Source organism: Chroicocephalus ridibundus, chromosome 8 (genome assembly GCF_963924245.1).
Source record: "Chroicocephalus ridibundus chromosome 8, bChrRid1.1, whole genome shotgun sequence".
Lineage (NCBI taxonomy): Eukaryota > Metazoa > Chordata > Aves > Charadriiformes > Laridae > Chroicocephalus > Chroicocephalus ridibundus.
This window is the reverse complement of record NC_086291.1, coordinates 38,889,253-38,960,002: the sequence shown is the minus strand read 5'-3', so window position 1 is coordinate 38,960,002 and position 70,750 is coordinate 38,889,253. Positions and strand designations below refer to the sequence as shown.

Sequence of the window (70,750 nt, the reverse complement as noted above, 5' to 3'; positions counted from 1 at the left end):
TAATGAGCATTTCCAGCAGCCCCGATTGACGTCAGGAAGCCTTTCTCTAGGATGGGGACAATCCCTGCCCCACGGGTCCGGAGCAATTAGTTGTTGGGTGAATTTCTCATCCCTCCGGCCCTGTCGGAATTGGAAGTTTGTTCACCAACTTTGGGCTGCTGAGGGACCGGAGGAGCAGGGGGGGATTTTAGGTGCCCCCAGAGGATGCTCTTTCCCCTGTGCCTCTGGGCACCTGCTGCCACTGAGGTGTCCCCGTGCTGCCCCCGGATCCCTCTGTGCAGCCCCGGCCGCCCGATGCAGCGGCTCCCGTTACCCCGCGCGCCGTAACGCCGTAACGCTGCCTTCTCCTCCTGGCGCCTGGCACCGTGCCAGCGGCCGCCCTGGCCCCGCTGACCCTTGCCGGCTGGTGCTCCCCACGGATCATCCGGCACCATCTCCGCACTGGTGCTCCCGTCTGCCCGGCGGACGGCCATCATGGATGAACAAAGAGCCTCGTTGTAGCAGTGAGCTCACGAGTTGTGGCGGCGGCGGTGCTTCGGGGACGCCATGTCTCCAGAATGGCTGAGCCCCGGTTCCGCAGGATCCCCAGGGGCCGAGCTTCCCTCCTTCCACCCTTCGGAGCTGCAGGATGCTGGGAACCTCCTTGTCCTCGCGGTCACAGCCAAAATCCCAGGGACACAAGGTCCTTGAGCCAAGCCCTCTTGTTCTTCCCCCTTCCTCCTTCTCCTCCTCCTCCCATGCTCTTCATTTGGGACACACTCGGTATCTCTGGGTCTCAGTTCTCCAGCAAGGTTCCAAAAACTGATTTGGTTTTCACCAGAAATTGCTGATTCATAGAAAGGATTTTTTTTTAAAAATGCCTTTGACAATGCTTTCTTCCAAAATTTTTCATTTTACATTTTCTCCCATATTTATTTAGTCCCCCTATCCCCCGCTTGTCACCCCGCCGCTGGAGCCGGCCAGGCGGAGGCAAGGAGAGGTCGCGGTGGGGCTGGTGTGGATCCTGCCGCACATCCCAGTGCAAACACGCTCCTCCCTTTGGGGTACGTGCGCGGGGAAGGTCTGGGTGCTGGAGATGGGAGCATCCGCCTCCTTCCATCCGCCTGGGACTGCCGTGTCCTCCTCCACTCGCCCCACATGGCCCTGGACTGACCACGGCCAACAGAGGGACTGTGTGCCGAGCATCCTCCTGGGATGCCGGTGGAACCCCGCCGGTTTCCCCAGGTGTGGCTGCGACGGGTGGAGCGGGTGGACACGAGGATGCACGAAGCTCCTGTGGGACAGAGGAGGGGAAGGACCGTTTGGATGCTGGTGACGGCAAGTGTAACTGCAGCTGGCTCCCTGTCGTGCCTGGGCACCAGGCAAGCAGGAGGAGAGTAATTTATTGCTATTAAATCCTTTCTACTCTATTGCTGTTTAAAAACATGGTATTTCCGCCATTACTAATGCTCTGCTGCCTCACCTGGGTCTCCCGGCCATGCAGAGGCTGGAGCAATGGGCACCACTCGGCCGGGGGCTCCTCGGGGCCGGGCTGGCTCTCTCCTCATGGGTGCTGCAGCCCCCCAGTCCGCCCCGAGGCACCGCTGGCCCCACTGCCACCCCTCAGCAGGGCCCCTGAGGCTCTCGTGCCATCCCTGGCTCTGCCTCGTGGAAGGGCAGGGATGCTTTTTTCCTCAGGGAAAAGACAGCGAAAGGAGGGAAAAAAATTCAACGCGTAACCGGGAGGAGAAAACAGTATCGAAGGCAAAGAGCCAGAAACCCAGAGGCAGAACAACCCAAATTACTGTTCCCACAGCAACTTGCGCTCTCCCTCCTCACGGCGCCGGGCAGACGCCCACCGGCTGCCACCGAGTGCGTGCGCGCGTTTGCCGTGGAGGCCGTGAGTTTGTCACCCCCAGTTCTGCCTTTTAATTCTGGGCTGGATTGACCCTGGGCCGGTGGCACTGCATGGCACCGCGCCAAATGCAACCGGAGGGTGGTGTCAGGGTGTCCGTTCCCATCCCCAGGCCGGGAGCAGAGGGCTGAGATGGGCTTTCCAGCGGGTGCAGGCTCTGGGTGCCACCCCCTTCTTGGGGGGCACTTTCTGAGCAGCCTTATGGCAGATGCCTTTCCCACCACCCTGGGGCCGTGCGTCTGTCCGTGCGTGGACAAAAGATGCTGGAGAGCGATTTACCACGGGGCTCCGGCTCCCAGCGGCTGCTTTTAGGGAGCAGGAGGCGGCCCTGGGCTGCTCGGTGCTGCCCGGGGCAGCGGGGCTGCTGCTCTGCCCCCGACCCCGCTGGTTTTGGGCAGAGCCGGATCGGCTGTTGGCCAGGGGATCTCTACCCGCTCCAAGATCCCGCTTCTACACGTCACGGCGATGACGGTGGCTTCACCCGTGTTGCAAAATGGGGCTGGAAAGGGTCTGGGAAGCCATCTGGGAGCAGCCTGGCCTCCGGCGTGGAGGTGGATGTGGAAGTGTGTTGCTCGGGACAGGGGGGCTTTGGCAAGGGATGCTCCGGCCATCCCGTCCTCCCGAGGGGATTTGGTGTTAATGTGTTAAAAATGCTCTGTAGGTCCCAGGACCCCGCAGCTCGGCACACGACGAGTCCGGGTGGGCTCTGGCCAGGGCTGGGGCAGGGGGTCCGGCGGGGTCAGCGGAGCCGAGCTGGTGCCAGGCGTGGGGACAGGAAATGGAGCAGCGGATCCATCGCCCTCAGCCTCGGCAGCGAACACTCGCCGGCAATGGAGCAAACCCAGCTGGAGCATTTCCTCATTCGGTGTCTCCTGTGGTGTCTCGCTGGAATCACACGCTGGAGTCACGGGGCTTGGGGGGGGAACCGTTCCCCGGCTCCTCCCCGCTCCCCCCGTCCCTGGGGTGACACCATCTCCCAGGAGGTCAGGACCTTCGGCGATTTGCAAATGGGGTTTCTCTTGCTCTACTTGGGTCTAAATTAACTGATTTCCACCACGAGCCCTTAACTCCTTCTAATCTGGGACACTGCCCGGTGTTAGACTTCTTGATGAGGCAAATTAGGGGCCTCCTATTCCATTCCATCTATTCTATTCTATTCTATTCTATTCTATTCTATTCTATTCTATTCTATTCTATTCTATTCTATTCCATTCCACTCCATTCCACTCCATTCCACTCCATTCCACTCTACTCTGTTCTCATTTAACCAAATCTTCCCTTCTCATCTCTCTGTCCAGGACTTTCCTGCTGTATATAAAACCTCTGACCTCCCTCTTTTCCATGCCATGCCTGTGGGCGAATGCAGCCGGGAGATCATCCTTGCTTCTACAGTTTCTTTAGCTACTGGGGACGGTGCAGGTAAAAGCTTTTTTTTTTTTTTTCTTTTTCCCCCCACTGTCCTTTTCCTGACATGCCCCATCAGGAGGCAAGCAGGAGGAGCTCCCGGTCCTTTCTGGGACCACACGCTGTGCGTTGGCCGGTCTTCTCCAGCCCTCCCTCCCTCCATGGGGCATCCATGCCTGGACCCCAGTGCTCAGCTGGCAGCCGGGATCAGCCAGGGCTTCCCACGAGGAGGTTCTGCCCGTGGTTTGAAAATAGCATTTATTTGCTCTGGGTTACCATAGTTACTTGTGGAAGTCACACGGCACCGCTTCTGCTGCTTGGTTGGGCGATTCTCTCCGGCGTGGCACGACCAGCTAATTTTACCCTCGAATGGACCCATCAAAACGGCAGGAATTTCCTGGGTGTTGGGTGAGCTCTGTGTGGGATGCCCCAGCTGCCCCTCACACCTTTCAGCAACCCTCTCTTTGAAGTGCTGGATGAACCCGCGGCGCTGAAGCAGATTTTGGGTCCTCGATCACCAGCTTTGCATTCCTAGAAGGAGCCGCCGTGGCTTTCCCAGTGCCTGTACTTGCGCTGGAGCTCTTGAAGACAAATACCGAGAGCCAGCATGGCAAACCTCCCCACCAACAACCCCATGCCTGTTTTTTTGGGAAGGTGGGCTGTAAACAGGGGACTGGGGTGGCTGATGTGTCCTGGAGTGACACTTATGGGGAGATGATGCTTGCTGAGACGCGGATGCAGGCTGGGAGCTAGAGGTGATGGCTCTGAATCAGTGGTGACCAGCAGCTCCGCGTGTAAAGCACTGCACGTGTTCATGGTACTTTGCACAAGCGACGGAGCTTGTCCCCAAAGCTGGAACTGGCAGCAGCGAGCTCCGGCAAAGCCAGAGGGAGGGATGGATGCTCGGTGGCTGGGAGCCACGTGTGGGGCCCTGCTCCCACGTGGAGACACCCGGAGCGCTGTAAACCCAAAACGCAGGTTGGTCCGGCACCGGAGCCTCCAAACCACGGGATTGTCCTGCCAGATGCTGGCGGGAGCAGATCTATTTGTGATCTTCCTCGCAGTGACGGCAGACGCCACCCCAGGCAGGAGAGCCAGGAGCCAGCCCGGGATGCAGCTGGGACTCGCTGGCCCGTGGACATTTCCCTGCTGGCTCTGGGGCAGCCAGGGGACAGCCAGCGCCGGGGTGAGGAGCGCATTGGGGACAGAACTTGGCAGGGCAAGGCAAAGCCCCGAGTGCCGTGCTCTGGCTGCGCAGCCACCTCCTTTCGGGGATGGAGCTGCTGGTGGATGCCGAGAACAAGCAGCCGCAGGGCACTGAGGAAGGGAAGCCTGATTTGGGGTTGTTGCTCGGTGCCATGCTCAGTTCTGGGGAGAAAACACAGGCTGGTTTCTACCAGGAAAGCTGAGGGCAAAGGCTCAGAGCTGCTTCAGAGCCGTGTGCTGGGCTCCCCCAATCCGTCCTTCGTCACTGGACTGGGACAGTGCCACAGCTCTGCCCCCGCTCCACAAACCCACTCCTCCTCCATGCTGCCAGCTCTCCCTTGGCCCGCGGAGCTGGCAGGCGGAGAGAGAAATAAAACTGTGGCCGTCTGGCAGGACACACCGCCTTCCTGCAGAGCTGCTGCTGCCGTGCGGTGAGGCGGCCGAGAAAATCGCTGTCTTTCTACCCGGATCTGTGCCAGGGCAGGAGCCTCCCCTCCTCTGCCTCCCATCCTGGCTCAGCTCGCACCAGAGCATCCCGCTACCCACCAGCAAAAATTAAATCCAATCCCTCTGGCACTTCCCAGGTATTCCCGCATGGCTGCTCTGCTTTGGGCTCCTCCAGCCTCAGGTCCTGCACTCTGATGGAGCATCACCTCCTCTGCACGCTGCCTCCGGCCGGCTGCCATGCCGGGCTGTGCCGGGCTGTGCCGTGCTGGCCTCTCCTCTGGGTTTCTCATGCCTATGGATCCCTCAAGAACGAGAAATGAGATTGCGCTGGTGTCGGTGCCGGGCTTTTGGGAGCCCCCGAAGCTCCTCTCCTCCCAGGCTCATCGGATGAGGTGCATCCCTGCCTCCCACCCTCCTCCCACACACGTCTCTGCCGGGCTTCACTAATACACATAGAAAAGCATATTTTTGACTGGATGAAGAAATTTGCCCAAACAGGGTGAGATTGTCCCCAATACCCGTTCTGTGCGTGATTTGGAGTGAACCAGTTTTCCTGCAGAAGTTGTGTCTGGCTGCGGGTGCTGGCAGTGCCCTGAACTCGCTCTGCCTGGGGGGTTCCGAGGGCTCCGCGGCCCCGGAGGCTTCCATGCCCTCCCCATGGGACACGGCACCCCCGGCGTCCCCGGCGTCTCACCCCCTGCCCAGGTGGGCAAAGGATGCGGCCACCGGCTCCGCTTTCCCAGCCGCGTCCTTGGGAGCACCCACACCAAAATGCTGCAGACGAGCCAAGTTAAACAGCACTCGGTTATCACTTTGTTTTAGCAAAGACAAGCTGAAGGGGAGAAGGAACATGTTTTCCTTTGCTTTTGTTATTTCCCTCTCAGGCCTTTATTTCCTCGCTCAGTTTGCTGGGGAACGGGAGCTGCCTGCAGAGCCGGGATGGCTCCAGAGCTGCTGCCGGGCACGGCACGAAGCCTTTTTATTTTAAGAGTCTTTTTTTCTGTTTCCTGGGTTTCACATCTCTCTTGCAAGCCGTTCCTCCCTTGCAGTGCCCAGTGCGAGCCAGCGCGCCGGTAGCGAGAGGACGGTTGGTAATCGTGGGGACGAAGCGCACGTCTGCTTATCGGAGCTGCCCAGAGCCCCGCGCTGGGGTGGCCGCGCCGAACCTGCTGGGCTGTGCTGAACCCGCTGGGTGCCCAGGTCGGCACCTGCTTTCCAAAAGCATGGGTGTCTCCTGGAGAATGAGCATCCCATCAGGAATGAGAAAGACCGTGACACAGGAAAGGCCCCAGCGGTGGGAGGGAAGAGTTTCTGTTCCTCTTGGGTTGCAGGAAACGATCACAAAACCCCACTGTGCAAAATTCATGCCCCGAGATGGGGTGGGCTGGGCTGAGCTTTCAGGGTCTCCCCTGGCCCTGGCTTCGTGCGTTGCCTTCTCCTCTAAACCTCTGGAGAGAAAGCACTGGTGCTTGTGGCCAGGGTCGCACCCAGCCCCTGAAGACGGTATTTTAGAGCCGCCTTGCAGGAGAGAGAACAAAAAGCCCAAGATTTCCCCATCAGCCGCAGCCCCAAGGCTGGGAGTTGCCGGGCGGGGGCGGCTGGGCCAGCTCTGCCCGCGCCTGCCAGGCGGAAGGAGCACGGACCGTTGCTGGCTGCTGCAGCCGGGGAGTGTGGAGGCAGGTCCGGGTGGGACCATGGTGGCAGGTCCAGGTGGTACCATGGTCTGCGGCACCCTGGGGCTGGGGACGGCACTGGGGTTTCCTCTGCCTATGCCCATCCTTGGCCGCGCTGGGCCCGGCACCCACACCTCCTCTGGAGGCAGCTCTATCAGGTCTAGTCAAAGATGGTCTTAATCAGATCAGTAAAAAGACCACAAAGAAATCCAGAGACCTCCAAAGGGGCCAGTGCAGGGTTCCAGCGGGGCGCGGAGTGGGTCGGTTGCCTGCAGGTTCCTACTGACCTTTTATATTTGTACAGCGGGTGCACCCCAAGCCTCGGCTAAAGGCAGGGTCCAGCCGTGCCCACCGCTGCCGGTGGGAGACGCGCTGCCCTCAAGGGCCAAATACCCAAGAAAGATGATATTTGGTAGGAGAAATTACTGTGTGCCATGGACCTGCAGCATGGACCCGCGCACCTCAATGGCACTGAAGCAGCAGACCTGGGCCATGACCCCAAAGTTTCCGAACCCCAGCCCTCTGCTTTTTAGGGCTTTTTAGGCTGGCCATCCATCACAGGCTCAGCAGGCATCGCTTACCGCAGGGAGACCTTGAATTCGGGCTCTTTGCTGGGGGCAAAGAGGCACGACTATGTTAACCACCCGGTTTTAGAGAAGACACAACCAAGACGGCAAAGTTCAGTGGATGCAGATGAAAAGGGCAAGAGCGTTTGTGGATGACAAAAGATCACACAGGGATATCGGCCCAGAAAAGGGGAAGAGGCAGAGGAGACTCAGTGGAAATATGTGGGGGACACATGAAAAGAACCAGTTCCTCTTTCTACTGTATCCCGTAACTCCAGCGCAGAAGTTAAAGGGCAGCACGTGTGGATTAAAAGATTAAAATAAGCTGATTTTGTGTATTTTATTTACTGTCAGGTTTTGAAATACACTGGGGTGGTTCAGAAAGCCGGAGGTAAGGACAGCTGCAGCACAGATGACAACTCGTGTTTTCCAGCCCTGCTTTGGGGGTTTTATAAAACCACCGAGGGGTTTTGCGGCAGGAATACATCCAGTTTTGTGACTCCTCTGTCTTTTGAGAGGGAAGGAAACACCGTCACCTTTAGACCCCCATGGAAACCAGGGACGGGAATGGGCGTGGGGGGGGAGACTTTTTCCCAGAGGGGGAAAGAGCCTGGATACCCCCTGGTGTGTGCCGGGAAACGGAAGACACCTCCCTGCAACACGGGGGGCTGTGATTGGATTCCAACCCCTTAATTAAGGTCAGGGCAGTAAATCTCCATTGAGCCAAACATCTTGAGCCAAAACTGAGTCTGGTCCCTCCTCCGTCCTCTCTCCAGGAGTGGACGCGGCTCTGTCCTCGCCCCGTCCCTCGGCGCAGCTGGCTCCGGGCTGGTCGAGCACAGAGGTGTGCGGGGACGTGCGTGGCCCTACGCCTCTCCGAGGAACACGTCGTTTCTTCCATAGAAAGACTTTTTTTTTTCCACCAGCTGCCACACTCAGGATCACACGGGGCAGCCTGAGCTCAGGAATAGCTCATTAATTAAGATTGCCTGTACAGCTATGTACGCGTGAGTAATATTTGCTCACTGCGCAGGCACCACGCTGCCCTTGGCTCGCAGGGAAGTTGCTGTCGGCTAGAGCAGCCCCGGCAGAGCCCGCGGCGCTTGGCTCTTCGCCGGGCACCGCGGGCGAGGGGCTACCGTGGGGGCGGCTGGGAGGGGGCAGCAGCCCGGTGCTCCGGACCCGGCCGGGGACCCCCTCGGGAACGGCAGGGTCCGAGCCCAGTTGCACACCCTTTTGCGGGAAAGGCAGCAGGAAACACCAGTGATTGTGGACAGAGAGATTTTTGGCCCCCAGGGGCTTTCAGGACGCATCCCTTCCGTGGCTGTTTCAGCGACTGCGAGTGACCAGCAGCCAGGAAGATCAGCTTGAGATCAGGTCCTTCAGAAAAAACAGCGGGGGTTGTTTGAGGCCAGGGCTGAGCCGTCGCTCAGAGGACACCGGCTGGCTCCGGGTTTCAAGTGGGACCCATTGGACAACCCCCGGTCACGCAGACCTGGGGGAAGGCAGAACCTGAGCCTGGGGACAGGAGGGACAGGGCTGGTCCCATGGCCTTGCTGTGACCCGGGGGCCAAGGCACTGCTGTGGCAGTGCCCATGGCCGTGGAGGGCCTGCAGCCCAACGTGTCTGCTGCTGCGCTGCTGAGAGTGGCGTCTTTCCGCAAAAAAACTGCCCAGAAATTCAAAACGCTCTAACCCTCCCTCTTTCCTGCACTCGCAGCGCAGCTCCTTCGCCCTGGTGGTGGTTGTTCATCACACGCCTTTCCCCAGCCCCAGTCAGCTGCTGGATTTCACATCCCCGCGCTTCTGAAAACCTCCCAGGCTGGTGGCAGACCGGGCCTGGGAAGGGAGAGGACCTTGAGCAGCCATCTCCCGGTCTCCTTTAACCTCCACAAGTTCTTCTCGTTAGTAGGGTGCAGATTAAACATTAAGCCCTTAAAAACACCCTGTGCCTCAAAAAAACAGCGCAAAGGCAGGGCAGGAACTGGCTCGTACGGATGGCCATGAGCCTACCCTTGTCATGTGTACAAGGAAACACAGATCCAGCCCCTGCAAGTAGGTTCTGGCTGCGCAAGAGATGGATCACGGCAGAGGTCATGAAACACAATTCAGGCCAAAGGCTTCTGCTTGGAGCTTGTTTATGCCGGTTTACGGCCCAAGAGCTTGCCCTTCCCTTTTCTTTTGGGCAGCCTTGGACCCTCATCTTTGCAAACAGCTCTTCAGGGCAGCCTGTGATTCGGGGCAGGCTCCAGCTGGAGGTCGCTCTGACCCAGGGAACGGGCTCCAGCCAACATCTGCTCCCACCAGCCAAAGGAGCGGCACATCTCCCCTCCCAAATACAGGCCAGAAATTCCCTCCAAGATGGCAGTCAGAGGCAGCGGCAGCTCCATCACCGTCAGAGGGCTGAGCACAAGGCCGGCAGCCGTCCTGGAAAGAGAGGTGCTTTGACTCTTCCTTGGAAACCTCTCCGCTTGCCCTTACCTCTACTCCCAAGGCTGCGCTGAACATGTTAATCAAATTTCCTCTGCTAGTCAGTTATTCCCCCCGTGGTTTCCACTTCTGCAATTTCAAAAATCTGTACATGATTATGTTATTGCTCATTCGGGAAGGAAGCTGTCCCAAGAAGACCCACACCCTCAGAAACGCTGAGAGTTACGGTTGAGCAGGGCCCTGCAGACCTTGAAGCTGAACGGCTCCCTCCCCAGCCAACAGTTCAGGAGCGGGGCACGAACCCAGGTGTACCACCCCCGACACGGCTGCGAGTGAAGCTGTGACCTTGAGAAATGCTTTGCCTTTATCCTCCCCAGAAGAGCGCAAGCTCACGCTGCTGTGTAGGAGCTGCGGGTGGTGTCCCTGCAGCGTAAGAGAAAGCATAACGAACTCACGCACGCGGGTTATGACCATCAGTAAAAATTAGGCGTCTCCTTAGAGGAAGAGAATATCAGCAAGTACTTCTGCGGAGCTGCTGAAATCAGTTTTCCTCTGACTTTGTCTCCCGGGTGGGTAAGTGGGGGGACTCTCTGCTACCTGACAAGGGTTATGCCACGCTGCAGCCCTTCCCTCGGGGAGGCAGCTTTAGAGGCTCTCCTCCCGCTTCTGTGAAACAGGCAGCCAAACCTGGAGGAACTCAACATCTCTGAGGTTTGCTGCTTCTTCCCCTCCATTACGTGTGCGTGAGTGTGGCCACGAGGAAGGTCCCGCAGCACGTTAGCTGTGGAGGCAGCGAGGAAACCTGGACTCCCCTGTTCCGCCATCCCCAGGGGTTATCTCTACCCATACACTGTCCTCCGAGGGGGGGAGCGGGTGGCTGTGGCATGCTGCATCGCTTGCGGAGACACAGCTGGCACGTTGCAGAGCTGCTGTGGGTGCCCACATGACAGACAGGACTTATTGGATGGGCCTGTCCCGCCAGCTGGCTGCCACCATGCTGGCTGCAGGGCGCCGTGGCTCAGCGAGAACCCCGCAGCCACTGGCCTTGAGCTGCTCGAGCGGGCAGACGTTGCCCTCTTGCTGCTAAGGGCAATCTCCATCGAGAATATACGACTCGGCGTGCAAGAGGTGGAGGGACAGAATACCAGCCTGGACGTACCACCTCCCCCCAGCTCAGCAAACGGTGACAAAGTCTTGAAGTTTTGGTCCTAAACCTCCCTTGAACAAAACCAGACAAGCTGTTGGTCTGCAGGATTTCCAGCGAGCAACCGACCTCATTCTAGTTGTCGTCTTTGGTGGGCTTGAATTCAGAGCCTCAACAAGAGGAGTGTCCCAAAGCACGGCAAACCTGGACCCCTGCGGGAGGTCAGCGATGCAGAAGCCCACGTGCAATGGTTCTTGAGAGGGACGGGCAACCCCTTGCAGTGCAGCAGAGCTTCACAGTGCGAGGGGGCAAAAGCAGGTCTTCACATGGACCCAGAGGGCTTTAAGGAAGCAGGGTTTCACCGCACGAGGAGGAACATTTGAGGAAGAGAAACAGACTGCGCCCCAGGCAGCGGGAGAGTGCTGGCTGCAGCCGTCCGGCCCTGCTGAGCTGCTACTGCCCCGTCCCCAACACGCGCAGGACAGGAACGTGGGCTCCCCATCGTTTGTGGCGCGGGGGATCCAGCGTGGCGCGGGCTGGGAGGACGAGGCACCAGTCGCTGGCTCGCTGGACTTGTGCTCTTCCCCATGGGTTTCCAAAGCTGCCTCCCTCACCTTGTGGCTGTGAGAGATCAGGAGGACACCAAGGCCGGTCAGAAGCCCTGCCAGTCAACAGCAGGTGGAGGGCACAGCCTGTAACTTTGGAGGACAACTTAGCCACAAGAAGGGAGGTGACTCACCAGGGAACTGAAGCTGTATCAGCAACAGGGAGGCATGTATCCAGGTTCAGGGACAGTGTAGACAGTCCCAGCGCCTTATCTACATTTGCACAAGGGAAGCCAGCACCAAGTTAGCAAAACAGGAGTTGAACACTCTTAAATACTGCCCAGCTGAAGTCTGGATCCAGTTCCACGGAGCAGCCTGTTGTGTGATTTCAGAAGAGAGTCAGACGCAGCCTAAGACACCAGAGCACGGCCAAGGAGCAGAGCCACAGCCCTGCCAGGGTCACGCGGAGGCTCCGCGACCCAGAGCCGTGCTTGGGAGAGCAACAGCAAGGCAGGACTGGAAACAGCCAACAGGGTGCTTTAAAAGGCAAATCTTTTAAACCCTAGAAAACCTGTAAGTTTGCTGCTAGAAGCAATCTTGTGCCATCAGCTGGTTACAAAACATCTCCCAAGGAAGAAGAAAGAGAAGGCTGCGCATAGAAAATCCAGAAAAGAAGGCGCTGCTAGCAAGCATCACACTCTCCTCATACCACAGCACCACAGCAAGACAGAAGGGAGCCTTCCTTTTCCAGGAGTTAAGGCTCCCCCAGCCTCATTAGGAACTACCAGCCCCATGAGACATCACAGAATCACAGAATGGTTGGGTTGGAAGGCACCTCTGGAGATCATCTCCTCCAACCCCCTGCCAGAGCAGGGTCACCCAGAGCAGGTGGCACAGGAACGCGTCCAGGCGGGTTTGGAATGTCTCCAGAGACGGAGACTCCACCACCTCTCTGGGCAGCCTGTGCCAGGGCTCTGCCACCCTCACAGCAAAGAAGTTCCTCCTCATGGTTAGGTGGAACTTCCTATGCTCAAGTTTGTGCCCGTTACCTCTTGTCCTGTCCCCGGGCACCACTGAAAAGAGCCTGGCCCCATCCTCCTGACACCCACCCTTTCAGTATTTATAAGTGTTGATAAGGTCCCCCCTCAGCTGTCTTTTTTCCAGACTGAAGAGACCCAAATCCCTCAGCCTTTCTTCATAAGAGAGGTGTTCCAGTCCCCTAATCATCTTGGCAGCCCTTTGCTGTCCCCTCTCCAGCAGTTCCCTGTCCTTCTTGAACCAGGGAGCCCAGAACTGGACACAGTACTCCAGGTGTGGCCTCCCCAGGGCAGAGTAGAGGGGGAGGATGACCTCCCTCCACCTGCTGGCCACACTCTTCTTGATGGACCCCAGGATGCCATTGGCTTTCTTGGCCACCAGGGCCCATTGCTGGCTCATGGGCATCCTGTTGTCCCCCAGGACTCCCAGGTCTCTTTCCACAGAGCTGCTCTCCAGCAGGTCACCCCCAACCTGTCCTGGTACAGGGGGTTATTCCTCCCCAGGTGCAGCACCCTGCACTTGCCCTTATTGAATTTCATAAGGTTCCTCTTTGCCCAACTCTCCAACCTGGCCAGGTCTCTCTGTATGGTGGCACAGCCTTCTGCTGTGTCAGCCACACCCCCCCCAGCTTTGTGTCATCAGCAAACTTGTTGAGGGTGCACTCTATCCCTTCATCCAGGTCATTGATGAATACATTGAAGAGGACTGGACCCAGTACTGACCCCTGGGGAACACCACTCATCAGTGACCTCCAACTAGACTCTGTGCCCCTAATCACTACCCTCTGAGCTCCATCTTTCAACCAGTTTTCAATCCACCCCACTGTCCACATCACCCATAACTTTCCCATCATCAACCCCTCCAGGCGTGATAAAGAGCTCCCACTACTCGATGCAATCAAATGCGCCATTTTCCTTTCAGGTCCTCAGTCACATAGTTTAAAGCAGCTGTAAGGCTGAAAACCAGCGGCCAGCATCACTCAGCTCCTCCAGATCCTTCAGTTACACTTTCCTGCTACTGAGCGCCTTTGTTATGAAGGTCTTTAAGGGAATTGTAAAATTGTGATTTGTGGTGTTTAACCCTAAGCTCACTTTTGGAAATCAAGTGGAGAACGCCTATTCATACTCCCTTTTCCCTACTCCTGTCTCTTTTAAAAAAGAGGTGGCTCAGCCTGATAACGGTTACTGATGTCTGGGACTGTTGGCTTGCCAGCATGGATTTATTTGTCATGGAGACAGAAGCTGGCGACCAGGCGAAGGGGAACCTCTAGTGGCCACAGGCCTCCTTTGCAGCAAACCTTCACTGCAGCGCAGGGAGCTGGCGTGAAAATAACCTGGGAATCGTTTGTGCCAGCTCAGCAGCAATCCCTCTTTTGCACATCGCCGCCCCTCAGCCCACAGCTTTGCTCTCGCAAACACCCGCGTACGGCAGCACAGGAGGCCCCCGTGCCGTGTCTGAGGTGTATAACCTCGGGGTTTGCTTTTTCCCCACTTTCTGCCTGCCAGGACTTTCACTCAAACACCAAGAATTTAGTGGAATTTCACTGGAAACTCAAACAGCTTTTTTTTTTTTTTTTTTTTTTTTTAACTTCATTGGTCATTGCCTGCGGGTATTTTCCAAAGGCATTTTGCACAGAGGATCCTGGTATCCTCCAACTGCACCACTAAGTTCCTGTAATTCTCACAAGTCTCACACTTAAGTTTCAGGCATTGGCAAGGACTAGGAATATTTGTTCAAACCAGCGTTGCTAACTAGAAACACTCCTTTCAACCACGGCAAAAAGTGCCTGTGCTGTCACCAGGGAGGACATCCAGGTTAAAACCAAGCCATCGAGAGGAACAAAAACCCTGGTTTTAAACCAGCAGTTCCCGGCGGGAGCTGCCTGCCTGCTGCCGACCCCTTTGTGCCGGCACAAGGAAGGCTCAGCCTCCAGCGAGAGCAGGACTGCGGCCAAGCCGCCGACGGCGTTTACACGCAGAGGATGCAACGGCACCACTGGTCTGACCTACGAGTGTCGGTGGCCAGAAGACACCTCTAAGCTCCATTTTAAACCCAGGCTGGGCTGGGGCAAAACACACTCTCTGGCCCTGCCAAAGGGAAGACAGCTCATTTCAGAATTTGCCAATCTAAGGTTTTTTACAGTCAGTTTGGCACCTGATCTTGGTGGAAGCCTTGTGAGATCTCCTAATACGGCCAGGGACTGTGTAATCGTTCACTGTAGCAAAGAGTTCATGCAAGAGAAGACTTGCTCCAAGGTTTATTTCTCAGTTTCAGCATGCCATTTGCTGCAACAGCTACACGAAAGAAAATAACCAAACGAAGGACAAAGTCAGTTGCCTCCACAGTCAAATACCTTTTAATACAAACCAAGATTCTGCACAGTGACAAAAATACGATCAATGTAGGGGAGCGATTCCAATGGTAGGGTAGAAAATGAATTCAGCAGCACACCACCAGTCATCTGAAGAAAAACATCACCCCAAATAACATGCGCACTCATCTCAACTACGAATAGTCCAAATCGCATGACAGAGAGCTGGCAGAAGAGCATCTCAACGCTAACAGCTGGGTGCCTATGCCTCCGATACGTCCAACAACCGGCCTCCAGGTGTCAGTGGCAGGAGCTGAGCTCCTCCAGTGCCAGGGCTGCAGGGCAGCTCCCCCCCAGCCATGGCTGGGTGTCTCTGCGGTGACTGCCTGGGCAGAGATCTCTCCCCATCAAAAACGAGGAGGGATATCCAAGGACAAAGCACACAATTTCAATGCACACACACGAATAGCAGTTGATTGATCTGCAGGTGCCACCTCTCCATGGCTCAGCACAGATCTCTATTGGCATGAAGTTTAACTCTGTAAAGAACAGTACGGTCCCCCCTCCAATTTATCTTCAGTTATCTCAACACAGAGGAAAATGAGAGTTTTTCCCTTTCCTTTGTTAATTGGCCTCTATTAATAGGAGGACGATTAACGTGCTTCATGAGAAAAGGGAGCATGTCAAAGTGCATGATCTGTAGGAATGACAGCTTTTGGGTGCAGCGACGAAGTCCGTTCAGCCTGGCTGGCAGCTGGAGACAGCTCCTGTGGCCTGGAAACAGCTTAGATGTCATTTACAATAAATTCAAGTTTCTGATGTTAGGAGTTTCTAGTCTTTTCTGCCTTCAAGAGAGTCTTACAAAGCAAAACCAGCTCCTTTCAAAAAGAGCGAATACGCTCTTGAAGAACTGTGGTAGCTGCCGCCCAGCTTTCAGCTCTCCAGCTCCACGCCGAGCAGCTGATCAAGTGACACTGGCACCCTCGCTGTCACTGCTGCCAGTGGGACAACAAACAAGGACAACAAACTACATCAACAGTTGTTCAGAGTTGCAATGTCACCAAAGGACCTCAACAGCTGGGGTACTTCAGATAATTTTAACTTCCTGATAAGGCGCCCATCGTAGTCATTGTCTTAAAAACCAGGCTGTGGTCTCCATCTCAAGAGTTTTGCATATAACAAACTATTGGCTTAATTATCTGAACTTTGATATACACTTGGTCAGCAACAACCATTAACTACACAGATGAAAAAAATGCCTCTTTGCTACTGGAAAGAAAACCACGTCATGATGGTATTCCGCTAAGGTGTCTCACAACCGTTAACGAGAAATACACACGAGGATTTGCACATGAATAAGAACGTTCATTTTTACTGAACGAAAGGATTGTGTGAAGATGACACAGCACTGTACAATTCCTCTTGCCAGATTATTGCAGCCTCTTTTGCTTACTCAGGCTATTCCGATTTAAAGCACACATCCTAGCCTTGCAGGATGTCTGCAGCGGGGTAGTGCTATAGCAAACTAAACCCATCGCTGCGACGTGTGCCTCAAGAGTGATATGAATACCAACAGTCAGCAGGAGGAGGATCACCTGTAAACCCTTTTACCCTTGCTGTGATTGGTGAACTCATACAGGTCACGGCTCAAATCCCTCAAAAAAGCTAACAAAAAGGGGTCTTTAGTGGATCTTCGCTGCCGGAGGGTCAGAAGTTGTGCTCATCTGACACAAGGGAAGCTGAGCTGTCTTTTGAAAGATGCTCGAGACTCAGATGCCTAAACCTCACTGATGCCGCTCCTCCGAGTCTCGCACTAATATCCTGTGACGAATTTCTGAGCCACTATGAGTTATTTCTGATTTCAAACACCCCCATCCCTGCGCACTAAGAACAGGGCAGGGAAAGGAACAGTGTTTCTCAGATATGGCTTACGACATGGTACAGTACCCAGGTTTCGCTGACGTAGCTGCATCTGGCAAGGATGGGGACTGAGAAAATCACATCACTGCTGCCAGCCGCAGGAAAGATTTTGCAGATAAAACCTATTCATTTTGAGTCTAATGCTCAAGCCCCACAAATCCTGCCAACACACAGCTCGAGGGAATTTCTGACAAGTTAACAAGCTGAAAATTAATGCTATTGTGTTGTGTTTTGCCTTTTTTTTTTCCTTTTTCTCCAAGGGCACCTCAAACAAGCTCAAAAGAGCGGAGACAGGGACAAAACTGAAATGCCACCTAAGAGAACCTACTAAATGGGATACGTTTTTTCAATTATTTGGTTTGTCTTAGGAATACCAGCCAGTGCAAAGTGATACAGCCAGCTTTGAAAAAATAACAGACGGCAGCATTAGCCAGTATTTGTAAAAAGCCAGATACAACTCTTCAAGTTCCTCCCCATCAGAATACACAAGTATAACCGAATTATATCTGCCCTTCCAGTTCAATCAAGCTTACGATAAAGCTACGAAAAAGAGAGCTGGACAGAACTCTAACTAGAGTGGGATGTGGGAAAGAGAGGCCTGGTGCTGACTCTCAAACAGGGTGAAATAACCTAACTGCAAAAAGAAATGGTGCAAAAGACATCTTGAACTGTTGTATATGCAGTCTAATATTTCAAGGAGTTATTCTGACAAAAATAACAAATGGCATCTTAAGAAGAAAATAAAATTTTTGCCAAGTTTTTTCATGTACTTTGCAAGAGGCAGCACTTCACCAAGACACAGGGTATTTTCATCGATCACAAGCTAAACAAGCCAACATCACCAACAAAACCCACCAGTTCATCTTTCTCCTCATTTTACGTGTTGTGGTAAATGTTCTTACTAGCGAATTACCCACTGAAGCTTTGAGAGCAGCCCGTTGTGTGCTCTGGACTACCCATTGATTTCATGTGGGAGAAGTTCTACCACAGGTACCACAAGTTTTAGATAAAGACACTGGGCAATTGCCTCCAGACATCACATGTCACTGGGCGTGCTTGTAGAGAACTGCAGGAATTCTCAGAAACGAGCAAAAGCTTTTTTGCATGATCCAAACCCTACCAGAACACTGCTGGTGAAAAAGCCTTACCTTTTTCAGGACCTCACCACTAGGAAGACTCATGATATGGCAAAACAGTGTCACCTAGAGCTCTCCTGGGAAAGTCATCCACTACCAAGAATTACACGGCAGACCACTCTCCCCGCTCCTTTCATTTTCTTGTGGGGAGAGCTTCTGTATCACAATGTCTAATTCCCCAAACATGTAGGAATATCAGCATAGTTATTCTCAGATTTAAAGCTCCAGCTCAGCTTCCTGGAAAGATGAAGCAAGGGCAGTTTCTGAGCACTGCGTATATGCTCTGCCTTTCAGCTGACTGAAACACAAGTCAGTCTGAAGTTGTTATACTGATATGGAACAGGAATGTAAACAAAATCAAGCCTTTGAGACATCACTGTCCAGTATGGATGCCTTCCTCAGAGGCAGATTCCTCAAACAGGTGCCACTGGAACATGTCAAGCGTTGAGGTACAAGGAGAAGGCTAACTGGCAATCACGGCTCCTGTGTGAATCGAGGGCTTTCATAACTTAAGAAATGGTACTGATCTGTCTGCACAATGTCTGTTTATAGTAGGGCAACGGTTTTATGAACTACTGTTCTATGTCAGATCTGAGGTCACCAATGTTCCCTGTGAGCAGACATTTGATACTTCTGGCTCAAGCCAGATACTGGTGCCAGCGGCACACAGCTCTACAGTACACCCCAGCCAGCTCTGTGCCTCTGAGGAATCGCATCAAACTGCAAACCTGTCCTGTGATATGGACTTGTATCCATTTAGGATGGTCTAAAATCATTATATTTTCATTTTACCTAGTAACAGGACCTGAGTCCAGATCTCTAGAGGTAAAGAGCTGAGTTAATCAGATACATTACTTCACCTTGATTTGTCTTAAATAAAAGTAAACAACTAAGCCCTGCATTCAAGTGCACCACTTAGTAATTACTAAAAAACACTGATCCCAGCAGAAATTATGTTCTAACTTGGCTCCTGCATTAGAATTTGCCTTGGGAATCCTAGGACAACTGAAAAACTTGTTGATTAATGATAGTCGCGTCAACCATTCATGGTGTCCCTGAAGCCCCACACCTCCAAGACAGAGATCTGGAAGCTTTCAGAGCACAACGGCTGATTATTGAAAGTATTGCAGTGGCTGGTTCTTCCGTGGTTCAGATCTGCATCGAGGTAAAGAGCCTGGCCATCACCACCTCCTGGGAAGAGACAAAGACAAGTGTAAGGGCGCCTCTGCATTTCTCAGCGTGGGAAACTGCTGTACAAACAAAACAAACCAAAAAAGGACTTCAGTGCTTTTCTCGTGGGAACAACTGGAGGCCCTAAGTGATGTTTGCTTGCTGTCTTCAGGTGTAACAGTATGATCAAACGAAACAGAATAATTTTTTTTTTTAATTTAAAAAGAAGTAATGCAAGTCAGTAAGAACAAGAAGCCCAACTCAAATGTCTGCATCTAAGATTTGTTTTTCAGTGCTTGGAAACTACCAACTGCGTATTTTCCTTCCAGTAAAGAAAAAACAAAGACATTTGTTATCAAATCTGCTAGCAGTCAAAAATCAAAGCTGGGAGAAGAACAAGTAAGTTCCTCTTCAAGGAGTCCTCAGCATAAGAAGAACATGGACCTGTTGGAATGGGTCCAGTAGACGGCCATGAAGATGGTCAGAGGGCTGGAGCCCCTCTGCTGTGAGGACAGGCTGAGAGAGTTGGGGTTGTTCAGCCTGGAGAAGAGAAGGCTCCGACCTTAGAGCCCCTTCCAGTCCCTAAAGGGGGCCTACAGGAAGGTTGGGGAGGGACTCTGGATCAGGGAGTGTAATGATAGGACGAGGGGTAATGGTTTTCAAGCTGAAAGAGGGGAGATTTAGATCAGACATCAGGAAGAAATTCTTTACTGTTAGGGCGATGAGGCACTGGAACAGGTTGCCAAGGGAGGTTGTGGCTGCCCCATCCCTGGAACTGTGTTCAAGGCCAGGTTGGACGGGGCTTTGAGTGGCCTGGTCTAGTGGGAGGTGCCCCTGCCCCGGGCAGGGGGGTTGGAACTGGATGGTCTTTAAGGTCCCTTCCAACCCAAACCATTCTATGATTCTATTTCTCACCGTGAATTAGGCAGTATGAAGGTATGACTGTGCTTAAAACTTTGAGTTACTATCTTACACTAAAACGCTTGATATGCACGTTTTCCCATAGAAAATTTTTGTGGGGTAACATGATCAGGTTTTGGGCAGATTTATCTCTAACTGTAGCAATACTGAAATACATAAATGGTAAATAGAGATGACTCTCTTAGCTAGGGCAGATAGGAGGAGCTGGTAGCATATACGCTCAAATTCTCACACTGACTTACCTATAATGATGCATTCGCTGCTGCCAGCCATGAACATGGAGGCTGTTTTGGAAGGCAAGTTGAAGTGTCGAGCTGATAAGAAGGGAGAAAGGCGATCCGAGGGGTCTGATGGGATACTGCCAGAGGAGAGGGTGCGGGAAGCTGGTGGGGCGTGATTTTCTGGCTCCGAACCAGTTGTGGCCAGCTCTGGGTGTTTTATGATCACCCACTCATACCGTTCCACTTCTGGCTGCAGCTGCACAGGGGCAGAGAAGAGCAAAGCTTTAGTTAGCGCACATGTACCACACAGAGAGCTCTGCACAGCAAAGGACAGCCAAGCCCCTCAGACTCCACTCGCACAATTAGCAATGAAGAGAGATCAAACTGCCTTTTAAGCCAGACGTTATTACCCTAGCTTTTTAGGCGATTGAAGAAATGATACAGTATTTTCTCAGTTACCTTATTACATCTTTTAAGAAAATATTCTGCGCAAGGGGAGAAAAAGGGATACCACAAAAACGAAAACTAAAATTTTCTCCTCCAGATTAACGTTTCAGTAGACTTTATAAACAAGGAAGGCACATAATCCATCCTTGTCACATGGAAGGGAAGTAAGCGTTACTCGCACCAGGACAGCGGTTCTGCCTCGCTACTGGGTAGCAACAATAAAATTTTACTTACCCTAAATACAAAGCACTCCCCAGTTCCAAAGAAACTCAGCTTGTTCCCTCCTCGCCGGCGCTCGCTCCAGTCAGTTGACAGATAAGCACCACAGACCTAACACAAACAGCACCGTCAGGGGGCTTCCCATTGAAGAAGAAAGTGTGTTAAAGCAGTTGATACCAACATGTCACAGTCCAGAACTGAAGGTTTTATTTCAGTTTGATTTTCAAAATCTCTCTATCAGTGGATTAAGGCAGCACAAGTACTTATATCTAAAGATAGATTTAAACTGCTTTAATCCTTAACCCTTAAATCCTAAGAGTTTCATAAATTATTTCACATCCCTGAGGCCTTAAAGGAGAAATGTTACAACATAACGCCAGGTACCAAAACCACTAATTACTCCAAACTTGTAAAGCCTGACTCCCGCTTCCTCATTTTGGCATCCAAAGCAACAGTACTGTCATAAGTCAGAGTATGACCAGTTCTGCCTGAACATTTTCTGGTCATAAAGAGTAGCCTTAGTGGCTTTCTCCACTTCAAACTGTAGGTTAAAATCAGTTTAGCTAAGCCAGTGCTGAACTGGCTGAGATATTTAAAGCAGCCTATTCAAACAGCACGGGGTTCACTAGTTTCCAATACAGAAAAACACAGCCTTAGAGGACTGAGCTTTTCTGTGGAGTCTTTTGTTTGCGCTAGAAGAATTTCTCCCTACCAGCAATAGGCATCACCACCAAGGGGACACAGACCAAACAATGAAGCTCTAAGAATGGGATGAAAGCAGCTCTCCCTTTTTTTTTTCCTCCTCTTTTCTTCCCCAGAAACTACGGTTAAACGGAATTGTTTTAAGGTACATTTGCTGTTTAGCCTCCACCAGCATTACAAGCGGAGCTCCTAGGACAAAATTCCTAAGAGCAGGCTTTTTATATATATAACTGTGAGATATATATATATAGATATATATAGATAAACAAAAAGATAGCCAGAACTCCTTTTGATGTGATATGCTTGAAGTACATGAAAACCAGAAAAATCAGAAAGCAAATTTTCTTCTTTCTAAAATGTAACAATAGGCACATGAATAAAGAGTGAATATAATTCTTTGGAAAAAACCCCCAAAACACAAAACCCACCCCCCAAAACCACCAAACAAAAAAGCCCCCCATGCTTTTCTCCTACTTTTTTGTTTGGACTTTTTTTTTTTTTTTAGGGGTAGGCAATGAACCATACCATAAAAATCAACATTACTTCCAAAGCTAGACTTTTGACATGCTCCAGAACAAGCAGCAAAATAATAAATATTTTCCCCCTTCCCTTTAGATACCGCAGGCATTCTATAAGCCAATGGCACGTCAATGCAGGCCTGGGATGGCCAGAAACCACACACAGAACTACCAAACAGCCTGGAGCGTTAGCACGGCAAATAAGAGTAAAAATGGGCTTGTTTCCTGGGCAGTCATCCTGCAGGAACATAAGCAGAAATAGAAGGCCACAGGCTGCAATAATAGCTTAACGCTATAAATGGAATATTTTAGGAGTTGTTCACAGTGGCGCAGACAACCAACGCTCATTACAAGAAGCACCTGTGTGCCCTCCTACGGAGGTTCTGGAAAGCTTTCTTGTTTTATGCATTATTTTTTTCAAACAAGCATGAAATGAAGCTAATGTTTCTGCGTTCACATTATGTTGTCCAATATTATCATACAGAGTAGAGCACAGAACGAACGCTCATTAGATAAGGCACCTGCGTGCACTCCTCAGGTTCTCAGCACTTTATTTTTATTTTTTTTTAAACAAGAATGAGATGAAGCTAAAGCTTTTATTTCCACATTATGTAGCCCAATATTATTCATACCATTTAAATTCTGCTACTTTCCCCTCCTCATATCCTGGAGAAAATGAAAATATCTTTTATGAATCATAAGTTTCTTAACACAATTCCCCAGCTTCTCCCTCTGATTCTGCAATTAAGAGGGTCTGTCCAAGAGCTCAATGACTTACTCTAGTCCGTCATCCCACATTACTTACAAGAGAAAGAATGGCTGACCAAGACCTAGTTTAGAAGATTTACTCAAGAACACATAGTCCCATAATCAACAAATGGAACCATTTAAAGCATGCATTGTTAAAAAAACAAAAGCCCAAGCAATGTCAGGTCCCTTGCTTCTTCATTTTATTATAAACAGTTGTGTGGTGCAATACAGCATTGCATAACTGCCCAAAACCTAATTTCATCAGTTACTTTTCACCTCACTCACCTCTTTTGCTGTGGTCTTGATGAGGAGAAGAGTTGGTTCATGTCCCTCACTGTGAGAATAGAACCTGAAGTGCAGAGCACACAAAAATGAGGACTCAACTACCACCAACTGCAGTTCTTTTCCTCCTTAATGTCAGGCACCATCTCCTCCTTCAGCTGATGGCATGGCAAAAAAGACATCCGAAGACTAAGCATACTCCTGCAAATGCTTTCTAGTCCATTGTAAACAACAGAGTTGAGTGCAAACAAATATTATCTAGCAGTCCTTCTCTACTCAGTTCTGTGTACAGCTGTTCAGGCCTCTGCAGAATAACTAGAAGATTACCTAGCACAACAGTGGAATTTTACAGCATTTTGAATTAAGGCAACCTCAAGGAAGTTGCGTCCTGAGGCCTGATGGCTGCGTCTGAAGAGCTTTCCGTTTTCATAGAAAATAATTACGATACATTCTCGTTTCTTGCTTTTTCTTTTCCTCATAGGCACATGGGGCTGGGACAGCAGACCACTCCCCACCTCAGGACCTCAACTCCAGGTGTCAAAGTCATTATTAGGAGCTATAGGATTATAGTTTTCTGTGTCAAGTCCAAGGAGAACTCATACGTAGTTTATCCCACATGTTGTTATTTAATAACAAGAACAATCAGATTCATAGGTAGAGGACTCCAGTTTCTGGTTCTCTTATTCTTTGGATCGGTTTGAATGTGATTATCTATCAAAGAGGCGCAAGAGTTAAACCATTCATACCCAGCAGGGAACGAACCAGTCTCAGACCAGCATACTGTGTGAACCAACGCAAGTTTGACTTTTCCAGTTGGTCTTGGACAGTTTCAAATGGCTTGCCATGTTCTGGCATATGAAGTATCCTGGTCAAATGCTGCAGCCAATAGGAATTTGTCACATTTACATCCCATTGCTAATAATAATCTTCAGACCAATTTCTGACTAGGCACGGCCTTTTTTGTCTATCCAGCCAACAGTTCACCAGTTGCTCTTTTTTGCCCCACAGTAGAGAAGAGCGGGGAAGGTTCTCCTTACCTGCTCAGACTACAGCCATGTTCCAAGGTGGTGAAAAGCAAGAGGGGCTGGCAAAGTGCAAATCTTTCCGGGATCCACGACCAGATATCTCGCATCTCTTTCACGCTGACAATTTCAGACTTGAAGTTCTCAGCATGAACTGCCAAGTGCACATTCTGCCTGAGAAATACAATACAAAACATTGAGAAACAATAATTTAGCAACAAGTTTCGTATTACTGGACAGAAACACAAAAAGACAGCTGAACACTAAAGGACCCTGGTAGATGTACTATTGTTCAAAGCTCCAGCCCATGGGATTAGAAGGCCATGACTTAGTGAAGATAATAAACTACTGCAGTTTAATGTAATCCTTGAGAGGCAGTATCTGGCCTTACTGAAATACCTGGAGCAATTCCTCCGTATGGCAGCTGTGGCCTGCACCTTTATAGAGGACATAATGGTGAGCCACCTAGGATGACCATGACCTTAACAGCTCAAATTATATTTCTGTTTGAGACAGTCTCACTGGCGCTAGTATTGAAGCCTAGAGAACCGCATACCTAAAGAAACAGCCAGGACTTGAAATACACGGGTAGTACATTTTACCCCTCTGAGGTCCTGCCTATCATGGAATTAGAGAATTCCTAAAACCCTCAGAAATCTTAGAGGAATCAGTACGACCAGGCTAAGCAGTTTTAATCCAAGGCAAGTATTTGAAGCTTTTGGAAAGTTCCACCTCCTGGAAACATGTCATTACTAATGGCTTCCACTTCATTAAGAACCAAAGAAGTTCTTCGGTTCATGGTTACAGATGGAGCCTGAAAACATGAAGGAACGCTAGACACACCGGAACGCAAACCCCCATGCCCCCCAGAGGGGTCTGATACAATTATAAGATCTGATTTATGGCTTTTAAACACTTGAAGGTAATAATAATAATAACCATCATCATCATCTTAACCATCCTTCATTTCTCAGATGAAGTAAGCACAAAAACTCAGAGGCTGGGGACTAAAGAAGTGTTATTGCATCTGTGGACGATGTTATTTTTAAAATGCAAGGGTGACAGCCAAGTACATGGCGGAAGTGACATACAAACTTACACAAGATAGTAGCCATTAGTTAAATGAAGCTTCAGGAGGTTTGCTCTGCATGCAGGGGTTCAGTTGCAAGTATTTGCCAATTTCTGTGTTGGTTTTTTTTTTTTTTTTTTTACAATTACATATTTCTTTCCTCTCAGTTTCATGGAACATAAAGAGGACCTCAACACTGCATATCCGCATGTATCTGAATAGCTTAGCTCGCTCCCTAAAACACACAAACTATGAATTTTTTATTATTTTTCTTGCTTGTAGTACCAAGAAGTCAGCAGCGTTTGCACCGTACTCTAGAGCTGCACTTGCTTGGGGACATTGGGAAATGCTTTCTGAAATTTAGTGTAGCTGCCTTAGTGTCAGCATTTCTAATGAAATGACACCGTAGGTCACTTAAAAAAAAAAAATAAATAAAAAAAAAATTACTGCTTCCTCTAGCAAAATGAACCAAATCACTAATTGTGTTGCTCCCCTGCATTATTTAATTAGCCAGGAACTCATATGGACACCTCTTTAAGCAAGCTGCAACTACTAATGGGTTTTAAAACTTACGGTATCACTGACTAGGGCATTATTTGTGCTTTTAAACACAGCAAGCTGACACACAGGAGAGATCAACCGAAGCAAAGGATGAGCCAAGATGTGAACCCACATCTTTGGAATCTTACTTTAGGTCTCAGCCCTCCCAGCCCTGCCTGGGCTGCAGCTAAAGAGGGCTGAGAAAAAAAAGCCTTGGTTGCAGTTCATCAGAAATTATATTTTTCTCACATTCCAGGAATTAAAAACACTCGGGGCAGTCAACTAGTTTATTACAGTGAATTTCTGGAGGAAAAGGAATGATGATAAATAAGCTAAGAGTTAGTAGCAAACATTGAAACAGTTTTAAACTTACCAAACCTCAAACAAGCGAGCCTCGTAATTATTGGTATGCTTGATTTGCACATTTTTCACACTTCTGTGATCTGTTTGGGCAACTAAACTTAAGTACTTGTTCCTAAAAGGCACCCAACCTCTGGCTACCTTTTCTTTTGCCTCTGTTCCTTCGCCTGGCTACTACGAACTGCTGATTTAAGGACTTTCCTACTCAGACCCCACTCAAGCCTGCCTTCAGAATTCACAGTAACACAGCCCTTTCAGCACCCTGTGTCTTCCTACGACTTGTCCATGCAGGTAGAACATCACCTTTACAAACAGATCTTTCTGCTTTCCTAGAAAGCATTTACCATCACATTGGCCATTTAAAACTATTCCAGGCATGCCGCTCCTTGAACATCACGGTGAATCATGTTATGTTTAATGTCACCACTCAGTTAGTGAAACCTAGCCTGTAGCCTGACCAAAGGATTTGAAATAAAATGACCTGCTATTTCCCAGCTTTCAATCACAGCTGCAGGTGCTTCAGACTGAAACCTGATCCTGTGTTGAGACCAGTGTCGATAGGACACACAGCCTGCACCTACCCCAAGGCAAACGCCGTGCTGCTTAACAAAAGCATGAGTGTTTTGGAGGGGTTTCAGAAAATTGCAACTGGAGTCACAAGTTACTAAACTGTATTTGTCCTCTCATTTTTGACAGTATTTCCCTAATGACACTGAAAAATCACCTACTTCAGTTGGGTAGTTGCTTTTCATAGTCGTACAAGAGTGAAAGAGAACAGCACACAAGTTGGCTAAGAAAAAAAATAAAATGTTTTGGTCTATGCTGGTTGATGAAAATTAAATTTAGGCTCCACCATACCAGAGGTCTTTCAGGGTTATCTGGTAAAAAAACAGCAGTTTGAGAGAACAATAAATTCGGACCGGCACTGCATTAAAGTGCCACTAGAACTGAACAAATTCATTAAGATTTTACCCTCTATTATCATTTTCCTCAGTTCTTCATGTTGGCTTATTGGGATCAGCATGAAAACTTTCTATTGATTGCTGATGTTGGAAAGACGTGTTCAATTTTTATTACGCCAAAGGAAATTAGATTTAGGAAAGCAGCACAATTGAAATGCATAAAGGAGCTTATCTGCTGTCTCTGTAGGAATGTTGTTTTTACAGCTATATCATACAACGTGCTTCAGGGCCCTCAAAGTCCCTGAAGATAAAGCCAACATCGACGACCTGCAGCAGCAGCTGTCACAGTGGATATGCTCGGTATGTGTTCCAAGATAACAAATACCACACGTTCACTGAATTACATCTTCCTGCTCTATTCTGTTTTGGGTCAAGTCTTACAGGGTCTGCATCACCTTTAAATTCCATTATAATTTCAGTTATGGCATAAATGCGTGGTAGAAGTGATATGCTGTTTCTCAGTCATAAACGGCAACGTAAGCCATACAGGGTGTACAAAGCCTGAAACCTACTCCTGTGTTGAGATCAGTGTCAACAGACACCCTGCATCTACCCAAGTCCCCTCAAACCCAAACCCTGTGCTTCCTAGAAGAAATAAAGTCTTTCTGCTCCTTTCAGAACATTGCAACTATAGTAAAATAAAAATATATGGACACTGAAGATTTGCTTGGCTGGAATGAACAGCCTGCTGATCTATCAGAGGTAAAATCCTCAAGACACAGTATATTGATATGAAACATGCTTTGATAAGTCTCTTGAGGTGTTCTTTTAGACATGAAAACGTAAGGAAATGGATTCCAATTTTGATTTTATAAATTAGTACAAATGTTAGTGCACAGCACTCACTAAAGTTAACTCAGGGCACCTGCAACAAGGCCAGAAGATTCTCAAAGGCATTAATTTAAACCCACACATCTGTGGTACTTAACACTCCCAGGCAATGTTTCTCCTTTCCAAGTTCTCTGCTTATTGGGTATCACAATCCACTGCATTTTGTTCTTTAAGATTTGCTTTTCAGGCCAAGACTTGATGAATGACTTCATGAACCATTAATGCTATATGGCTGAGTAACTCTGACCTCCTTGACACAGGAAAATCGTCTGTCTTCTTGCCTCTAAAAAAAAAACAAAAACAAAAAACCACCAACCCTATCTGCTTAGAAATAAATATAATCTAGTATGAACAGAGACAAACCACTTTTAAGAGTGTGCCAAGTTGGGTTCAGTCCAACATTTTTCCAATTAACTGCAGAAAGGTTGCAAAGAAGAAAAAAAAAAAGCAGAGTATGTCTCACACCTATTGCAACAGCATCCACCAGGTTGGGATGTGGGACAATACCTCACAGTGCTGAAGACATGTTCCTTGAGATGTTTTAAAAAAAAAAAAACAAAAAACACCCACACTTTTTCTTCGAACGAAGAAAGAACTTCTATCCCACCATTAACACTATGCTTTTCCATTCTGGAAAACATGGGTTTGTATCCCTGTGTGGAAGCGCTATGTGGACAAGGTGGGCTCATGATCCTATGAGTTTGCAGGTGCTTTGAACTAACTTTGCAAGAGCATATTCAGGAGATGTTGCACAGCAAGGGGATGCTATAGTTGCTGCCCTGCTTCTCCTGCCCCAGCGTTAGCAACAATGACAGCCTCGGAAAAAAATCATCAGCCAAAGACAGAAGAAATGAGCAAAATGCAAAGATTTGAGTGTTTTAACCTACCTTTTGGGAGACGCAACACTGCAAACAGGAGGGGTGCAGTGGGGATGGAATTGACAGAAGGAGAACGTATGAGGAGAAAGACAAAAAAGATAGAAAAGATCAGTGATTTCCTACATCCGTGACAAAGTGAATGAAAGGAGCCTGGAGAGAAACAAAGCAAGGTTTGATTCAAATCATCAAGCACAAGAAAAACAAACAAACAGACAGGTTAAAATATTTCCTATTTCTATTTTTTCTTTTCCTTTTTTTTTTTGCTACCTGCTTGGAGCTATCTGATTGGAAAATCTGGACAAATTGGAAAAATATCTGGACAAGAGCCCTCACTCACATCCTATCGAGAACTGGAGAAAAGCTCATTTCTCCAGCCCCCACATCTGCCCACACCGGGATCCAAACTGAGCCAAGTGCCAGGGGACACAGAGAAGTTTCAGTGTGTTTACAAAAGTAGCCGAGAGAGGATAAAAGTTTTTCACTAGCAACTGTGCCTGGTAAGTACTGGCATTATTTCGGTACAAATTTACTGTATTTTGCTTTGAAGGCACCACTGTTGTTCTGAGCAAGAACACCTCTACAGCGTTTAACACAGCAGGAGCTTCTGGGGTTTTTGTGGTTGGTTGGTTTTTGGTTATTCCCTCCCCCCCAGTTATTTTTTTATTTAAAGCTCTCATGCCATTGCTGAAGAATATATTCCGAAAGGGTATTACAACTCTTCTAAACTCCAGTAGAAGAAGAAAAGCTATATGCCGGAAGAGTTAATACTTCTGGTTGTGAGTCCCAAACACAATGGTCTGAAGTCTGCCTGATGCAACATTCCAGCGGCTAAAGGCCTTGAAATATTTGAGACTGACAAAGCGGTCTCTTCCAAAATATGAGGAAGATAAAGCACAGGCTCATTGTAAACCAAACTATAAGTCTAAAAATAAACTGCTGGAAAAGACTGGAGGGAACTTTATGCGTATTTGGGCAGATGAAAGAGGTTCAACTAACATTTACGTCATTTTATGGGCTGAAATCCCATAAGCGTATTTTTCAATACTGTGGAATGATGTGTGTTTGCAACTACTGTGACTAACTTAGCAACACAATCGGCTGTAGGATCCTAATGCATCAGTGGCTGGTACCTTTTGATTTTTAAAGATTTAGAGAAAATGAAAGACTGTCCCTCTAGAATACCAAGTTCTAGATACCACACTTTCTGACCACTTCAAGAGGTCACAACAGCTGACAAAACCGTTCAATACTTAAACTTAGATTTCAAAACCAGTTGGGAGAAGTTTTCTGCAGCCACAGGGGGCCTTAGGAGAAACAGAATGTGTGCACAACACCAGTATTTACCTGCCCATACATTTACACACAGCAGGATACTAATTTTGTTCAGATATATTGCTGTCTTTTCTATATACACGGAGAAGTTTTTCAGTTTTTTTATTATTGTGGCTTTTGCTACCACATTGGGGCAAGATTTCACTTACTAGTTTCACAGCTGGCTTTCCCCCCCCTCCTTTCTGAAAAGAAATTGTGATTATGCAATCATCTTTTGGAGCAGCACTCTCGCTGTTCTCTTCCACAGTTCTTTCAGAATCATTATTTCTAACAGTGCATGGATCTGTCACTTAATAGGTCAACTCCTACCTATGATTACTATACTCTTGACTTTCAGGAGGCTTGCAGTCACACTAATTTTAAAAGTAATCTGTAGATAAGACTTACTTCTTCCTTGTTCTATTAAAATAACTCCCCAGTTAAGCAAAACGTTCCCAGCTGGGACAGTGTTTGCCTACTTACACTACAGAAAGTTTGAATTCACAGTACATGAAATTGGCATTATATACAAATAATCTCACATTCAAGAATTAATTTTCACATTTGTTTGGGTACTTTTCCTTCCACATACATAATTTATCAGTGTTTATTCCAGCTTTGCTAGAACAGCTTTTAATTTAAAGGCAACTTGTGAAAGACACTTTGAGATACAGTACTTGCAATGAGTATGTACCTGTAAAAAGTAATTGTAAATTTGTCACCGAGTAAACTATGAGAAACTGCTTTGTTTCTCTTGTATCATTAACACTTCAGTTACACTTCTCATTACAGTCCCAACAATGCTTAATTCTGGGGCTGTTGACTTTTTCTACAGAGGAAAAAAAAATAAAAAAAAATCAGCAGAGATACCACCATGTACCAGTAGAGCTCTTCTTCCCCAGCGGTCACCCCGCAGTGACTGACTGCTCATCACACTGGGGAAACTCAGATCACTCAGGCTACCTGGAGCGAGACCCCTACCTTTTCTGTTTGACCGTGATGCCCTTCTGCTGCAAAGCCTTCTCGTTGGCCATCTGCAGAAGCTGGATCTCCTTCCGTGAGAAGAGGCGGATCGCAAAAGCTTTTTCCAAAAGCCTCTCTGGAGACACTGACTTGGCAATGTCTCTCACAAAAGCCCGAATGTCCTGCTGTATGCTGTCAGACTCCATGGGCTGCCCAGCTCTGACTTTGTGAAAAAATTTCAGAAGAGCCAACGCAACACGATAGAGAACTTTGTAGCCCTCCACCAGAAACACATCAAAGACCCGAGCAATGTACACCATTGGCAGTTCTCCAAAGAGCCACCGCTGCCAGTCGGAATATACCTCCAACACATCCTCGGACACCGCCACCATCAGCTTATGTGCTGCCTGGCAGTACTTGTTAACCAGGTCACCAAAGGTCATGCAGGAGGACTCAAAAGCTAAGAACGTCTGGTCAATGAGCCGCTTAGATGGGTCATTGCAAGCAAGGATGCGACAAACCTGTTCAAAGCACTCTGCCTCATCTTTGCTGTAGTGGAGGAGCAAAGCTATCACAGAAGGCAGTGCTGGGCAAAATGATATGTCCGGGAACTGATTTGCAATGCACAGTATAATCTTCCTGACTGCCCCGATGCCTTCTGCATTCAAGCAGTACGTGGGGACCAGGCTGTTATCCACAAACTCTGGCAGTGGAAGGGAGCTACTGTTACGTTTTCCAACAATCTTCACAACAATGTCCCGGTACACGTTTGCATCTGGGGTCACTGTGCGGCATGGGATATTGCTAATTAGTTTGTGGTACACTTTGGCTCTCAGAGAGTGGTTCTTGGCCCAGTAGCCCTGCCGAGCCAGCTGCTTGAGCTCCTGGAACTCTGTGCAGGTTAGCTCCTTTGCATCCTGGCTCTGGACAGTAACATCCATTTTGTCCCAATCCACAAAGCGGTTGTATTCATCCATGGCTCCAGAAGAAGCATATCAGAGAAATCATGGGAATGGAGACCTTATTTGGTCATTAAATGACTCACAGCTTTTTCTGCAAAAGGAAAAGTAAAATAAGAGAGGTTTGAGTAACAGGTAATCTCCCATTTTCTTTAGGAACACATACATACATTCAACTTGTTCCTGCAATGCCAAAACTGTTTTCTAAGGTAAAGAGAGTTAAAGATACATGCCTTTTTATTTTTAAGCCAAACTTTACTTCCATTCTGTCAATAATTCACACTAAAGTAGTTTATCAATGGCCAGCCAAGAGGTGGACTCTGAGGACACCTCCACAGGCAATTAATTTCCCTAACTGAAGCTCCAAGCTGAGGCATGGACCTTCATGTTAACTTCTCACTTTGAGAACAGAAGCCTCCCACTTCAAAAATATCCACTGCAAAGTTTATTCAGTTTCCACCTCTCTTCCTAATTCTCTGGGGAACTACCTGCTATTTATACTACAAGGATGCTGTCTCATGAGCAGCTGATACTGTTCTGAGACTGCACAGCCAGTGGCAAGAGATGCTGACCTCTGCTAGCCACAGCCATATGTTCTTAGTCATTTCTTCGTCCTGGTAGTGGCACTTGTGTGGCCACACAGTCACTGAGGTTTGTTTGTTAATCTGGTACTTTTTTTCTTTTCCATTGGATAAGCGAGATGCGCAACTGTGTGGACAGCCAGATTAGCGCCAGAACAAAGATGAGTGCAGGACAGAACCATCCTTTCTGATTGCGCTACAGGCTCATGTCAGCTTAAGACAGCTTCATGGAACTGCTTCTTAGTTCTGTGGAGCACTGCCCTGGACTTCTGGTCCTGACCTCGCACACATTTCTATGATCAAATCACCCTCTAGAGGGCCTGCTATCACCAACTTTAGAAGATTTTAAAAATTCACACCACTGCAACAGTACCAGGAGCTGAAAGGCCAGGTTCTGGCCTCTAGTTCATCAAACTACATGTTTACGTGATCCACCAGTTGACTCCAGCTTTAAAATACACCTGTGTCCCAGCTAATGCCCACGCCTGAATGGGTAGATACAATAAAATGCATTAATAACAGCAGGCAACAAGTTTGCCCAGTGCTGGAACATCTCTGCTAACACATCTTCAGTGCCAGATTAAAGTTAGGAAGCACATGGCCATTGATGCTACACGCTCCACAAAGGCAGATAATCCTTATAAAATGCAACAGGCCTATAAAACTGTTTTGTACAATTAAGACATTATGTAGCAAGGTTAAATCAACAAAAACAGTTACTGAAATGCTTCCAAAGAGCCTTCTGTCATTCCTATGTCAACAGACTAAAGAACACACGGAACTTGACATTTATCAGCATGGTCTTTTGCACAACAGGTGCATTAAAATGATTTGAAACTTGTTAGGTAGACACACCATCAAGGCAGACAACTCTTCCTCCCTACTTCACTACAGGAAAGTAAACCTGACATTTTACCTCAAGTAGAGAGAAGTTTGTAAACATAAAATTAGCATTAGCTTGGACAGCCACACATTGAATTCAGAGAATTTTAGATTCTGACTAAATATTAATCTGGATATTTTGGAATAGCATGCTGAAACTCCAAAATCTAACTCCTCTTTTAAGAGGTTGGCAGCAACACACAGGAGCCTTTCAGAAAAGGCGTTTGGATGGTGCTTCTCTACCAAATCTTTACTTCAAGTTTTTTTTTTTTTAATAAAAAGAAGATTCTTTTTGAGTCATCTTTGTACAATGTAAGAGCAATAGAGAAACGCTCACCATTTCTTTTTGTTGTCTTCTTCCACATCTGAAATTCTTAGACCGTAATTAAAGGAGGCAACACATTGTCCCAACTTCATTTCTGAAAGGACGATACCTTACAATGTTCAGAAATGATGCCTTTCAGTGTGAGCCGAGAGTGTGTCTTCAGAATATGCAAAACCAGTAATGATAGGATACCAGTTCATCGCAGAATCAATGTCAGCTCTGTGGAAGTCAGCATTTTTCTGTCATTCTTCACCTGGGAATCATAGGGAAACTCGTTATCTTTAAGTCAAATCCTAGAATAAGATCCTTGTGGAGAAGAGAAATTTAATCCTATTTAGCAATGACCAAAGCACAGAGAAATGAACCATTCTGTTCGTGATCACTTCGGTATAGAAACTATTACTATCCTGCACTTGCTGGAGTCTCCACTATGCAACAGCTTCCCCCTTCTGCCATCATCCCTTGGGAGCCACTTATAGTCATATTAGGGAGGTTTAAGTAAAATCTCCATCATACACACAACTTCTAAGATACTCAGAGTTAAATCTCAGCTGTCCTTTTTCCTGTAAACTGTCTTCTCCCTCCTCCTTACTCTTCCCTGTCTTATTTTTTATCATTCAGAGACACAGAGGTTGCATCAAAAAGTCACTTTTCCCTCCTGAAGTTACTGCTCATTCCAGAAACTAATGAATTCAACGAGTGTGTGCTCCTCAGCAAGCTCACTGAAATGCATGCCTACAGGATGGAAGTCAGACTGCCAGAACTTTTGATTTGAGCTTACAGTCTTATACATACTTTGGCTGGGATAAATCTGCCGGGTCTGCTAGTAGGTCTGGCTGCTTACCCTTTTCAAAGCCCTAGATGCTGTGAGAAAAAAGTGACAGCAAAGCCAATAGGCATTGTCAAAGTTGCCAAGCATGACCAGCTCTTAACCGTGCTTGCAAAACGAGCAGAATTAGTGTGCTTCGGTGTAATGGTGCATATCTCCTGATGCTGTGCCAACAGCTACTGTAAGTCAGCAAGGCTTGAATGGGGAATATTTACTTGCCAAAGGAGAAGAGCCCAAAAAATCTCAGAAAATTCCAGCCAGCCTTCATCTCCTCCTCCCAGTCCTTCCGAAACTTCCTCCATCCCTCTGGGCGAGTTCTCTCCTTCCTGGCAACCATGTAAAGAGCAATGTTTAACTTGAGATGGTGGGAAGAGGAGCCAAAAGCTGTCAGCTGTCCAGTGGCAAAGGGCTAGCTAGTTGGGGCTGTCTCCTACCCATCTCTCCTACTGCAGGGGAGCAAACAGGCAGTACAGACTCTTCTATTCGGAGGGACTGAAGGCTGGACTGACAGTTAAGGAGTAGTGCACGTCTGTGTCAAAGCCCCATCTTCACCTAAACTACCTAGCTTTCATGTATAAAGAAGGGGTAAGATACAGGCAGAAGAGAAAAAAACCACATTTCAGAATGTAATGTTTGTATAAAAATATGGTTAAAGGCAGGTAGAGAGACCCACTTATATCTCCTTATGACAACAAACCTGTTTCCCTCTTGCTAAAATAACTTTAGAGAAGTTAGCATCATGTTGTGGTAAGTATTCCCTGACTGGACATGGGGACAACAGGATGGATCAGCACCTGCACTGCACAGAACTGAAATGCTTTCAAGCACCTGTTAGAACAAAACTACGAAGGGATTGTAAAAATTATCAAAAAAGTTACATTACAACGACACAGCTTGGAAGTTATGTATACCTTACTTAAGGGGAAGCAGCCATTTCCTTTCTAATCAGCCTGACTTTTACAAAACAGTAGGAATTAACACAGAAGAAAAGACCCAGGAGAAAGAGCTTTTTTCTCAGTAACTGCCACACAATTTTGAGATTGTTAGATCTATTAGTCTACAACAGAGATCTTCACTTAAGTGCAATATAAAAAAACCCAACAAACCCACACAAGTGAGAACTAGAAAAATACATATTGAAGATATGCCAAAAATGGCTGCAGAACAGGCAAAAGATTTTCCAAGGTTAAGTTTAAACTATGAAGCGAGCATGTAATCATTTACCATTCAAAACCGAGCGATGGCCATGGTAACTGGAACTGGCATGATTTCAAGTCAGTGACTAAAATTTAGGAAATATGTAGCTTGCTAGTCTAGCCACATTTTCCATTCCAGTCCCTGAGTTCTTCCCATTGTTATTTGGGTTACTTTCAGAAGAGAGCTGAAAACTGTACTGAATTTGTATAAACTATACAGCAGGGAAGCCAAGTGTGACAGTCAGAAGCCCGTCACTGTCTGTGAAGAAAAATTCTGTGAAAGTGTCTAAAAAAATACATCAGCAGGAAAAGATAAGACTTGAACGATGACTTACCTTCATTAAGGGTAATATAGGCTACAATTTTACTAAAGATAACATGTCTAGGGCCAACTTTTTTTTTTTCTTTCCAAAATGCAGGAATTAGCAAACTGAAATAGCTGAAGTACAACTAACCTAGAGGACAATTATCGCTTTCGAATCCAGAGTACACACCGTACTCCACAGCAGTGAATTATTTACATTCTAAACTTTTTAAAAATAAATTCCAACTTTGGTTAAAACCAATTACATGATTTGATATTGCTTTTAATAAACACAGGAAAGTTTCCTAAAAAACCTAAATTATAATTAGTCAGGAAAACCTTCTCCCCTATTCCATTTAGGTATTCTTGCAACTTTGTTCTGAAAGTTTAATAGCTTACTAAAACACTTCACTCAAATCTAGTGTAGCTGCTCTATAACAAGAAACCCAAACTTTGAAAACAGCATTTTTCAGCTTAACCATGGACAGTTATGACACCTTTGATTCTGCTATTTGCTATGTACTGTACCGATACAGCTAGATACTGACAACCAAAATTTCAGCATGCATTTTTATAATGTGCTAACAAGAAAGCAAATATTTTCTTTTGCTGCTCTACAAATCCAGACTGATGCTAGACTCCCAGACCTGCAGCATACCTTTTGCTGGTTATACTGTTGAGTAGTGATGTAGCCAGGGAAAAGACTCAAGTCTTCTCTCTTTCATAACCTCGTTAAACTAATCTGTGCAGACGGCACATGAACAGATAATGAGAACTCCGTCCTCAAGACTGCTAGCTATTAGTCCTCATCCCAGTAAGAGAAAATTAAACCCCGAACTCTGAGTAGATGATTTCCCATCCTTGAGGAATACTCAATCACATCTGAGATGTTTGCTACATACACCAAGGGATCTGATAGACCAAAACAACACAGCAAGACATTAATAACTGCAGAATAGAAGACAGTTACTCTCTCCTCCCCAAATAATTCAGTGCATCCTGCAGTTTTCCCCAAGCCCAGACTTCCAGCAGCATACCTTGACATCTCTGCTCCACGGATCTGGAAACAAGACTGGACACCACACTGCCGTCCCCCCTTGCCCCAAACACCTCCTGATCAGAAGTATGTTTTGTCACGTTTACAGCTTCTGTTACTCCCTATGCCACACATCAGCGAGAAGGATGTACACATCAGAGCCAGAATTAAGCACTCTGTTTAGCAGTAGAACAAGCCGAACACAACCAGTTCATCTTGTGTAGAAGAGCAATTTGGACCATGCTGATGCATTCTGGAGTGATGATCCTTTTCAGTAGAGTACAGAGTTCAATGGATTGCTTTAACGAGGTTAAATGCAGTTCGATCTCTTTATGATTTGCCTTGGGCAGTGTGTACAGCACAAGCTGGGCTCCAGGAATACAAGTGTGGATAATGTTCTAATACTTGTTTACCAATAACAATAGGGGATTAGTTAGCTGCTCCCCAGTGTTTTTTTTGATATTCTTTTGGGACAAAGTCTAGAAACCTCTCGCTTTCTTGAGTAACTGATAAAGACCTGATATAAGAGTACACTACAGGGCAAATCATTTTAGGCATCTAGATGATTTCTCTTGGGATGTCATCATTGCATATGAAGCAATCACAGAACGTTTGTCCCAGAATCACATGCTTTCATTCTTAGGAAAGTACTATTGCCTTCTTAAACAGGGTCTTCAAATTATCTGTGATAAATCTATCATGTATTTTATTACAGTCAGAAATTCTGAGCTTTTCACTGCTGGACAGATAAATGACAGTAGCTTATATTTAGGAGAATGCGTATGCCTTAGATCTTCAAGCACTTCAACAGAAACAGCACCTCTTCCTTCCCATCCCCTGCCCTGGATGACACAAGCACTTCTAATGCTCAACCACTGTTGATACTATGAACTGTGCTGATCATTAAGATACCATAAAGGTACAAAATAAACACACAAAACCCAAACCAGATAAAAGTCTGGAAAAAAACCCCAAAACACTCTTGTTGAAAAAAACAAAAGAGAAACGGAATGGTTAATGGTTCAACAAAGGGTGAAAAAGGCTAAAGAACTGAGCATTGTAAGAGGATACTGGATGGTAAATGTTATCAAAGACGTAAATCAGGAGCTTTCTGTCCTGCCTACTCATAAAAAAAAAAGGAACAACTAGCAAAATTAAAGATAGGAGAATTCCTATCCTTTTTTCCCCCTAAACTAAAAGAAAAATGCATTTAAGCAGCAAAACTATTTTACATGATGTATTACAGAATCACATAATTGTAGGAGTTGGAAGGGACCTTCGGAGATCATTTAAAATAATCCATTAAAAAAACAACTGTCAAAGTAGTGCAGAAAAATCAATACAATTTTCCTACTATATTGACTGTGTTTTCTTGTTTCTTCCACATTGTAAGAATGAAAAAATCCCTCACATTGCGCTAATTATTCCCCCTCCCTTTGTTTCAAGAACTGAAATAACTCAAAATAGGTCTCCCTTCAACAGCAAACTGTCTCTGATAAAACTTTTACACTGAACATGCAATCTTCAGTTGTCTTTTTTTTTTTTTCTTTCCCTAAACTCCTCAAGTGCCAGTGAAAAGCTCCGACACAGTAGCAAATCCATACGCAATAAACCAATCCTTTTTCCTGCTCTCTTCCCTTGAATGCTCTCTGCCAGTTTGACATCTATCACGTCTAGATCTCTTTCCACTACAAACATTTACTGGCAGAAAAATATCTTTAAACTTCTATGCTTTGAAATGTTCTCCTTTTAGACACAATGTCTGCATTTGTTTATGTTGAACACAGATTTATTTCTTTTCCTCCTATCTAAATCTTCTCTACAGGAGTGAATGTAACCATGTTTTATTTCTTATGTGTTTAGAGTTTCTTTAGGTCCAGAACAGCAGCTGCCAGCATGAATGGAAACACACGTAGATTTTTACAAGTAGAAGACACAATCTTAATGTGTGACCTTTTCTGGTATCTAAGAGAGATGTTTGCCAGGAATCATTTCACAGACAATGGCAACGTTTATGGGTTTATTATTATGAGAAAAACATTCAGAGGTTAAAGAGCACATACCTCCTAGATTTATTCCTCCCACTGTCTGACTATGTTCAACAGTACGTGATTTTACCTTTTCAACATCTTTTGTGACCAAGTATCACAACAGCAGGTCCCAGAGTTTTCTCTATGAAGCATTTGGTTTCTACTCTGGGCCAGTCTTTATGTGACAGTGCACCGGTGTAACCGCTAAGCTGCTTGAACACTTCGCATCCCAAACTGCAGTGGGTGCAGGTCCCAAAACTAACACAGCCAGACTACAACACAGCAAGCTTCCCAGCTACGAGGAATGCCCAGCCCTCAGACTGCCGCAGTTAGTATCGCACTGAGAAAGAGAATGCAAGCTGCTTTACGGAGCTGAACACACCTTTTTAAAAGTCCCATACACTACCCTAGAGACAACCTCAGCACTCTCCAAGTCATGATCTATACCATGCTGTAGCTGTTTTTTTTTCTTTTTATCCTTTTGTTGCATAAAACAGCGGCCTTTTTTTTCTGTAGGATTTAACAATACCTCTGCTAGGCTGGGCCAGGTAGAATCAAGAGCCTTGTCTGCAGGCCACTTTGTTGTTCAAGTGATGTACAAGGAGAACTAGCTCACCACGGTCTCAGCCTGTATCTTGTCAATACAAATATACTTTCCATTTATATATATATATGCACACACAAAACATCCATTGCACATATACTTGCACATACATACACATGCTGTATATATAGACAAATATACATCTCATTTTTAAAACTAGCGATCAAGTTCAGATTCTTCACAATATTCACATTTATCAAAAACATGTCCACATGGATGAACACTGTACATCCTCTCTTGCAAAAGGTCCGAAATACGAACCGTGCCATTTAAAGTCTGTTAAGGAAACAGGCCAATGCCCCCGGTTCCCCCCATTACCTTTAAAACCAAATAAAAAGACAATTTAATCAAAGCAGTACAAGCATCAGTATGGATACTTACGCCAATTTAATTCTTCTGTTAAATTAACTGATAAGACCTGTTTATATTGATTTAAGACCTCCCAGTGCAATTTATGAACATACAAAGCCTTAATCTGGCAGCACTGGAGAGTTTAAGGGATACCTAAATTAGACAATGGGCGGATGAACCAGTAACCCTGGGCTAATCAGGCACACCAGTCCTTACTCCCTCAGAGAGCCTATGGAAATTGCCGGCACTCCTTGCCTGGGTAGTGAGCAAATGGGGAGGGACACTCTATTCACACCAGCAGCGTGTGATCACTAGATCTTGCTTATTCCAGGGTAAATTTTGTGCTCCCATAACTTAATCCAGCAGCTAAAAACGGGGTAGGAAAATCTTATAATCTCAGACTATTTAATTATTCTCAGCACTAAGTGCTAAGGTTGTAGAAGTTTTCTCTAAGCTGATTTACAGTAAAATAAGCATATAAAAGCTACAAAGTTAAAGCTGTCGTTTTATACAGAATTTATTTTCTTCCAGCTCTGTAAAACCATACAGATTTTCTCCCTTTCCCCCAAGACTGCTCAGAAGAAAAGCTTCAGTAATCTGGTATCCCTGATAACGGATCACCCCTTTCCCAAAACAAAGGGTAGATTATCCTACACACCAGAGAGCGCTCAAACACCAACATCAAGCCAGTTCCAAATACACTGTACAATTAAAGGAGGACCTAATCTCAGGCAGAATGCCAACTATTGCATTTCAGGGAACTTGAACAATATATTGCTTCATTTTGATATTTATTTCTGTAGTCTTTCCAAAGTTACACTCTATTAAAAGTCAGAGTAGCAACAACACCTCCTCTGGAGAAGCAAAGGTACAGAAATAGCATTTCATAATTAAAAACTAATCAATGAAGAATCCCAAAGTAGTCCTGCATTATTTTTGTTATGATTTTAAAATCAAAGGGCATTTATAACAACAGATTGGCTGCCAAATTTATAATCTTACTTTTAGTGTATATTGCTAATCTCTATTCTTACTAGTGGGGAAAAACGTTGGGAAGACTTGCCCTGTTAGAAGGCCATTAAGATAGTTAAGGGGCAAGAGCACCGGATATATAAGAAGAGGCCTTGCTGGTTTTGGTATTCTTTAGCCACACGTTTGTTCTGAGGAAACCTAAAAGGACTTAACATACCCGACATGCCTACTCCTCTGTCAGTTGTCACTGGGCGATGGATTCAAAGTCTCTGAACTGGAGGAGACGGCTTACAGGCATACTGAAAGGTAAAGCAGGAGCAGGAATCTTGTCTCCACATGGAACCAGATTATAGGGCAAACATTTTCTGTGTACAATGAAGATATTAACAAAAAAACCACCCAAACAAAACAAAGAATTTCAACAATCCTCCACCCCCCAGACTGAAGTGCTTTCATTAATCCTTACCTTAGAACTTGCCCTTTTATAGATCTTCTTATGAATTACTCCCTTCTGCTGGGCCTGCTGGGGAAGGGGTGAGGAAATAAAAAAATTAGATTTTTTTTAAACAATGCATTGGGCAACATCCACGTGTGTCAGGTGCGCCATTGACCTCCATACCTTAAAATAAAAAAAAAATTAAAAAAAGGTATCTGCCTGCACTTCTGCATGACTTCCAACCTTCATACTTTCAATTGTGGTGTAGCTAACACGGAGACAAATATTCTCACAATAGAGAAGAGCAGCTTATTAACCCCATTATTCAAGTGCTTACAGCATAAACAACTCGTTTCAGTCACTAAAACCACAAGCAGGATTACTACTTCTAGCACCTTTGTCATAAACACTTTTAGCTAGTATTCCTATTGTAGGCAACAGCTGTGTTTCCCCCCCTTCCATAAAGGAAGTACAAAATTCTGCATTAAACAGGCAATATCTGAAAAGCATCTCCCTTCCTAGGACTAGTAGAGGTATTTGCTGCACAGGTAGGGGATTTTAGAATACCAGCTCTGCAGCTCACAGTATTTAGATACCCAGTTCTGAAATAAAAATAATTGTATTCTGAAGATATGCAATGGAGTACAGGTTTAGATCAGCTGACCTGCTGAGGATTGATATACCAGGCCCCTGTCCTATTAGAAAAGTTTGAACTCATCTAATGAGCGTTATTTTTCTTTTCAAATGGATGAAATTCAGGCTAGCAGATTTTGAAACAAACCAGTTCTAGTTTCCTGCAAAACAGTCATTACAACAACTTTGTGTAAGAGTTATTTTGGTCTGAAGTTGTTTACCCCTGAAAGACATAACAAAATAATCCATTGTTGGTGTAGCTACATCAAAGTTACACATATTTGCTAAAATAACGTAGCTGCATAAATTCCAAGCAAAATTAAGCATGCTCATTAATAGAGACATAGGTATCAATGCAGACACGAGTCTCTTTCCTGAGACAGTGGGAATCAACAAGACATGGTCTTTTGCAACATGTCTGAAAGCTCAGGTAATTGTCCTCTAACTTCAGAAGCTTAAGCAAGAAGAGAACAGGTGAGATATGGTAAAGCCTAAGAATGTGACCACCACAGATACAAGCACTTTCATATATTAATCTTAGAGAATTTAAACAGTTGATTCCACAGCTGGACATCTCCAGCATATCCTCCCACCAATACACTGGACTCCAAGCAAGTCAATCATTAATATAGTGCAATTAGCCCTGTCTATTTTTATATCAGAAAGGTCGCGTGACTGCCTGGTCAAGTACAAAAGGAGTAAATGGCTAAAGACTAGCATTACTTCGACAAACTCCATTGCATCACTCCACCCCCAAACACACCCCATGCAAACGTGTCAGAATATTGCAACTAAATCCCCCAATAAAGGCATCCCTCAATGAGCAGACATTTAAAAGAAATTTTGTTTCTCCAGTTCTCAGTCACAATTCAAGGCTATGTAGAGATGGAATATAAATAGCTATTTTTCTTTCAAGCCATTAACACAGTTTATCTATTTTGAGTGCTAACATACATCTCTCTGCTTCTCAGCATGCATCCATACAGCCTGACACAAGCAGGTTTAGTGGCCTCTCCAAGCTAACAGGCAGGGCAGGGAGTATTTTGAAGACTTGAAAGAATAGCAAGGACTAAATTCATGGTCTGTTGCCAATAATTTGCTTGTCACTAACTCTATCCAGCTTCGGCACTGAAGCAAAGGTACTTACAATTTAAACAAATGCCAGGGTAGTATTATCAGATGGCAATAACCTTGGTGTTGGAGACGGTGAGAGATATGTGCAGTGCGGACTGGTTTGCTTTGCTTGCCTGCCTTAAATTTACGGACAGGCTAATTTTAGTGCAGGAATAGCTTTTTTTTTTTCCTTCAGTTTTCTTTACAGTCAAAATGACAAGGCTCATTCAAGACTTCAAATTAACAGAATGAAGAAGGAAAGACAATCAAGGTGAGAAAACAAAGGTTTCAACAAAAGGAGAGAGCCGGGAAGAGCAGAGGTGCTTAAGTATGTGACAGGTCCATAGATAGCCTCTTAGAAACATTTACTTGGCAGCATTTAATTATTAACAGAAAAAAAAAAAAAAAGAGAAGCAGAAAGTTGCTTTCCCTTGTGTTCAAATTCTATCTGCAGGAACACCTGCAAACTTTCAAATATTAATGACAGAAAAGACATTCAGTACAAAGATCCCCAATAGGTAATGATTGTGCAATACTATCCATTGCCATTTTGCAAATTACAAAGGACATAAGTATCATGTGTTGCTTGGAGGCAACAAAGAGCTAATATAAAATGTTGCTGGAGTCCTTGGATTCGAGTTATCATCACTGTTACTGCAAAGTAACTATCTTAGAGAGCAGCCTTTTGCAACACGGACTAGCTGCTAGCGATTGCACAAAGGAAATTCTAAAAACAAGGAATTCCCTTTTCTGGTAACAGAGAGCCCTAAATGTGAGCCATATAATTTCTGTGTTCTGGGTATTCCTGGATGCTTTGACAATCCTATTGGGGATTTCCTGCAAGCCAGAAAAGCTTCCAGCTGCTCCAGCTTCCTGTAGGAACTGGACATAAGATGCAAGGTTTTAAGATAATAACAGTCTGATACAGAACCACCCACTTCCCTCTCATCACAGCTACACAGCACCTGCAAGGTGTCATCCCTCCTGCTGCCCTCGCACACCACCTGGGGCTAGAGGCAACCAACTGCAGCCACTGGGTTATTTGCTCTCCTTGTCCATCGGCCCAGAAAGGCCCAGGAAGATTTTGGCAACTTCTAGCGGACACCCTAAATACAGTGTTCAGCTGGGTAACGTTCTGGCAGCCCCAATATCCCAACAGCAATCATCCGTTCAAGGAAGTGCTGTATAAACACATGCGTTTCAGAGAGCAGTTCCTAGATAAAGACCAAAATTTTAAAATTTACTTTTGTCATAGAAATTTTAAAATATTCAAGGAAGAAGCTGCAGAACACCAGCTCTGGGTTTAGAGAGCTCTTCACGTGAATATAAACTGCCCCTTTAACTGGGACCAGCCGGCAGAATAAGTGTAAACGGGGAGCACTGGGGTGACCAGCAGTCAGAGGGGCTGTCCTTGCCTCATCCCCAGGTCTCGACACACTTTGCAGACAAAGCAAGGGTAACGGCAGAGAGCACACGCTTTGCAGACAAGGCAAGGGTAACGGCAGAGAGCACCGACCCGCGCCTTCACGCCCAGAGGCACCAACAGGCCATTCCACTGCCCTCCAGAGTCCCCAGGCGCTGGCACAAGCCAAAAGGCTAAACCCAAGCCCTGCTGGGCCGGCTCACCGCAGAGAGGGGAGGGCTCGGCTCCTTCGGGCGCCCCACAGCTCCCGCCGGGGCCACCGGGGGCTCCGGAGCCCACAGAAACCGCTGCTCAGGGCCGCGTGAGCATCCTCCCCCCCAGCTCCTCCCGCCACGGACGGCGACCCGTGGCTGGTGCACCGGGGGCGAGTCCCAGCGCAGTGCCCGCGGAGGGGGCGCGGAGGGGGCCCGGCAAAGGCCGGGTTCGGGGCAGGCCCCCTCCCGGTCCCGCCCGGCCGCTCGCCGGGAAGGCGCCGCCGAGGTCCCGCCGCCCGGCACCGAGTCCCACACCCCCCTTCCTCCCCGGCCGGCTCCCGATGCCGGCGGAGGCGCGCCCGCCGCATCCTGGCCGCGCCAGGGCCGCCCTTACCGCCGCCGCGCCCGTCGGGCCGCCTCAGCGGGACCGGGCAGACAGCGCCCGCCGCGCGCATGTGCAGAGGGCGCGGCGGTGGCGGCGGGACGGGCGCGCGCATGCGCCGGGCCGGGCGGCGCGGGCACGTGCGCGGCGGCGCCGGTGTTGAGGGCGATCGTCGAGCGGGGACGGTTGAGGGGCGATGACGGGGCGGTGTGGGGTGGTGAGGGGTTGTGAGGGCTGACGGGGGGCGGTGAGGGGCGATGAGGGGGCGGTGAGGGTGACGGGGTGTGGTGAGGGATCAGGGGAGCGGTGAGGGGCTGTGAGGGTCGGCAGGGGGCTGTGAGGGGTGATGGGGGGCTGTGAAGGGTGGGGGGCGGTGAGGGGTTTTGAGGGGTGACAGGGGGCTTTGGAGGGTCGGGTGGTGGTGAGGGATTGAGGGACCAGGGGCAACGATGAGGGCCTGTGAGGGGTGATGGGGGGTTGTGAGGGGTTATGGGGGGCTGTGAGGGCTGATGGGGGGCTGTGAGGGATCAGGGGGATGAGGGACAACAATGAAGGGTTCTGAGGGGTGATGGGGGCTGCAAGGGGTGATTGAGCACAGTGAGGGGCTGTGAGGGGTGACAGAGGGTGGTGAGGGGTGACAGGGGTGGCTGTGAGGGGTGATGGGGCAGTAAGGGGTGATGGGGGGCTGTGAGGGGTGACAGGGGTGGCTGTGAGGGGTGACAGGGCAGTAAGGGGTGACGGGGGGCTGTGAGGCATGACAGGGGTGGCTGTGAGGGGTGGCGCTGGCGCTGCAGGCAGGCAGGGCTGTTGGGCCCAGCAGTGCAGTGTAAGGAGGTCTCGGGGTTGTGGTTTCTGCTGCACTGTTTCCCAGCCCTGCAGAGGCTTCAGGTGAAAAGCTCAGTGCAAGTATTAGATACAATTGTTGCTTTAAGAACACTTTGAGATCTGACTAGTTTTGTGCTCAGTAACAATGTGACTGTTTTTTTGCAAAGCCTGAAATGGCCCGGACAGAAATGGTTTCATGCTAAACATGAAGGACTTCCATAGTGTTTATTTGACTTGACTTGGCAGCAGTGTTCTGTTTACGACTGGATAAATAACTGCCACATTAAAGATTATTAACTAGGAATGCTTAAGTGACCAATAAAGTACTAATCTTTTATATGGCATTGTAAAAGTACACAGCTTGGTAATGCAGGCTCTTGCCAAACAGATAACAAATCCCTTACCCGGAAGGTTTACAATCTAAAAGAAACCACAAAGGACCACAAGGAAAGTATAAGACATGATAATGAAACATAAAACACAAAGAGGAGTTGTAGCCATTGCAGCTGGATTTTAAATGTGGTCTTAAGAGGGTTTTTCATATTTATTTTAAAGCTACTGGGCAGTGATCAGAAGCAAGAGACACAGCATCCGTTGTCCCAGGGACGAATGGTTAGTAGGGTCAGGGTCCTGGGCACTACAGTGACCAGCAGTGCTGGCTACCCTGCCTCTGATGGTGGCTAGTGCTTCAGAAGGCAGGGCAGTCCCACTGTTTCAAAGAATGGCTAAGCTCATAACTGGTTGAAAGCACTAAGAAGACCTGTTCATATGTGCTTCCTTCAGGGCTTCCTTGTGACAGGCTGATACTGCTGCGGAGAGCAATGAACTCATGTTGTGGAAGCACATGGCAGAGCCATTTCAGGAAGCTGTACTGAGAAATCATTTGTTTATCCAAATATAAGTTAGAAGTATAATGCATTATTTGACATTCACTTGCATTTGGTTCTGTAGGGTCCTAGAGGGCACTTACACACATGGAAGGGATTATGTTCCCTTTGCTAAATGAAGTTAAGCTAGCAAGGAAAGCAGGTTTAGAAGAGGATGAAAGTAGATGTAGAGGTGTGGGAAAAAGGATAAGAGTGGACAGTATTTGATAAGCTTTTGTAGGAGGATGAAAAGCTTCCATCTGTCTTCAGTACTTATAGCACCCTTTCACTGGAGTACGTGGGTCCTATGTAGTCTGTATATTGGGGCTCATGGTGTCCCTCTGAGGTAAAGCACTGCTAGTATTCCTGTGTTTCTCCAGGGAAACTGCGGCAGAGAGAAGGTGTTCACGTGGTGCGAACAAAGCTGGGGATTGACAGGCTTTAGAAAAGCAAGACCAGACACAGGGAGATGGATTTGACTTCAGGAATTTCTCTGCTGAAATGCCAACCATGATTTGAACTGAACATACCCTTTAGCCAAAGAGCTATTCTCAGTGTTCAGAAAGTAGGAGTAATGGAACTCTCTCTCCAAACTTCTGTACTGATGCTCAGCAGTACACTATCAAGAGATATTTTAGGAGTATAACGGTGAAACTTTTATCACCAAAGTCTCTGCATTATGATGGTTTTACCTTTCCGGTAACCCAGGTGCCATAGAGGATAGTGTTCAAGGAGGCAGAACCCTGCACAGGGATAAGATCAATGCAGGGAGATCTTTCAGAAGGGAGGCCTGTGTGATGGCAGCATAAAAGGAGACAGCAGCCTGTGGGCTAGTAGAGGTTGAGAAAATGTCGGATGATGTGGACAGAGTGGATGCTGTGTGCTGTCTTATAACCTTGGAAACTGCGTGGCCATATGAATAATCCTAATTAGCCTGTACCCAGGCTGTTGGACTGCGACTATGTGAAAGTGAAAACCATACTTGACTTCTTGATGGAAAACACGTTTGAATGCATCTGCTTTTCTTGACAGAGAAAGGTGTTCATTGCTGGCAGCATTACAGAAGCCAAGGAATGCTAAGCGTCTAAGTACTAAACCCTGCAGCGGCTCAAATAAATAGCAAGACCTGGTGACCCCCTGAGCACCGAGGGCAATAAGCCTGCAAGGGCTTTCTAGGGATAAATGAAGGATATTAGTTTATAGCGCTGGCAATCAACAACTTCCCCGAGTTTTGGAGAACTTTCACGTGTCATGAAATAAATATTCCACAAGTGCGGTGTTCAGTGAAGCCTGTTTTCCTATGGGTTTGTTTCTTGAGGTCGCTTCTCTCTATATTCTCTGAAGACTAACAACAGGTGAGCTCATACTGAACCATTTCTTTGTGTGGGGATGCTATTCCACCTGAGCATTCATTTTCTTAAAGAGTTTTGGAACAGAAATTTCTCCAGTGCATGCAGTTGTGTATCTCTCATTTTCTTATGAAATCAGGCTAGAGTTACAGCCTAGGCAGTGGATGTAATGGAGTTTTTTTGGCAGGGGCAGTGAAGGGACTGGAAGGCTGGACTGGGAAAGGACATGACAGCAAGAAAAGAATGGAAGTGAGGAATGGCTGAGTGGGTAGAATGGTCCATCACACAGGAAGACTGTCCGTATAGGTGTCCAACAGCCTCGGAGAGGAGGCTGGCACTTGTAGGGCAGACAGGAGAGCAGCTGGAGGATCGGCAGAGAATGCAAGGATGCACAGAAGGGGGACTTAGGCAAAAATCTGATCTGGGCTAGTAAAACTGTGCTTTGCTGGTCCCACAGCAATACTATTTGCACAGGGCTGCTTGCATGGAAAGCTGATAAGCCTGGCAAAGTGTGACCTCCTGTGGGTAAAACTGGGAATTACCATGGGATAATTAAGCAAATCCTTTTCATATCATGTGCCAACATCTTAATGGGAGGTTTGCCCAGTGGTGTGCATCACCTTCTTTTCCACCTGCAGCAGCCAGACCTGGTTCCACCCCTCTGGATGAGCTGCTGATGTTTCTCCTGGAATGAGGGTAAGGCTAAAGCCAAAGGTGTCAAAACTGGAAGAGTGCTGGTGGATGTTTTAATAACGCTAAAAGGGACACTGTCATGAAAGCAGCCACACGTTTCTCTGTGACTCCAAGAAGTGCTCTGCAGATGCTATGTTTTTGATTTGGGATGGGTTGCAGACAGCTTTTTCTGTTTCTTTGTCCCTTTCCTCCCCCCAGCTATGGTACCTCCTTCTAGGGGTGGGCAGTCATCTTGTTGTACCATGAATGCCAAGGGAAGGGTTAGCTTTTGGTATTGTGTGATCCTCTTGGCATGGACAGGGCATTTGTCAGGAGGGAATTAGCAGCCTCCCTTCTGGATTACTTTAATCGCCCTCCTCCATGAGGGGACCAGGTCATAGCTGTGTGGTGACGTGTAGTATGCTCTCAGCATATTGCATCAGGTATTCCAATGTGTGATGATTGCCGGTTAGCATCTGGCTTTGGCTGCAAGTACTGCTGTTGCATTAGATACCAAGTCGGGTCAGGTCCACAGAGGTCCCCTTGGCTATTGGGCACCTTTGGGACACTCTTGCCTGCTCCTGACTATCTGGAGAAAGAGAGTTCATAGCAGAGGGATCTTGCATGTGGCAGTTTACCTCCACCCATGGAGTGCCTGCCTGAGGACCTGTGGGGTTAGGGAATGCCTTATTTCCCAGGGCTTTTTCTGAGAGGGTGATTTTGAGAGAGTTTGGTTTATTCTCAAGTGCGGGTGTATTCTTTAAGCTCCAGGGACTTGGTGAGTCATGTGCTACAGACATGGATGGATAACTAAGTGTTGCTTGATTTATGCTTTGCACTGTCTTTGATGTTGTTGTGGTCCCTTTTTTCCCCCTCTGCACTCCTCTGCACCAGCCGAGACACGGCACTACCTCTTCTCAGGGGACTTACTGGCTTTCACCAGGCAAAGCAGCATCTGGTTTTTCAAGCAATGATGTCCCTCATAGCATTGTGCCTCTGCCTGGGCAGCTGGCTCTGGGTCTTGGGTGCGTTTACCATGTAGAGTGATGGAGTGGGAGCAGCAAGGGGCCTGCAGAGTTCACAGCAGAGGTGGCTGGACAAGCAAGTGCAAAATCAGGCTGCGATCCCATGGCTTTGCTTTCTGGAGACCTGACAATAGGCTGAACCCTCCTGGGTGAAGGATGAGAAGAGAGCCTGGTGCCCAGAGGGCCTCTTGGTGGAGTTGGTTCCTCGCTGTCCCAGCCAAACTGCCAGGGCAGGTCCCTAGCTCAGCCTGTCAAGTGGGCTTTGCACCAAAATCCATGGCACTGGGTGCTCTCAGACCTGTCTGTGTTCTCCCCTAGGGCAAAGCAGAACCTGCAATTAGTGTTTCCAAAAGGTGTGAAATGGAGCCAGAGCAAAAGCAGGCTCGGTGGGTGCTCTGACCCAGGCCTGGTCCTCGCACCTGCGCTGGAGCGTGAATTGCTACTCTGTGCCGGTGCCCCTCACCCCCTCTGCACACTCTGTTTTCATTAGTGCGTGCTCTTGGGTTAAGGACCGTTCTCACTTCCAGCTGAACAAACACTTTCCATCGCATGTAAAATCCAGCCTGGTGCTAATAGGCGTCTCCCCCCGCCTTCCTCCCTCCCCTCTGCCACCTTTTGTGCAGTTGGCAGGACAAAAAAGTGGCGCTATTGCCTGACTTATTATCGGCACGGGACTGTAATTTGTGGCATATGCTTGGTAAAGTGCCATGCTGAAAACATTTATGGCCCACTTAGAGTCCTGTGGGGTGGTGGGGAGGGCGATGGCCGCAGAGGGGAAGCCAGTTGTTCCACCCTTGTAAAATACTGCACAGACCGAAAGCTTCCTTTGCCTTCTGACAGCAACACTGTGGGCGGGCAGGGTCAGCACCCCATGGATGTCAGAGCTGGTTGAGACACCAGTGCCCAGGGCCTTGTTGCCCTTAGGAAGCACACAGTTTGTCTCTCTCTGGGCATTTATTGAATTCCCCATCTTTACTGCTTCTGGTCCTGTACGGTCTCACCCCTCAGGCCAGGATCTCAAACCCTGCCCTCATGTTCTTCACACATGTGGCACCTCTTCCTTCCTCCCCAGGCTCCAATGCACTGTTCTTTTGTGGAAGAACAAATGGCAGCCTGCTCTAGCTGTCCCGTGTGCAGCAGATCAAGCACAGGAGCCATGAATAACTCCTCCTAAAGGAAGGCATTACAGCAGGTCAGCTGCTCTCTAGCAACTAGATTCATGCTCTGCCTGAAGCAAACAACCCGACCATTTAGTTCTTCACATCTGTAATTGACCTGGAAATGTGCTGTGGAGAGAAGGGGACAAATGAATTGTCATTGCTGTAGGTGGGCTGGGTTTGAATAGCAATCTAGGGGTCAAGGGAAAGTCATTCCTGGCAGCAGTGAATTTTTCAGTGATTGAAGAGAGACTTGTGAGAGATGGGACTTTATACCCAAGTCTTGTGGTGTGCGGTTTGGAGATTCAGCTTGGAAAAGTGTTTTAGACACTGGGCTATTTGCTGATTACTGTGAAGTTAATTTTGGCTGTTGAGCTTCTCTCAAAGAAGAAAACATCATCATCATTCGTCTTTTAAAGGTATTTGGAGTTTGGCTGTCTGCCCTGTCCAGTTGTCCTGATTCAAAGGATGGGGAAGCAGACTGTTGTCCAAACCATTTTGCCAGCTTCAGGAGCACACTTTCTGTGAAGTTGCTTAGTTAGAACATTTACTTGGCCTGCAGTGAGCCAGGATCTCTGTACACCACAGGGAAGGATCACATGGCAGTTTGTCCTCTTTCTTTGGGTTCAGTCTTTGCCAGCTGCTGGGTGAAAAGCAGGTCTTGTGAGCCTTCTGCTTCATTGTGCCATATGTGCATCCCTGTGCTGGTGCTAAAGGAGATGTTCTGGCTGTGGTTGTGATGGTGCGTAAGTCCCAGGTGCTCTCTGCTAGTTACCATCTAAAGGTTTGCAAGATAAAACCCTGGGAGCTGGTTGACACAAGGAGTCGTGTGATGCCCACAACACCAAGCTAATGCCACTTCCAAACAGAGTCATCACCCCTAGCTGCTGTTATTTCTGGACATCCTGTCCGAAGGGTCCCAAGGCTGAGGTTTTGATCTGGGAGAATGCCTTGAGCTGGAGTTGCTTCACTCATGCTGTGGTTGGGCAGAGCACATGTTTTGGATGGCATTCATTTCCCCAAACAGTAGCTGTCTAGAAGTTTGCCATCTGGTGTAATTTTGTCCTTTAAGCTCCATCTGTGCTGTACAGTAGGGAGAGACTGAAGCCTCCTGTGAGTGAATCAGCTCATTTGTCTTAAGCACTATCGGATGGAGCAGGTTGCTCTGGAGCTGCTTCTCTTTCTTCTCACTGGAGCTTAGATACTCAGGTGCTGAACTGGGTGCTAAAATCAGAGGAGGTGAAAGCCACCCCTCGCACTTTTTGTGTGAGTGAGGAATGGTGGGATGCTCATGTTATCTGTGGAGTCTGAGCCACCTTTTGGCCTTGTTTTGTTGACCCAGTTCCAGACACCCCATGCTCAGGTCAAATCTCCACCTGGATCCTAGAAAGAGCCCCCCTTTCTCAGATGATGTGAAGTGGAGGGGTGGCAAAGCTATGGCTGGATGTCACTGATAACACAGGTGAATCACGGTCTTGAAATGCTTCAGTGCGTCCTGCAGGGTGAAAGCAGTTTGGCTGATAATAAAACCTCTGCTGAGTGTGTGAGTATTCAATGGGAAAAGGGGGGGGAAATGGCAAAAAATACCTGTCTTAAGAGGGTTCACTGTATGTGCACCTGATAAAAATCGTAACATGGGATCAGCTTTCTTCTCTGCTTGCTCGGCTTTTGGCATGTGTAACCAAGCTCTGGCAGGCAGGGCGAATTTCCTTCTCCCTGGGGTCGTTAAAAAAAGACCATTTCCCCATTTAAAGAGTGGGAGGGAGGTGGGGATAGAAAGGGGAGCTGAGCCAGGCAGCAGGCTAGCTCTGCCCATGTTGCTGCGCAAGCTAGCAGAGCCTTGGCTCTCCCACCCCCACCGCTCTCCGCGGCGTTAGGCACGTGGGATTGAGGGGGGCTGGATGGGTATGAAAGCAAACACACATCTGGAAGTTCCTCCAGTTAATTGGGCAATTATTCATACCACTCTTGCTGGAAGCAGCCTGCTACTGCTGAGCCAAAACCAACAACAACAGACCGTGGGTGTACTCCATCCGCGCTCGGAGCGGGGAGGCACGTATGGTGAGGTGGGGCTGCGGAGGGCAGGTTAAGCGGTGAGGGCATGGACCCGCTCTTGGGCTGCTCCACTTGGCTGTGGAGGTGGGTGGGGAAGCCCCGGAGGCCCTGGATGTGGTAAGATGCTGGGGAAGCGCTTGCTTCACAGCCCATGTGGGCCCCAGGTGGGGAGGGGGAAGCTGCTGCTCTGGAGCACCATGAGAACCCAAGTCAACCTGTATTGGGTTTTATTAGGAGCTTGGCAGGCCGTGGTGTCAGTGAAGGTAGTCCAGGCCCAGCTGTGCTCTGTAACACTTTACTCCTCGTAAATAGTGGATTCGCTGCCATTTCTGCCCAGCTCCCACCTGAGCAAATCTCTGGCAGCCCATGTTCACCTTTTCCATCCCTCCTCCTTCCACTTCCTCACATGCCTGGTTCTTCCTTAGTCTCCTTCCACTTCCTCGCATGCCTGATTCTTCCTTAGTCTGACAGTAGTGTCACTGCATGTCCCACCCCCTGCCCGTCTCTGGTACCAGTGCTGTGCAGATGAAGCGCTGAGGGAGTGCCATGTGGCTGGCCTTGGCTTTGGCAGTTCATTCCCTGTGATTTGCGTGCGAGATGGGAGCTGGGTGTGAGTGCTTTAGTCAGAGCAGCTTCCCCTGCGGCACAGTTAGTGGGCCTCAGCAGATCCTCAGGGGTACCCTGGACACCATCAGCTTTGAAGCATTGTCTCTCCTCCTTCTCATCTCTAAATCTGTTGGGATATAGGGTTGATCCTGAGGCTGAATTCTCTGTGATTGCCTATCAGTGGGACAGACCACATCTTGAAAACGTTCCCCTGGAACCATGGCTGACTGCTGTTTGAGTGCTTAGCCATTCTATCCTCACTGCTGAAGCTCACAGGAAGCCTACCCGCTTCGAGCAGAATATGTTATTGATAAAAACGGTCCCCTTCTTTCAAATTGTGCCTGCCGCAAGGAGGTGGGGGTGCCGCGTTTAGCCCATCTGCTTCCTGCTTTGCCTGAGAGCGCATCTCTGGCACTGGGAGATATTGTGGCAGCCTCAGAAGTGCACGCAGCACTGGGCTCCACCAGCATAATTGGAGCCAGGTCCAGCCAAGCCCAGCTGGGATGTGGAAGGAGAAGAGTTCCCATTGGTTCCTCTTTCCCTGTCTTTTTCCCTCTTCCATGAGATGGGTCTTCTCTGAAGAACTTCAGTGCCATTAACTCAAGATCTTCCTTAGGATAACATAAATCAGACAGACAGTTTGGCTCCAGGATGAATGTGCAAGGCTGTACTGGGTCACACCATGGAGCTGTCTAGTGCAGGATCCTCTCCCCAGCATCGCTGGAGCGAGTGCTCTAGGAAAGGGCTTAAAACAATGCATGCATGGCGTGTGTTGTCCTGCCTCTTCTCTGGCAGTCTATGGATGTGATGAAAGCTTTATCTAGTGGGTGATCAGCTAATATTTTGCATCTTTGTTTGTCCATTTTTGAAGTGTTTTAGAAGTAGCGATGGTGTTAACTCAGAAAGGCTCGGGGATGTAAAGTTCTCTGCATGAGATTTAGTAGTGGTCTCAGAAGTACTGTGAGGACATCTCACCATCAAAAAACACTGGAGAGAGAGGAGCACAATTCCCGGTTTTACGGGAGGGAGCAAAGAATTTAAATGGCTTATCCAAAATCTCAGTGGGAATCTTTAACAGTGTGTGGTGTTGAAACCAGATTCTCGGACTCCTGTGACTGTCCTCTTTGATAATTACCCATGCAGAGATCTAAGTTAGGATGGGAACTGATCATTGAGGAGCTAATGCAGAAATAAAACTAACCGAAGTGAAAGCCTTCCTTGACAGTTCAAGGTGGATGACTGTGCTGTAGAAGGAGGATATCACCCAGGTGGAGAGGCCAACCAACAGAACTTGCTTTGTCTATGTTTAGGAAATGAAACTGTTGCTGAGGGTCCAGCTGAGGAAATATGATGCTCAGAAAATCAAGATATGTGGAGAACGACAAAGGAGAGCGGTACAGTCAGAGGGAACAATAAGCGAGTTTGGGACATGATCAGATCTGGCTGATCTGATCTGATCTGTCAGCCAGAAGGGACAGGCTCAAGCCGCCAGCCATGTTGAAGGGATGGGAAAGGTAGGAGGGTGTACGGAGCTGGGCATTGAAATGAAACAGCCGAGATACAAGCACCAAGGGACAGCTCTCGCACTCACTGAAGGGAATGGACTGACTCCCATTGACGTCAATGAGGGCTGAACTGGGACCCTTGCGAGAAATATATTGAACACAGACAAATCCAGCAAAGTCAAAACAGATGATGCAGGCTGCTTAATACAGTCACAGGGAGCTTGTTGCGAAACCTCCTAACGAGGCAGTTCTGTCAAGCAGCCATCTCCAAGCCCAGTAGGCTCCAGCCTAGGAGAGGAACATGGGAGGCTGTTGTCCTGGAGAAGGCACACCCAAGATGGAAGGCGGGAATGGCATGGGGTGGGTCCTCATTGTGCTTGAACATAACCCTGCTGGCAACCTGGTTTGTGTGACATCCTTAGCTACCTCATCATACCCTAGGTGCTTTTTGTTGAGGTTTCCCTGTCCCACTGATGAAGCTTTTATGAAGTTGGAGGCGCGGACAGACTGGACAAGTTATCACAGAGGAATAAGTTGCTGTACATCAGCTGACGGTGGGGGGCATCTGTGTGCACACCCTTAATCCATGGCACATGCAAGTCAATTCGAGTTAGCCAACGTGACAGAACCGCACTAAGCTGGCTGAAATGACCTTATTTGCAGGGACTAAGCGAATGCACATGGACTGTAATGCTGACACGCAGTAACTGGTTACCGCGTGATAGCCTGTTCCTGTGTTTGCGTTCCGTCTGTGACTCATCGCCCCAAACTCTTCCCTTGCTGTGCTTCTCAGTCCCTTGTTCCAGGTTCCCAGTACCCGGTTTCCTCTGCGTCAGGGACGTCTGTGATCTTACCTCAGCCCCTCGTCTCTCCAGAGAGTAGTTTTGGCAGCTCTTCTGCCCTGCTCTGTGGAGTCGCAACGATCTCCTCCGGGGACAGGCTCTCCTACCCCTCACAGCCAAGTGTACTCAGGCAACCAGCTCCCTGTGGGGACCCAGGTCACGGCTCATAGCACATCACCTCACTCCACAAACGCCTGTCCCTTTCCGGCCCAGCAGGCCTACTTTGGCACCATGACCTGCCCCTTACTTGTTCTCTCCACTTGGAGAAAGCAGTGAGTCAAGACAAGGTGCTACCCTTAGAGAGCAAGAAGATGCAGAGCAACCTAGTGAGGTCAGTGGGAAGATCTGCGCAATATCCTCTCTTGGCACAGTGGGAGTTTGGAAAAGGTGAAGGAGTTGAAAAGAGAGGCAAGATGAAGTTACTAGTACAGATTATGAAACTGAAAAGAGAAGGAGCTGAATTTCTGGATGCTCCTGAGGATGTGGGCCTCTGAAAGTGACCTGACTTGTCCATGACCAAGCCCTGGTTCAGGCTGAACAACAGAGACTTCAGTGAAGTTGTCCTTACTCTACACCATGTTGAAGCAAATTCCAGCCCTGAAAGTCCCATCTCCCCTAAACCTGGAGTTGCATGCCCTAGCTGTGGTATGAGAGAGGGGACAGATCTAAATCAACTGATTTGCAGCCAGAAAATTCAAAGGAATGGGAAGAAAGAGCCGGGATGGAGACAGGCAGGGGGCATTGTTGCTCTTAAAATGGTTCTGTACTGTATGTACAGCTTAGATGTTTTGGGAAGGGTGGAATTTCCCCCTTGATTCCCCCTGGATAGACTGGGCTGCAACTTTACCTTCCTTTTCATCCTGGATCCACTGAACTCGCAGCGTCTTGGACAGGGCCCACCTTCCTTGATGCAAGAGCGATGCTTCAGGGAGGACCCCAAGAGGGGACTCCTGAACAGGCTGTGGAAGCAGGGACAGGCTACCTGTAGTGGACATCAAGGCATTGCCTGAGCTTTCAGGAATGGAGTGAGGGAAGCCAAAGCTCAGCAGTGCTGGAGCCAGATGTGAAGGACACAAAGAGGGCCTCTTTTAAGTATGCCAGCAGCAAAATGAAGGCTAAGGAGAGTGTGGGCTCACTACTTACTGGGGCAGAGGACCTAGAAACAAAGGACATGGAAAAGGCAGAGTTAGTCCAGGCTTTTTTGACACTGGGACCAATAATGTTTACTGTCTCTATTAACGGCTTAGAGTGCACTCTCCGTGAGCTTGTGGACCATACCAGACTGGGGGCAAACAGTTGATACACTGGAGGGCACAGCTGCTATTCCAAGGGACCTTCACAAGCTGTTGTCTGTTTTATGCTGTGATGTGCATTTCAGGGCCGATGTCCTGGCTTTTCTCTGCTGCCTGGGCTGCTTGTTTTCTCCTTGGTTCCATTTCAGGCAGCCCTCTCTCTCTGAAGATGTTGGAAACAAGCTTCCCTTCTCAAAGTAAGCATCTGAAGGGATTGTGTTAGACTAGTCACATTTCAGTGCATGAAATTTGCACTGTGAGACACAGTTCCGTGCTTGTGGATTTCCCACAGTAACAGCATTGCCAGGAGCCACGTGTAAGCTACTGTTGCCTACAAGCTGTGAGGTAGGAAAGGGGCTGGATCTGAGAGAAGGTGTGGGCTCGGAGGAACCCTTCCCCAGGTAAGGTCTCCAGCCACAGCGTGGCACAGACCTGTGTCCTTCTCCATGCAAACGGGCACATTGGGACAATGTTCTAGGAGAGGGGTAGCCAGAGAGGTCCACACTGTGTGGTGAGGTGAAAGTGTTTCTGGAAGCATGCAGGAAAGCAGCAGCAAGGGTGGTGGGAGCACATCATCAGCACCACCGCCTCCTTAGCTGTGCACAGCTGCACAGCAGTATAAGCAATACTGTGTCATCCAGGCAGTATCTGCGACAGCCTTCCCCCATCAGCGCTCCTACTTTTCCTTATTTACAGGCATATCATAGAGTGAAGTGGTATTATTTATAAGATTGATTTTTCTCTCATCTCTTTATAGCAAACACTGTTCCTCTGCATGTCCCACGGCCATTCACCTCCTTCAGATATCTGTATGGGGATGTTTATTGACATGACAGCATGCAGCAGTCAGCGCTGCCAAAGTCAATGCATCCCGTGTCTGTTTAGGGCAGGCTGTGGCTGTCAGCCTTGTGTCTCCAGAGAGATCCCAGGGCTGTTTGTTGACTTTGCCCTTGGCCAGTGTTAGATAAACAGTGAACTTGTATTATTTTTGTGCTTCTTCCTATGAACAGCTCAAGTGCTGTAGTGGCCACGTCAGTCACTGACATCAATTGTTTCCCCTGGATTTTGTTCTGAGTGTTTGGTGAAGCCTGGAGAAAAGACACCATTATCTTTAAAACCTGCCTGGAAGGGTAAGAAAATCATGGCCCTTCCTGCTGTTCTGGGGCCTGGGCATGGTTGATGCTACCTGGCACTTTTGGGTGCTGGTCTCCCAAGGCTGCTTTTTTCCCTCAGGTACTGGTGTTCTTGGACATTCTGTTTCTCAGCGTTAACATCTCTGTTTTACAGTGGTGGCAGCCTCAGTGAAAAACCAGAGACAGCAAGTTTGAGCAGCCAGCTCGAGGAAACCTACTCTCCCAGGGTTCTGTCTTCTCTGGTAGATCTCTGGTGGCCTGGAAAGTGTGAGTCCCGCCTAAAGCTTCTGCATGAGGAGGTCATTTGGGGAAGCATTGTATGCTGTTTTCTGGTGTCTGATAGAAGTTGAACTCTCACAGCAGCTTTCTGTGTGGGTTCCTGCCATGCAATTGGTAGGAGAGAGGGACCTCGCATCACAAATCGAGTCAGACCATTAGCTTTTTGACCCCTCTTTCAGATTTGGGTGAAACTTGCCGATGGGTCCCCGAGCTGTTGGGGATGGATGAACAAACACAAATGGCGTGATTGCTTAAGTTTTGTTTCTATTGGAAACCAGGCTGAAACAGCCAGCTCCACCATTCCCTATGGGATAGCTTGCGACCAAAAGCATTGCAGAGGTAATGAGAACAATGCTTCCCCATTCCTGGATGGGATCTTTTGTTGGTGTAAACTAGTTCTGTGCCATTGGAACCAGCTGTCAGATGCTGATCTGCAGCAGCTGGCCTGAAACTGCAGATCCTGCTGCTCTGGGGTTTCAGGGAGCTTTGCTAAGGCATGCACAGGTAGCCAGGGGAGAAAACTGGGTTAAGAAACTCTTGATTTTGGTCTCTGCCAAGAGACCAAGCCCCGCTGAACACAAGGGGGACACAGAAGTGAGACCTGTCATTTTCCCGGGTGCTTGAGTCTTTCAAAGCAAGTCACAGTAGAACCTAGCAGCCTGAGGTATGCTGGCCTTGGTGGGGTAGGCTTGCTCGAGACAGGTCCTTCCCACTGGACTTCAACCAGCAGGAGGATGAAGATGCTGGGAGAAGTGGCCCAGACAGTTTTTGGTCTGCTTGACTTTCCCGGTTACCTGGGATTTTTGTTTGTGGCAGTAAAGTAGAAGTTGGAGGCCAGCCTAGCCCTGCAGCAGAGTACTATGCTTTGGTTCTTCACCCTACATGAATACATTATGCCTAATCTGCAGGATTAGAGCGTGTCACAGTTCCCTTCCAGGCTGTGTGTCCAGCTTTCCTTCCCACAAAACTCAGCAAGGCAGAGGGCAGGTCAAACAGTCTGTAGCTGGTGTGAGTGATGGTTAGCACAAGCAATATATTATGAACCACAAAAACGGTGAGCAGAGTAGCTGCTCTGGTGTGATTGAAGGCTCCTTAAGAAGGACAGAGGAGATAAGGAAAACCAGGCAAAGTGTACTTGGAAAGATAAACAGAACAAAACAAAACAAGTTACAGTTGAGTTAGGAAGAACACCGATTACTGAGAGCAGCAAAGGTGTTTCTAGACAAAGGACAGCAAAAATTTTAAAAGGGAGACAGAATAAAGAAACCATGGACAGGCTGTGACCTCCACTGAGTCTGAAGGAGGTGAGATGGCACAGCTCCCCAGCACATCATCTCCACGTTCCTGGTGCTCTGCAAATGTCTGCCCAGCACCTTGAGGTCTTGCTACAGGCAGCGTGTATCACTGTTTAGGGCCGTATGCAAGTCCAGGACAGCGTGCTGACTGCTCAGCTCCTGCTGCCTTGACTTACTTACTTTGGCATCAAGAGTGGGAAGGATAACTGTGTTATCCTTCTGCTGTGGAGCTGTGATGTGACTTATTCCCACCAAATACTGGTGCTGAAAGTTGTTCCTGGGTCCTGCAGTGTAGGCACAGTCACTGTCTCTCTGGACTATCTCATACTTCTCAGTCCCCAGCACTGAAACCCTCAGAGGTGGCAAAGATGAAGAAGTAAAGGACCTTATTTTTAGATTACCAAGAATACTCTTTCTGGCTCCTTGTTTTCTCTTGTGGCTGGTCACACTGCCTGTCTCCCTTTCCCAGTTTCTCTCCCGCCCTCTGTACCCATCCATTGCCCTTCTGCCCCATCCTTCACATCCCTCCTGTAGCCTCCCTGGTGCTGTGATGCCAAGAGAGCAGATATCCAGAGCACCCCTATCTCTGGGACGGAGGTGGTTCCTGCTACGCTGATGCTGTCTGTGAGCTGTCTCGCTCCTTGTGCAGTTCCTGGTACAAGTCCCTGCACAGCAGCTCCGTGCAGCTGTTTCTGGAGTCAACTCACGGCCACAGCTCTCCATGCATCTGCCACTGCTTGCAGCACCTACACAGTCATGGATGGCAACTGGCAGTAATGTGCTAAGCAGCAGTAATGCGGTCGCTTGTGAGCATGTCAGCATAGTCTTGTAGTGGTTGCCTCTGGACATGTAAGAATAGCCTTGCCCTAGAGCCATGTGCTTTTCCATGAGGATGTCGCTCCTCCCAAGTGTCCACCCCCAGGGGGCTGGACCAGGTGACCTCCAGAGGTCCCTTCCAGCCTCAACCGTTCCGTGATTCTGTGAAGTAAGAATTGCCCCTCTGCAGGGGAGGACGTGCCTCTACAGGGATGGGATGGCACCTGGGATCTATGTCTGTGAGGTGATGCTCCCCTGCTGTGGCTGGCAGTCTTGAGAGTCAAAGAGAAGTGAAGTGAGTCTTTTACCAGGAAATGAGCTCAGGGAACCCGGTACTCAAGGGATAAATAGTTCGAGTGTGTAGTGGTGTGTCTCGTGGCCCTGCACAGGAGCTGGCTCGCAGATGAGGAGCGCTTCAGAAACAAACAAGACAGCAAAGATGTGCCTAGGGGCCGTGGAGCACAGTCTCGAGCATCCAAATGTTTGCCCTCGTAATGCTGCTCCTGGGAGCCTTGGCCTGCTTGAGATGATAGTATGTGCCTGTTATCTCAGCTGGGCAGGCTGAAACACCCAGACACTATAAGATTTTTCTGCAGTACCAACCTGAAAATCTTTCTTGGAGGCCATTTGTACACCAGCCTCCCATGGCCGAGAACCATCCATTTATAAAACCATTTTGCAGGGCAGTGGGATACAGAGATGCTGAGATAACTCCCAGGTATTGCTGGAGGAAATACCTTCTCCCTCTGAAAGCACTGCCCTGGCTGTGGGCTGCAGGTGGTCCTGGACCACAAAGGTTCATGGTACTCAATCAGGCTCCTTGCTCTTCAGTGGCTCCACCCAAGGCCATCATCTTGACTTGTTCTCAGCTTCAGCATGCCTTTTGCACGTTCCCATCTGAGGACGTTCCCTGCTCGTTGCAGGGGGGTTGGACTAGATGACCTTTAAAGATCTTTTCCAACCCAAACTATTCTATGATTCTATGACATGCACTAGCTGACTTCCTACATGACCTGCAGTTCCTCCGTAAGAGGCAGAGGAAGGAGACTAACTAATGGGACGGAGGTTTACTGAGATGCTCCAGATAAAGCTACTGAGGCTGACTGGGATGTTTTGGTGTCTGGACAAACTTCTGCAGTGAGTGGCAAGGCGAGGTGAGTGATCCTTGAGTCCTCCCTTGCGATTTCAGGGCAGAGCACAGTGAGCTGTGTGCAAGTCCAACCCTTGGAGCTGACCCTGCTGCAGACCAGCTCTCTGCGTACGCACACCTGCAGGTGCATCCTACCGAAAGGAAGGGTGTGATCCTGGTGTCCTGCAAACCCTTTCTGCTTGGTGCTGAGGACAACTAGGCCTGAAACAGAAGGGCAGCACAGCTGTGCCATGTGGCACCCAGAGTTCATGCTGCGTCAAGACCTGACCCTGCCTTCCTGGCTGAGGTCTCTGCCTGCATGTGGCCGCTTCCCTGCTCGCAACAACCCTGCTCTGTCTCAGACACAACCCGCTGTAAGCAGACCCCCACGCAGGCCTGCAGCTCCATCAACACCTCCTGCATGGGGAGTGCATCTGCCTGGGGCCAGGCTTGCCTGGGGGAGCTGGCGTGGGACAAGCACACACAGCCACTGGTTGTCTGCAGCCCCTGTTCACCGCTGTCCCTGACATGATGCCCTCGCTCTGCTACCGGCAGCGCTGGCCTCCGCCCCCACGTCTCCGTGTCCTGAAACATTAACTGACTTACACCGATGAGACCAGCTCAGCAGCAAGAGTCAGCAAAGGATTTTTGTCTGTTCACGCAGGGCTCGGGTTCCTACCATGCTCACACATGGCATTATGAGCAGGGCAAGGGTACAGTGTCAAGAAGACAAGGATCACTGGTGATGGGGCAAATGCTGGAAAGAAATGGGAGAGGCCCAGAGCAGTGAGAAGCGAATAAAAGTTGCAGAGCCGACAGTGAGGAGCTGCTTCAGAGCAGCCTCCTGCTGAGCAGCGAAGGCCTGTCTGGTGCTTTATAGGCCAAGTTCTCAGGCAGTGCACAGATGCGGGCACTGAACTGCTTGGGGGCAGCGGTGAGGGAGGCTGTCCCAGACCTGCACTCACAGCTGGGGACCCGCAAGCTCTGAAGAATGCTTCTGCCAAAATGTGTGCGACCCTCACGGCACACCTGACTGAGGATGGTCAGAGCAACCACAGAGATCCACTCTGGTGTAGGAGCGGGGCCCCAGGAGGGAGCAGTATCCCAGCTACAGTGCTGCTGGCAGTGCAGCCTGCCAGGGAATTACGGATTAATGTGGAACTGATCTGAGATGAAACACTTTGGATCAGGACCACAACCAAAAATATTTCCAGTCGGATCAAACTGAACCAAACAAATCTGTTTGTTTCCTGCTTTCCCAGCAGACAGTCAGTCTTAAAGGTCACTAAGCTGAGAAGTGTGGCTGGGCATAAGTGGATTTTCCTTTAGGAAAATGGCAATGACAGAAAATTCCTGACCAGCTTTGCCCGAGGGGCGAGGAAGGGGGTGATTCACCTCTCCTAATTTTAGGCCATTTCGTGAGGAGCTGAGACGGGGAGCCCTAGGATGGAGACAGTTGGGCATCTCCAGAGGGGAGCCAGCACAGAGGTCCTGTCTCCCCAGGGGACACGGCCAGCTGGAGTGACGGCTGGTCCCCCTGCGTCCTCCTGCATGCTGAGTGGAGGCTGGGACTCCTCAAAGCAGCTCTCCGAACTGCTGACTTTTGGGAAGTGGGAGCCTTTCCAAGCCTTGGGGACTGTGTCAACATGGCGTGAAGGTATGCAGGCAGGTTTAGGCAGACAGGGACAAGAACAATCAGTCTTATCCCTTTCGAAAACTGCTTTTTTGATAACTCTCTGTATTGTTCGCCAGCCTCAGCCAGTGACTCAGAGACAGAAATCTGCAGGGACAGGCTTTGTAACCATCCCAGCTGCTGGTCCCGCATTCTCCCCCAAAAGCAGGGCTGCCATATGCCGATCGACAACCCTGCGGGCACGCTGAACCCCGGACCAGGCAGCTGGTGAAGGCTAGAGCAGCATGGGGGCCGCTCTCGTTCACTTGTGTCTTGCTGCGGGCAGCCACGCCTGGGGAGATGCTGCAGCACTGGAAAGCTGCTGGCTCCCACCCGAGCGCAGGTCCCCTCTGATTCAGACCTGGGAGCTCTCAGCTCTGTGCCATGAACTCTCCTCAGCGGCCGGCCGATCCCCGAGGTGATCTCACCCACCAGGATTTTTCTGCAGGTGGGAGCAGCCCGGAAGGCCGCGGCAGCCGTGGGAGAGCGGTGGCGAGGCGCGGTGCTCCGTGCGGGGCCAGCTGCAGCCCCGCTGGCTGCCAGGAGCCGGCTTCGCTGCCGCGGCTTCCTGCAGCGTTGCTTTCCCGGTTCCTGCGGGAGCCCGGCTCTCCCAGGCAGGTGTGCGTGAGGGAGCAGGCCCAGGACATCCCCTCTGCACCGAGGGATGCTACCGCTGAAGAAGCAAAGCAGAGGCCAGACACGTATATATGCAAGCAGCTGTGTGCTCCTATAGATGTGTGTAAGAACATACGGGGTGTACTCAGTCTGCATCCTTCGTCTCTGCTGGTGTACTCGTGTCTAATTGATGCAGTCTAGTTTCTAAACTAAGAACATGCACTTTAAATTTGGCAATGTCTCTTTAATTCAAAGAGCGCTTTTAAGATGCTCAGATGTATTTGGCAACTGTGGTCTGTTTTTATTAGTAAACTGATAGCATATGATATCGAAGTCTGTTTTCATTGCCCTTGTTGAAAGAGATGCCAAATGCAAATCCATTTAGAGAAGTGAACCGGATTTATAAACTTCCTTTTGCTGTGCCTATTAAACTGGTGACAAGCTGGGGCCTTGGAGTTTCTCTCATTTTCCAGGCTGGGAGCTGGGCGCTGGATTTGCAGCAGCGCCCACCGGAGCAGCGGCAGAGGGTGCTCTTCCCCTGCCCGGAGCTGGCTGCAGGCAGGCGGGCAGTGCTGCCTGCCCAAAACACATGCAGCCCTGCCTTGCCCGGAGCCAGCTGGGAAGTGGAAGGGAACAAACTGTTCAGGCTTCGGGAGCTGATCTGTTGGAGGTGGCGAGGGAGGCCTGTGGAGCCCCGGGAGGTGCCTTCACCTGGCTCTGCTGTGACCGGGCCATGCCGGGAGCTGCCCGCAGACTCACCAGCAGAGAGCTCGGCTGCCATGGTCTGCGGGAGCATCCCTGGGGGCTCCCTGGGGAGTGCTGTTGTGGGGACTGGGACTGATGAGCCAAGGGCCACACCATGGTCTTTTTGGCAGAGGAGAGCTGATCTCAAACCTCCGCAGCCCTGGGGACAAAGCTGGCCGCTGGGGACTGCTACGTGTTCCCTTTGGCAGGTCCCTCCCCATCCTCTCTGTTTCTCCCCTGGGACCCCACTAGCTGCGTTATCAAGTGGAAGATACCTGTGTTCCGATGTGTGTGTTTTTTCTCTCTCTGTCTTTGTGCCTGTCCGTCCTGTGCTGTGGAGGGGCTGGCGCCTGGTTGCACGCCTGGGGCACCCACCTGCCCTACAGAGGGGAACAGTGGTCTTGCGCAAAGGCCGTGTGTGGTGGAGGTGCTGGGCAGGGTGCTCCGAGCTTCTCTCCGAGTTCACACTGTTGCTGACCTCTGTAGCTGACTTGTTTCTCGCTGCCACAATTTTCTTTTTGGTAAAATGCAGAGAACATCATGTCCCTGGGTAATGCCATGTGGAAGGAAACCGTGAGCCAATATCGTCAGGGGGTTTCATGTTCATGGACTGACCCTTGCTCTCCTCCAAATGGCCGCAATGCTGCCTACTGCACCTCCCGACCTCCTCCTGATGTCTGGCCTGGGACACCCGTCCACATTCCCTACCAGTTTCTGCACTTCTTACCTTCACTTCTTCCCCTTGTAATGTCCCAGAGGCCGCTCTTCTGGAAGCTCTTCCAGGAACATGGTGATCCCTACCCCGAATGCCTGATGGGTACAACTGCCCAGCTCAGTGCCACCATGGGCACAGGAGCAACACCCCACAGGCCTGTGGGTGCAGCCCCTCGGTTGGTGTGCATCTGTATTCCTGCAAGCCCAGAAGGTGCCGAGCTTGCACAGCACTGACAGCACCGAGTCATCATGATGGTCCAGAACACTTGAAGATTTTTTTCTATCAACAAACCTCTTTTTCTCAAAGCATACGCAATCATGGAGACCCCACTTCTGGGTCTGACCTGGATCTTTCCAACCAGGCACATGGCACTGGGGAGGGGTTTTGGGAGCCCCTTCTGCCCTGGACATGAGCCTCTCTGAGGCAAAGATGGGCTCCGAGGATGTGGGGATGGCAGGAGGGGGCACAGGGGAGAAAGGAAGGAAACCACTTCAGTGGTACAGGCAGTGTTGTCCCCACTCTGCTTGCAGCGGAGTGTACTCCAGGGAGGCTGGGTACAGCTCGGGGTGTCAACTCGCTTTATCTTGTGCCTGTGAACGGGGATGACCTGGTCCTCAGCAGAGGCTGGTCCCAGTGGGGCTGAGAGCTGCCCTTCTCCACCACCTTGTGCCCTTGCTGCCCATCCTGCAGACAGCCAGGTATGTCCGCCTGGTGCCTGGGGAGCAGCAACTGCCCCAGCTGGCACTTCCCAGCTGAAAACACACACGGAGGGAAGTGATTCACTCAAAGCCACCCAGTGAGTCAGTGGCAGAGCTGGGAATACAGCACAAGTCTTCTCCTGCTCAAACCACTAAGTCAGCCAGCTCCTCCAGGGAGGTCGGGTGCGTTCAAGGGGACCGTGAACTATTCTCTTGCCTGCTTCAGCAGTTTCCAAAGAATCAGGGCTGCGGAAACAACCCAGTCCCAGTTTCACAGCAGACGCTCTACTCCAAACTGCACTTGCAAGAGATCGGTTGTTTAGAAAAATATAATGGGCCCCAAGGAGTGAGGCAGCGGCTCCTGCCAGGGCAGAGCACGAGGGTCTTTGCGCAGTGGGGAGGGCGATGAGCCGGGTGCAGAGACCCTGACTCCAGCCCTTGTGTGGCCACAGGCAAGTCGAGGTGCGCGGGGTCTTCCAGTGCGGGGTCTAACAGCACAGCCACAGCATCTTAATGATTTACTGCCCTTCATTTTGCCACCGTCACCATGTGCGCTTGGCCATGTGGCCTCTGGCAGGGCTGGCTGCAGTGCAAGGGGATGGGACTGCGGTCTCCTGCCCAGCCTCCCCTCCCTCTGTCCCGCAACCAGAGCCGGGCGCTGTATGGCAGACCCAGCAGCCGCAGCATGGCTGGGTGCACCCGATTGCACCTTGGGGTGCTTCCCCTCCCTAGCACCCAGAGCGGGGGGCCGGCATCTGCTCCGGCTTTGCCCTCCAGCGCATGGCAGCTCTGCCGTCCTCTCCTCCCTGCTCCGCTGCTTTGCTGGGATTCGGCTTTCGGAGCAGCTTATCTCTGTTTCCAATGTGCAGGCCTAGCCAAGCCGTGCATGTTTCTTGTTTGTTTGTTGTTTCAGTCCTGTTCTCCGCCAGCCCTGGTGGCAGGCAGTGCCGGCAGCTGGAGCCCACAGCGACCACAGGGGTGGACCTTGCTAAAGCTCTCAGCCATGCTGCTGGCACAGCCAGGCCAGCCGAAGGCGGCTGCAGTGGCAAGAGGCAACAGCCCTGGAGGAGAGGCTGTTTGTTTACCCTGGGCCACAGGCGTGCTCGCGCCGAGCCCGCGGGGCACAGGCCAAGCCGCAGTGTCTGGTGAGCGACCGCAAGAGGATGGAGCGTGCAAGGCGTGGGAGCTGTGGTTTCTGCAGGCAGAGGAGCCGGTGCGCGGCTTTGGCGGTGGCTCGCAGGAGAAGTGGCCCCTGGGTTTGGAAAGAATGGGTGGGGAGAGCCCAAGCACTCTGTGGCACAGCTGGATTGCTCTGTTTGGGTTTCCAGGGGCTGCTCTGGAGGTTGATCTCATGTCTGCTCTCCATCCTGCTCCACACTGGTGGAGCAGTGGTGGGAGCCCAGTGGCTCCTGCTGCTCTGGAGGAGGGGCTGGGAGAGTTCCCAGAGGTGCTGCCCTCCTGGCTCGTCTGCAGCCCAGTGAGCCCAAGCGGCTGCAGCTTGCTGCTCTGCCTGCTCTGCCATCCTGCTCTGCCATCCCAGCAATGTAGTGGCCGGCTGGAGATGTCACTCTGGCACAGGGACAACCATCACCCCTCTACGGCTGTCTGCAATAAGCCGGCACACAGCTCATTTCTACCTTTTCCAGGGGAAACCAAAGGGCAGCCCATTGTCTGAGGCCGCGGAGGGTGCAGAGGTGCTGGGATGGAGGCCCTGGGGAGGTGCTTATGCCAGAGCCGTTCTTCTCCCAGCTTCCTGGTTTGTCCTTCCTCCTGGCCAGGAGGTCAGGCTGTTGCCTGGACCATTTTGAGGAGGGCGGATGGAGGAGCAGTGAGAAGGAGCCATGGGGGTTCTGGCAGGGCACAGGAGTTGGGCCTGATGCTGTTGCCATGCTGTAGGGGTGGGGATGGATTCCTCCATCCTGCAGTAGCCAGACCCTGGTGTTAGCAGGGTCAGACTGGTTGCCTTGTGGCCCAGCACCCCAACCTGCACCCCGCATCCCCTCCAGCGAGCACGGCCATGCTCGGTGCTCGGGTGGGGAGACGCGGAGGAGCACTGGGGTCAGCCTGCTGCTGCTCCAATACCCAGGGAAAGCTGCTGGGGCGGCTACGGAGCCAGCGCCCTTGGGGAGGCGAGGGGGCGGATGTCTGCATCCTCTTCTGCACCTCGTTAACAACAAGACATCCCCTGTCACCAGCTCGCCACAGAGCCCTGTGTGGGATCCCACTCCCCCCGGGCTGCGCCGCTCCATTCTCCCCCGGCTGCTGAAAGCACCAGGGGGTTTGCTTACAACTTTGCCAGGCCGGCCGTGAGCTGGGAGGGCTCCAGCTGGCATGCCGTGGTTAGCCCCGGGCTCGGCAGCCCTCTGACACAGGAACCCCAGTGGGAAAATTATTCCCACCCGGGCAAGCGGTCAGAAATCAGGGCCAGGCTCTGTTCGCTCGCCCTGTGTGCTCTTGGTGTCGGGATATTGTTACTGTCACTGCTTGAATCGTGCCGCTTTTGAGAGATGGGGCAGGGGAAGGGGGAAGGGTGGAGACATCCCTGTCCTGTAGTGCATGCTCTGGGGTGAGACAAGGGCACCCCAACCTGCCAGCACAGCCCTCTCCATGTCCAAGCCCTCTCCGTGCTCAGGAGATGCAGTGCAGAACCAGGGCAGAGCAACCACAGAGTCCAGCTGGGTTGGCACATCCCCGGACGCCTCCCGGTGTTGGGTCTAGCATCTCCTGCCAGAGGTGCTGTTGCGGTGGGATGGGATGCAGCAGCTTGCCGGGATGAATTATCACCCTGCAGCTGCTGATGGCAGCAAGACCGGCACTGTTACGCTTCCCTGACAATCTCTTTATACCAATTTCATGCCTTGGATCTGCCCAAGATCTGCCCTTTTTCTATAGGGAGAATAGCACGCAAGGGGCTCCTCCTCCACCCGCAGACCCTGGCCCGTCGCCACTGCCTTCGGAGGCCATGGCAAAGTCATGCCACACTTTAATTACATCAATTAATTCCTGAATACCAGCCTTACTATGGCATGGGGCAGGGCCGGGGGGGCTGGGAGCTGGGAGCACAAACGGGCCGTTGTATTGTCCTCCCGTCTCATCGCCTGCCAGGTCCCACTGGCCTGCCCCTGCGCTCTGAAATGCTTCAGCATCCTCGTGGCCCGCCTGAGGCGCTTGGCTGTAGCTCCCCTCCAAACTGGATGCCCCGGACCCTTTCTGAGAAGTCCTTGTGCTGGGAGAAAAAGAGCTGGGAGCTGTCGAAGTCAGGGAGGGTGGGGGTCCAAGGGGAGCGGGCAGTGTTGTGCCCATCCCTGCGGTCACACTGAGGGTGCCGTGGTCCATGGGTGGGGGACACTTCCCAGGGTGTGAGGGTGACTGTGGCCACTCAGTGGCGTCCCTGTGAGGCTGCCCAGGACAGACGGTGGTTACGTTGTCCCCGCAGCTCCGTGGGGTGTTGCTCTGCTCCAGTTGATGTCAAGTGCCCTCCTGGCAGCTGGAGAGCTGCTGGTGTGCCCCAGGAGAGCAAGCCCAGCCCTGGCACTCCCATGGGACCCACCCCCCGCACGGTGGCTGGGGAGTCCGGGGAGTTCATTTGTGAGCTGGCTCCCACAGCCCTGCTCTCCACTCCCATGGGACTCCCAGGTCCTGTCCTGTGCTGGGTCTTGGTTTCCCCAGGGGAAGCAAAGCCCATCGTTTCCCCCAGGCTGTGCAAGGCCACCAGGGGCGTGGAGGCTGGCCAAGGAGTTCATGCTCATGCCTGGGAGATACGGTCTTCAGCCTGCTCGAGCAGCCCAGGGGGCTCAGGGCATTTTGGCACTCTGAGTCCTGTTTCTTGCTGTGGGATGATGGCATCATCCCACCCCAGAGCCCCTGCTGAGGAGGGGTGTGCTAAAGGGGGGAGGGTTAGGGCTGGACCAGGCACTCAATGAAGACCAGGAGAATAGGCACTTGAATGCTTGTTTGAGCTCCTGTGTGTAAACCCCACAGCCGCTGGAGCTGGTTTGCCATGGGGCTTGGGGCTTGCCCTGCGTAGCCATCCAGGTGCCATGCTGCCCTCCTCTGTCATGAAGCCCAGGAACTCTGCCCAGAAAAACTCTAGAAAATATTGCTTGACCCTTGTTGTGCTCCTCTCTTGGTTAGGGTTTGCTGTTGGAAATTGCTCCTTTTGGATGGGTGGGTGTCAGAAGGATGGGGCCAGGCTCTTTTCAGTGGTGCCCAGCGACAGGACAAGAGGTAACGGGCACAAACTTGAGCATAGGAAGTTCCACCTAAACATGAGGAGGAACTTCTTTGCTGTGAAGGTGGCAGAGCCCTGGCACAGGCTGCCCAGAGAGGTG

The 70,750-nt window shown here is 49.3% G+C and overlaps 1 protein-coding gene across 12 annotated transcripts; it reads right to left on the bottom strand.

The window, feature by feature from the left end:
• Positions 1–14,588: 14,588 nt before the first annotated feature.
• On the bottom strand, positions 14,589–45,196 carry TBC1D24 (TBC1 domain family member 24). 12 transcript variants are annotated; one of them, XM_063343826.1, is made up of 12 exons: positions 45,142–45,190; positions 41,415–41,471; positions 41,166–41,313; positions 34,671–34,781; positions 33,639–33,879; positions 30,898–31,932; positions 28,615–28,632; positions 23,981–24,139; positions 22,947–23,010; positions 20,707–20,802; positions 20,047–20,281; positions 14,589–18,904 (listed from the first exon to the last, which is right to left on the bottom strand). In XM_063343826.1, the coding sequence occupies exons 6-12, from the start codon at positions 31,854–31,856 to the stop codon at positions 18,750–18,752; spliced, it is 1,686 nt and encodes a 561-aa protein (XP_063199896.1). In that variant the 5' UTR covers positions 31,857–31,932; positions 33,639–33,879; positions 34,671–34,781; positions 41,166–41,313; positions 41,415–41,471; positions 45,142–45,190; the 3' UTR covers positions 14,589–18,749. The 12 variants fall into 12 exon arrangements, with proteins under 12 accessions (XP_063199896.1, XP_063199898.1, XP_063199897.1 ...); XM_063343828.1 differs by having other exon boundaries at positions 41,415–41,468; positions 45,142–45,179; XM_063343827.1 differs by lacking the exon at positions 34,671–34,781 and having other exon boundaries at positions 41,166–41,247; positions 45,142–45,193.
• Positions 45,197–70,750: the final 25,554 nt, after the last annotated feature.

Excerpts from the sequence above, each read along its gene's own strand:
- TBC1D24 (XM_063343824.1), bottom strand. The coding sequence starts at position 31,856 with ATGGATGAATACAACCGCTTTGTGGATTGGGACAAAATGGATGTTACT. Across the intron at positions 23,011-23,980 it reads CATGGCTGTAGTCTGAGCAG|GTTCTATTCTCACAGTGAGG; the intron begins GTAAGGAGAACC and ends TCTGCACTTCAG. Across the intron at positions 20,282-20,706 it reads GGGAGTGCTTTGTATTTAGG|CTGCAGCCAGAAGTGGAACG; the intron begins GTAAGTAAAATT and ends GCCCCTGTGCAG.